A 72089-nucleotide genomic window follows, 5' to 3' on the forward strand; every position below is an offset into this window, starting at 1 on the left:
CTGCTCGTAGAGGTCGCTCCTCTTACGCAGACGAGCGCCTTGTTTTCCGGCACAACGTCCGCGCGTAACCCGCGGGACGGTATTATTCGCTCGTAGTGGCAGCGCCACTTACACAGACGAGCACGGTTTTTCAAAAATGTCCGCGCGTAACCCGCGGGACGGTATTACTTATTTCGCTCGTAGTGGCAGCGCCACTTACACAGACGAGCACAGTTCCCAGAAATGTTCGCGCGTAACCCGCGGAACGATTTTATCAGAATATGTTGTCAGAACTATGTTTTACTAAGCATGTGTTCTAATGATGCTATCAGAATTATGTTTCAGAATGATTTTTATCAAGATTATGATGCAATACGATTTATCAAGTTACTAAAACTTGTGAACTCACTCAGTTTATACTGATTCAAATGTTTTACGTGTCTTTCAGGAGATAACTAGGTAGCGCATGGAGTCACACTTAGAGCACCTCACGCTGAACATCTAAAACTAGCTTTTTGGAAGATTTTAGTTCTATCCCTTCGATGCGCGCGGTTGTTCCCGCCGCGCAAGGGGATATGGCGTGGAAATCTTCAACAGTTTTTATACTTGGATGTTTTTTTTTATGTAATTCTTAAACAATGTAATGTTTTTATATTAAACATTTCATGCGCAATGAAAATCTTACTTTGAATGTTTGCAATGGCCCGTGCTTAATTATCAATCCCCACTCGCGCGCGCCCGGCTGTTTCCGCCGTTCAGGGCCGGGTGTGACAGATTGGTATCAGAGCACTGGTTATAGCGAACTAGGAAAAGAAGTTTTAACCTAGACTATAACCGTTGGGGAATCGCATGAAATATTTTTCAAAGAAAATATTTTTAAAAGAGAAACTACACACACACGTAGGAACACGGGTCACACAGTGTCTAGTAAATAAGGATAAAAACATTATGTGCTCAGAGTACATGCGCTAAGTTTGATATATTTTCACTCTTTTAAAGCGAGAATGCCTCCAACTAGAGCCAAGGGAATTACCATGACACCCGAGGAACTCGCGGAAATAATCGCGCAAGCGATCGCAACACATGAGGCCAGCAAGGCCGAATCAAGCCAGGGTCGTCAGGAGAACGAGGCCCCAGAACCCGAATCAGGAGCCTTGGACAAAGGGTGCTCTTATAAGACATTTATGGCCTGTAGGCCTTGGCCATTCAAGGGTACCGAAGGGGCCATTGGGCTCTACAACTGGATTGACAAGATGGAGACAGTTCTCTCCATTAGCGGATGTAGTGAGAACCAGAAGGTCCTTTACGCGACCTGCATGTTCCAAGAAGCAGCTTCGTCTTGGTGGAAGCTTCAAGTGAAGAATTTGGGGCGAGAAGTTGCTCTTCACAAGACCTGGGAGGAGCTGAAGGAAATGTTGATGAGAAAGTTCTGCTCTCGCGCAGAAATTCAGAGTTTACAACAGGAAATCTGGAACCACACCATGGTAGGAACGGATATCGACGCCTACAACAACCGGTTCAACGAGCTTTGCCAGTTGGTGCCAGACATGGCAACCACGGAGGAAAAGAAGATCGAGAGGTATATCTTTGGGTTACCTCCTGTTGTTAGGGTTCCGCTAAACGCCGCAGCGCCTCCAACCTTTGATGAGGCGGTAGCGCGGGCCATCACCCTTAAAAGGGATACGGTCCGTGCGGGTATGTTGACTACGCGCGGAAACGAACAGCGAACCTCTGACCCCAAGAGGAAATGGAACTCTCACCACCGAGGGTCCGACTCCAAGCAGCCACCGTTCAAGAAGCAGGAGAGCGCAAGGGTTTACGCGATCCAAGCCGCGGAGCCATCAGGGAAAGGATACAGCGGGCCTTACCCATGGTGCAACAGATGCAAGTTTCACCACGAGGGTGAATGCGCGAGCGTCATGTGCGCCAAATGTAACAGGCCAGGGCACAAGACGGTGAATTGCCGTGCTAAGGAAGCTGGAGCCAGTGACAACTGCTACGCATGCGGAAAACCAGGGCATTTCAGTCGGGATTGCCCGCAAAAGGGAAACCAAGCTCGCGGGAGAGCTTTTGTGATCGGCGCAGGCGAAGCAAAGGAAGAGCCGAATGTGGTAACCGGTACGTTTTTGCTTAACGGCCATTTTGCATCTGTCTTATTTGATACTGGCGCTGACCTAAGTTTTATATCCGCTGAGTTTAAAGACTCCCTAGGCCTAGCAACCAGTAGGCTAGACACACCTTATACTATAGAACTAGCCAATGGTAGGCAGTTATGCGCGAACGAAAGAACTGAACAATGTGTAATAGTCATGGGAGGTCACGGGTTCAATATTAACTTATTGCCAATAGACTTGGGAAGTTTTGACATTGTGGTAGGTATGGATTGGTTAGTCGAGAACCACGCGGAGGTTATTTGCCATGAGAAGCAGGTTCGGATCCCACTGTTGAACGGAGAGATTTTGGTGATTCAAGGGGAAAGAAGGGGAGTTGCGACGAAACTGATTTCGTGCCTAAAGGCGCGCAAGTGCCTAAGGAAAGGGTGCTACGCCTTCCTGGCGCATATAGTAGAGAAGAAAGGAGATGAGCGAAGAATTGAAGACTTACCAGTAGTGCGCGAATTTCCAGAAGTTTTTCCTGAAGATTTGCCCGGATTACCGCCGCCGCGACAAGTCGAATTTCGTGTTGACTTAGTCCCAGGAGCTGCGCCAGTAGCTCAAGCGCCTTATCGACTAGCTCCATCTGAGATGCAAGAGCTATCCAATCAGTTACAGGAACTATTGGATAAGGGTTTCATACGCCCAAGCTTTTCACCTTGGGGAGCTCCAGTACTGTTTGTTAAGAAGAAGGATGGTTCGTTCAGAATGTGTATTGACTACAGGGAGCTGAACAAGCTGACAGTCAAGAATCGGTACCCCTTACCGAGGATTGACGACTTATTTGACCAGTTGCAGGGATCCAGTTATTATTCGAAGATAGATCTACGGTCAGGATACCACCAACTTAGGGTCCATGAGGAAGATGTGCCGAAAACAGCCTTCCGAACTAGATACGGCCATTATGAGTTCTTAGTGATGCCTTTCGGGCTAACAAATGCGCCGGCCGTATTCATGGATCTGATGAACCGAGTGTGCAAGCCATGCTTGGATAAATTTGTAATTGTATTTATAGATGATATTCTGATTTACTCTCGAACCAAGGCCGAGCATGAACAACACCTGAGATTGATTTCGGAATTGTTGAGGAAAGAAAAGTTGTATGCGAAGTTTTCCAAGTGTGAGTTTTGGCTTAGAGAAGTTCACTTTCTCGGTCACGTTGTAAACAAGAAAGGAATACACGTTGATCCTTCCAAAGTCAAGGCCATCGAAAACTGGGAAGCGCCAAAAATCCCAACTGAGGTGAGGCAATTCCTAGGACTAGCTGGCTACTATCGACGCTTCATTGAGAACTTCTCCAAGATAGCTCTACCCCTGACCGCGCTAACTCAGAAAGACAAGAAGTTTGTTTGGGGCGAAAATCAGGAAGCGGCGTTTCAAATGTTGAAACAGAAGTTATGTAGTGCGCCAATTTTGTCTCTGCCCGAGGGGACGGATGACATCGTCGTTTACTGCGACGCTTCACATCAGGGACTCGGATGTGTCCTTACGCAGCGAGACAAAGTCATAGCGTATGCCTCGCGCCAACTCAAGACCAATGAAAAGAACTATACAACGCATGATCTGGAACTTGGAGCGGTTGTCTTCGCGCTAAAGATTTGGCGCCATTACCTCTATGGTACAAAGTGTATAATCTTTACGGATCACAAGAGCCTTCAACATATATTTGATCAAAAGGATTTAAACATGAGGCAACGAAGATGGGTGGAGTTGTTGAATGATTATGATTGTGAAATTAAGTACCACCCTGGAAAGGCGAATGTGGTAGCAGACGCGCTAAGTAGGAAGGAGCGAATAAAAACGCTACGAGTCAAGGCTCTAAGGTTGACCATTCGCGCAGATCTCTCTACCCGCATCCGAGACGCTCAGCAAGAAGCTTTGAAACTAGAGTTTGTTAAAAACGAATCCCTTGGGGGTATGATTAAGAGTATGGAACTTAAAGAGAACGGCAATCTATATTTCGCTAACCGCATATGGGTCCCTCTCAAGGGAGGATTGCGCGAGCAAGTATTAAACGAAGCTCACAAGACGCGGTATTCCGTACATCCTGGCGCAGACAAGATGTACCAAGATGTTAAGGTGCTGTATTGGTGGCCCAATCTTAAAGGCGCCATCGCGACGTATGTCAGTAAGTGCCTGACGTGTTCGAAGGTGAAGGCTGAATACCAGAAGCCGTCGGGGTTACTTCAGCAGCCAGAAATTCCCATGTGGAAATGGGAACAAATCTCTATGGACTTCATCACCAAACTGCCAAGGACACCTGGGGGTTACGACACGATCTGGGTTATTGTAGATCGGCTAACTAAGTCAGCGCACTTCCTGCCGATCAAGGAAACCGATAAGATGGAAAAGTTAGCCCGATTGTATATTCAAGAAGTAGTTTCAAAACATGGAGTCCCAGTGTCCATCATTTCTGATAGAGATAGTCGGTTCACCTCAAGGTTTTGGAGATCGTTACAAGGGGCTTTAGGTACTCGTCTTGACATGAGTACGGCATATCATCCCCAAACGGATGGACAAAGCGAGCGAACAATCCAGACATTGGAAGATATGCTGCGCGCGTGCGCAATCGATTTCGGAGGTAGCTGGGATACTCATCTCCCATTGGTTGAATTTTCTTACAACAACAGTTATCACACAAGCCTCAAGGCTGCGCTGTTTGAAGCTTTGTATCGGCGCAAGTGTAGATCCCCACTGTGCTGGGCTGAAGTGGGTGACAAGCAAATGACTGGTCCAGAATTGATCCAAGAAACAACAGACAAGATTTTTCAGATACGGGATCGCCTTAAGACAGCGCGCGACAGACAGAAGAGCTACGCAGATGTGCGAAGGAAACCGTTGGAGTTTCAAGTAGGGGATAGAGTACTTTTGAAAGTCTCTCCATGGAAAGGAGTCCCCCGTTTCGGCAAGCGAGGAAAGTTGAATCCGCGCTATATTGGACCATTTGAGATCCTGGAAAGGATCGGTCCGGTTGCTTATAAACTCCGTTTACCCGCCGAACTCAGTGGAGTTCATGATACGTTTCATGTGTCCAACCTCAAAAAGTGTTTATCTGACGAAACGTTGATTTTGCCGTTGGATGAGATTCACATCGACAAACAACTGCACTTCGTAGAAGAACCTATAGCAGTAACCGATTGGAAAGAACAAAAGTTACGCAGAAGCAAAATCAAGTTAATAAAGGTTCAATGGAACTCAAGGCGTGGGCCTGAATTCACTTGGGAAAGAGAAGATCAAATACGCAAGAAATACCCACACCTCTTTCAGAGCATGGCTTCTGCCAGCGACGTCTCCTAAATTTCGGGACGAAATTCTCTTAACAGGGGGAGAATGTGACACCCGGTAATTTCCCAATCCTATAAACTAAGTAATCAACCTAATAATTAGGTGATTGTGAATTTTAAGCGCGCCATGTTAGTCAGCGCGGGCATGTTATGTGCGCCCTGCGCGAGCGCGCTATGTTAGAATCAGCGCGGGCATTTGTTATATGCGCCCTGCGCTAGCGCGCCATGTTAGTCAGCGCGGGCATGTTATGTGCGCCCTGCGCGAGCGCGCTATGTAAGAATCAGCGCGGGTATTTGTTATGTGCACCCTGCGCGAGCGCACCATGTTAAGAACCAGCGTGGGCATATGTTATATGCGCCATGCGCGAGTGTATTGGTTTTATGTTTCCATAACTTTATATTGTCTAATGGGTTGACCGTCCCGCATGATGCTAAGGCGGGTGCATCCCAAATCGTTTATGCGCGTGTGGAAGGGGGAACTAACCTCCCCGTATGGCGGGAACATTGAGAGCTAGTTTGACTGAAGCTCCAAGATGGAATTGACTTCAACATAACTGATCACTATGTTGAAATACCAAGACCACCTGGAGAATCTAAAAATGAAACTCAATGTCCCTGACTGCGAGAAGGTTACGCACCTACCCGCAGCAAAGAAATGTCCTTCACGCAGAAAGCTATGCGCACAAAGTTATACACGCAGAACACTTAGCCTAATCTCCAGATATAAGGGAATTATTCCCGCCCAAAAGGAAACAGTAGCGTGTTTCAGAGATTTCCACTTTTTACTGTACACTGACAAAAGTACCTGAAAAAGCACACTGTAACATGAAAAGTCAACTGTCGGCCACCCCACTCTCACCAACCACAGACATGCATGTCCTGTCCAAATCAAATCAGAATCTTTTATCCACTCCCTAGGACTAATCACCTCCACTTTTAAATAAATAATAATAATTTCCATACTTTATCATCATTACACCTAGATATGAAAAGATTACAATCCCCTAAAGCAAGGGATTGTGTTCCCTTGAGTTTGCCTATAAATATGTAACCTAAATTATCACCCAAAACACACTTCAAACTTCTCTCTTAAAGTTGCAAATTGCACTAATCATCTCCCAAGCATCCGTTTGATTTTCACTTCCGTTCCTGTTACTAGGTAAGCCGAGATTATAACCTTGAGAACTACTTTCCAACCCTTATATTCTCCTATTTCTTGATCTTAATATATATACTTCTTGTTATTTAATCGTATTCTAGACCTTCAATTCCGAGGCCAACACCAAGAAAACCCGAATCTCGATTAATCCCTTAACAAGAACCACAGGTGAGTCTCACAGCCCCTATTTTCACTGTTTTCACTATTTTTAAACTGTTTTCGGGGCGAGGGACACGTACTTAAATAATGTTTTATCATGGTATACTTACAAGCTATGCAAGCGATTATGTGTTTAAATTATGTTTCATGATGAGCAATGCGAACGGTTATCTATGGTTTTCGATGTTAGTGCACCAGATTCGAGTAAGTGATCACTCTACCATTGGAACTCTAAGGGTAGGGACTGCTGGTTTGATCCACCCACTCGTAGGGGTCGCACCTCTTACACAGACGAGTGCCTAGCACGTCACGGGGCAGTACTATGGGTTTGAGCCTGCTCGTAGAGGTCGCTCCTCTTACGCAGACGAGCGCCTTGTTTTCCGGCACAACGTCCGCGCGTAACCCGCGGGACGGTATTATTCGCTCGTAGTGGCAGCGCCACTTACACAGACGAGCACGGTTTTTCAGAAATGTCCGCGCGTAACCCGCGGGACGGTATTACTTATTTCGCTCGTAGTGGCAGCGCCACTTACACAGACGAGCACAGTTCCCAGAAATGTTCGCGCGTAACCCGCGGAACGATTTTATCAGAATATGTTGTCAGAACTATGTTTTACTAAGCATGTGTTCTAATGATGCTATCAGAATTATGTTTCAGAATGATTTTTATCAAGATTATGATGCAATACGATTTATCAAGTTACTAAAACTTGTGAATTCACTCAGTTTATACTGATTCAAATGTTTTACGTGTCTTTCAGGAGATAACTAGGTAGCGCATGGAGTCACACTTAGAGCACCTCACGCTGAACATCTAAAACTAGCTTTTTGGAAGATTTTAGTTCTATCCCTTCGATGCGCGCGGTTGTTCCCGCCGCGCAAGGGGATATGGCGTGGAAATCTTCAACAGTTTTTATACTTGGATGTTTTTTTTATGTAATTCTTAAACAATGTAATGTATTTATATTAAACATTTCATGCGCAATGAAAATCTTACTTTGAATGTTTGCAATGGCCCGTGCTTAATTATCAATCCCCACTCGCGCGCGCCCGGCTGTTTCCGCCGTTCAGGGCCGGGTGTGACATATTTATACCCTCTTAAGCCCATGGATCTAAGGCCCATCACCACCCTTTAATCCTTCTTTTAATTATCCAAGTCCATGCCCTTTTTTCTTATATTTTACCTTAATTAAATATTAACACACATTTAAACGAACGATACTTTCCTTTTATTTATTATTGTCAAAATTTAGGATTCTACATATACGGGCCCATATCAAGCTTTGACCTTTGCTTTGTTCCACCTCGTCTCGCGCGATGAAAAGACTATGCCAAAATACTAGCATAATTTACCGTCATTTTTTCCACCATCGCTAACAAACAAAACAAATCTAACCAATTCACCTTATTCTCACCCGAACGTCGACCAATAAGCGTGTTCACCCAAATTCGATGAATATAACGAAGTATCAGGTCATGAATATCCGAACTCACCATACTACCAGAAAACAAAGAAAACGTTATTTTCTCCCAAAACCTAGCCAATTGCACCTTAGTAAAACTTATCGGTCTTTGTTTTGAGAAAGCACCCCGTATACTCGTCTTAGACACTGGTAACTGAGCCTCCTCAATCGAGAAAAACCACTCGCTACCCCAAACTCAAACATATCCATCCCTTTCGTCTTTCTACCAAGAGCAAACGAAATCGCATACCGTTGATAAAAATTACCGTCCTTGTATTGAAAAGTACTTAAAAACTCCAACGTCAATTCATGGTATTGCGGCTTGTCAAGACACAACATCGCCTTAAACTTTGGACCCAACAACTCCTCCACACGCTCTCTTTGCCCAATAACATCCAATAAATTCCAATCGATAGTCTTGAAAATGAGAAGATCCGAATTACTAAGATTATTCATCCGAATATATTCCGGTGAATCTTCCGAAAATTAAAGTAACGAACTATCGCGAAGATTTTGACTTTTTCTTCTCGTCTCGATAGTTTTACTTTGATACTTAATTCGACGCATTTTCGGCTTAGCAAACAACACTTCAGCCGGCCCACCTCGTGTCTGCGGAACCGGACCTTTCTTTCGCTTTCCCGCTTCTTTCGACACGTCCATATCCGACATCCTAAAACAAAATTAGACAAGCAAACAAACAATGTGAGTAAGTAAATAAACAAATAAAACTAAAATATTTTTTGTAATTTTTGAAATTTTTTTTCATCTTAAATACTGAAAATAAATAAAGTTTTGAAATCCGGGTTACAAAATATTTCAAACCGAACTCGTCCGAATGGAAATTGAGTATGAACGAACGGTTTTATTTTCAAATAAAGCTAACGGAAACCAAAATTTAAAGACTAAGTTAGTTTGCAAAACCCGAAAAATACAACAAAGACTCAATGTACACTACCTCCTCCCGGCACTTTAATTGTCTCAATTAAAACCAAGTGCCAACAACCCGAACATTGATTCAAAAACGAGAGGAATACCAATATCTATACTATATATAATGAGGCAAAGATGGGCAAATTAAGACGTTTGCTTTTAAGTAAAATACAAAATTTAGTACATAACTTACAACTCAATAAAGCATATTGTAAAGGACAATATAGTCTTTTAAGGGATAAATCACGTGCAATTTCAAATCATTAAAAATAGTTACAATTTTAATCCTCAAACTTTAATCACCTTTTGTAAATTTAAACATTAATTACAACTATGACTCTAAACCTTTTACCTATATACTCTTTTAATTTTCACTTTTAACCCAAATTCACCAATGGAATTTAAACGGTCATAAATTTTTATACGTTAATATTTTTGTAAAGCATTGCACCTTAAAAATGAGAATTTTATTATCTTTAATTTGGTTATCATATTGTTATAGTTTTTTTAAGTTAAAAAACAACTTTTTACGTATGGGTGTTTGTGGTATGGTTTTGATGGTTTTTAAAAACTGTGATCCAAACTGTAAGTAACCTTTTTGTCGTCGAAAACCGAAACCACCCCGTTGAAATTTGAAATCGGTTGGCTAAAGGTTAAAGAAAAAAATCAATGGTGAAATTAAACCAATGATCAGTTTGAACGGTTTCAAACCGAACAATAAACACACATAAACTTGTAATGAGATTATCATAGTCTGGGTTTCTCGCTGCATCGCCCGGGCACCCTTCTAGTTTGGCAAATATACAGTTAATAAAACCGTTTTCCACCTCGTTTTGACCACTAAAACTTTTTTGTCCAACATCCCAAACTAAAACCCCAACACTAGATAAAATCGGTTAAACCCAAACCACCCCAACTGCAACCGCGAAAACAATATTTCAAAAATTTCCAACCCAACCAACCGCACCCAACAAACTGAAACAGTTTATCAACTCATACCGACCTGCACCCAAAAACTAACTCTTACAACTAGTTTCTATCCAAACCCAACAACTAACTAACCAAATCAAAGTAAAAAATAACACTATAAATACATAAAAATTACAAGAATACAAGAAACCATACCTTTGAGTGATGCAAAACAAGGATTAAAGTTGCAAAAAGTTTGGAATCTAAGTGTGTGCAAGTGACTTGATTGGTGAAGAATGGGTTAAACTTAATGGTGGGTTATGATAATGTGATTATATTATGATAATTTTAAGGTTTAATGTCGTGAAAAGGGGTGTATAAATGTGGATTTGGTGAAGAAAGGGGTTAGGGTTCGTGGGTTTTGGGTGAAGGAGAAAGGGGGTTTTGAAATTTGGTGAAAAGTGATATAACTTGGTTAAAAAAGTGAAAAAAGAAACTGATGGTGGACACTAAGACCGCGCCGCGCGACCATAGGCTTTCCATAGTCGCGGCACGCGGCGCCCCTCCTTGGCCGGCCCTTCATCTCCGCGTCGCGCGGGCTAGATAACATAACCCGTCGCGCGCGCGACGGGGTGTTTGTAACCAAAATTTTTGAGTTTTGAAGCCTTTTTCCTTAGAAAAATTACCAAGCTTTTTTATGCTCATTTTATGTCATTTTTAAGTGCAAAACTTACCTGGAAGGCTGGAACCTCTTGAATTCTCGTCAAATCCTCTCTCCATGATGGTGATGAATCTTTGAAATGACTCGGCGACGCAAACAAAACTACAAAAACTATTGTTAGTGACTCAAAGGAAATAAATGAAATGAAAATAGGATAAAAAAAATACAAACTCTACACTTGAGTTTTCACTCAAGAACCCCTTCGATGATTTAATTCGATTGATCGATGGGAGTTTCCTCCACCTCGATTGAATCCTCCGGCCCTCCAAGATAATACTTTAAACGATGGCCATTCACTTTCCACGAAGTTTCGTTTTCCGGATTCTCTAGCTCCTCCGCTCCATACGGACACACTTCTTTCACCAAATACGGTCCCATCCACTTTGATCTCAATTTTCCTGCAAATAACTTCAAACGACAGTTAAAAGATATACTTTATCACTATTCTTAAAGTCTTTACCTCCCCTTAAACGCCAATCATGCAACACTTTCGTCATTTCCTTGATATCCAACGATCGAGAATATGCCGCATCACGAAGTTCCTCCAACTCATGAATTTGAAAATATCTCTTCCTTGTGGCGTCAATAAGATCAACATTAACCCTCTTCAATGCCCAAAACACTCGATGCTCTAATTCAATGGGAAGATGACATGATTTACCGTAAACTAGCATAAACGGTTTACTACCCAACGGTGTCTTGTACGCGGTTCTAAATGCCCATAACGCGTCATCCAATTTCTCCGCCCAATCATTTCGACTTATTCCCACTATCTTCTCTAAAATTCTCTTCACCCCTCTATTAGCAATATCTACTTGACCATACGTTTGAGGATGGTAAGCGGTAGAGGCGCGATGAGTAACTCCATAGCGAGCTAATGCCTTCTCCATGACGGTGTTGCAAAAATGAGTACCTCGATCACTAATAATCGCCGTGGACTACCGAAACGAGTAAACAACTTTTTGAGAAACTTCACAACAAATCTAACATCATTTGTGGCCAATGCTTGGGCTTCCACCCACTTGGAAATATAATCTATCACCACTAAAATATACTTGTAACCACTAGAAACGGGAAACGGTCCTATAAAATCGATGCCCCATACATCAAAAATTTCAAGAGTTTGTATGGGTTTTAAGGAATCTCATTCTTCGAGGAAATATTACCGGTGCGTTGAAAAGCATCACACGCCCTAACGAACTCCGTAGCATCTTTCATAACCGACGACCAATAAAAATCGCTATCAAATACTTTCTAGGTCGTGGCTTGCGCTCCATGATGACCTCTCGTTAAACCTTCATGAACATGTTTTAAAATATCCAGCCCTTCTTCTTTCGTCACACATCTCCTAAGAATCCGGTCACCACCAACCTTGAAAAGAAAAGAATCATCCCAAACATACTGAGTAACATCCCGGTAAAATTTCTTCTCTTGTTGTGTAGTCATCCCCTTCAACACAAGGCCGCTAGATAAATAATTGGCAAAATAGGTAAACCATGGCATACCTTGCTTTTCAGCGACAACAAAATCAATCGAATCATGTGGGAATCTATCTATAATCTCCTCCTCATGAATCTCCTCTCTCTTTGGATCTTCTAAACCTGAAAAATGATCAGCCGTAACATTTTCCGCTCCCTTCTTGTCTTTGATTTCTATGTCAAACTCTGAGAGTCGAAGAATCCACCGTATAATATGAGGCTTCGCGCCTTTCTTATGAAAGAGAAAATGTAATGCTGCATGATCAGTAAACACGGTGGTCTTCGAAAGCACAAGAAAGGACTGAAACTTGTCAAGAAACAAAATGGCTAAGAGTTTTTTCTTGGTGGTGGTGTAGTTCTCTTGGGCATCATTCAACGTCTTGCTTGCATAATAAGTTGGGTGAAAATGTTTCTCACGCCTTTACCCCAAAACCGCCTGAACTGCATAATCGCTTGCATCGCACATAAGCTCAAAAGGCAAGTTCCAATCGGGTGAAGGGTCCCTCACGAGAATAGTTTCTCTTTCAAGAACTTGAAAGCCTTCAAAAGATCTTCATCAAACACAAAAGGGACATCTTTCTCTAATAATCGGGTCCTCGGGCGGGTAACTTTTGAAAATTCTTTGATAAACCGCCGCTAAAAACCTGCATGACCAAGAAAACTCCGTATAGCCTTAACACTTGTCGGTGGCGGAAGTCTACTAATTGTATCAATCTTCGCCCGATCCACCTCTATGCCATCTCTTGAAATCTTATGACCCAACACGATCCCTTCCATCACCATAAAGTGACACTTTTCCCAATTCAACATCAACTGCGTCTCAATGCACCTTTTCAACATCCTCTCAAAATTACCCAAACACTGATCTAAAGTATTACCGCACACCGAAAAATCATCCATAAAGACCTCCATGGACGTCTCTATCATATCCTGAAAAATTCCCATCGTACAACGACGAAAGGTAACTTGAGCATTACACAACCCAAACGGCATTCGACGATTCGCAAATGTGCCATACGGACATGTAAAAGTCATCATCTCTTGGTCTTCCGGTGTGATTGGAATCTGAAAATAACCTGAAAAACCATCAAGAAAATAATAAAATAGTTTACCTGCGAGATGCTCCAACATTTGATCAATAAATGGCAACGACAAATGGTCCTTCCGAGTGGCATCATTCAACCTCCTATAATCAATACACACACGCCAACCGGTAACCGTACGCGAAGGGATAAGTTCATTCTTTTCATTCATAACAACCGTCATCCCTCTCTTCTTTGGAACAACTTGGATCGGACTTACCCATGGAGAATCCAAGATCGGGTAAATCATCCCGGCGTCCATCAACTTTAAAACCTCTTTCTTGACAACCTCTTGCGTATATGGGTTAAGACGCCTTTGGAGTTGAACCACTGGTTTATACTCATCTTCCATTAAAATCCGGTGGGTAAAATAAGTGGGGGCTGATACCTTGAATATCCGAAAGTCTCCATGTGATCGCCCCCTTATGAAACTTCAACACCTCTATCAACTTTGACTTCTCTTCCGCCGTCAACTTGGAAGAAACAATAACGGGCAAGCTCGAATCCTCTTCAAGATAAGCATACTCCAATTATGACGGAACAACTTTCAATTCCAATGGAGCGGGTTTATCTACATTTTTCTCACAAATAACCTCACTAACCTCCATAATCTCAGCCAAGCAAGAAACATCATCCACCGCCTCTTCCTCCAACTCTTCATCCACATTCATCCCAACTAGATCGGCTCCACATATGTAATCAAGACACGTATCAAAACCTGGAATATAAAAATTAAGAAAATAAATCGAATGGCATGGACCACTAAAATCATCATGATCACACAGGTTCTTCATCTACTTAGCAATGTCATAAGTAACATTCTCATCACCAACCCTAAGCGTGATCCTCCCATCATACACATCAATAAGAGCCTTCGCCGTTCACCAAAACGGACGACCAAGAATAATGGGAACCCTCTCTTCGGCCTCCATATCAAGAATCACAAATTTGTCCACATTTTCTCTCATAATTCGTGGATATTTAACCGAACAATACAGTAATGATAACGACATGCTAGTCGGTGTAAGTTCGCCCAACTCCAACTTCTCATTCAACGAATATGGCATAAGATTAATACTAGCACCCAAATCCGCCAACGCTTGACTCATCATATCACTTCCAAACATACACGGGATCGTAAATACACCCGGATCCGACAACTTTTCTAGGACCCGATTCAACACTACCGCCGAACAATCCCCGCTAAGTGGAATGGATGAAACCTCTCCCAACCGATCTTTTCTCTTGAGTAAATCCTTCAAATATTACGCATATTTTAGCATGTGCTAGAGAGCTTCAATAAATAGAAGATTGATCTTCAACTTTCAGAACATATCTAGAAAGTGCCCGTATTCCCTCGTGTACTTTTGATACTTGAGAGGAGTGGGATATGCAACATGGGCAAGATCTATAATGGGTGGTCATCGGACTTCAACCGGATTTTTCTCAACTTGTGGCTCAATAATTGGTGTTTTACCTTGTTTCTTACCCGGAACTTCCATCTCAATCTCTTCATCTACCACTGCCTCATCTTCAGCTTCAACCCCTTCTTTAACCACCTCGGGACCAAAAACCCTTCCCCTACGAGTAGTAATGGCTTTCAATTGAGCGGCTGGATTTGGTTGAATAGTACCTGAAAACTATCCATGAGGCCTTTCATCCAGAAGCCGAGCAATATCACCAACGAACCATTGAAGGTCAAGTAACGATGATTGTTGATTCTTGAAGCGTAGGTCGTGCTCGGCGAACTTTTTCTGTGTAGCTTGATCCCTTTCCAAGATTTGCTTCATCATATCCTCTAGTCATCCTACTCCACCATTCGAATCCTACACATTACTTTGAGCATTAGTACCGTTTGTATTGTTATTATTGAAATACTGACCATGTCCTTGATTATAAGAATTTTGAAAGCCAGGTGGTGCGCCCGACAGACGCCAATTGGAGTTATTCTGATTTAGGATCTTGTAGGTGTTCCAATTCTGATTGTTGTTGTTGTAATTGTTGGGAAAACTATTCTGATCAGCAACAAAATCGACCTCTTGATTCATCAACGGGCACTCCAATGTACCATGTCCACCCCTACAAAACTCACACGTGTCCACCTTTGTCTTAAGTTCTTTCACCTCTCTAGTTAATGGTTCCACAGCAGGAGCCACACTAGTATCCAGGTTAACCTGGTGCGCACCACGAGAAGATGAGGGTGAACTAGTGATGGGAGTGGAATTCCCACGACGTGGCCCTTTGGCGTATTCTGATTGACCAAAGCTTTCAAGCATCTCGTTACACTCGGTGACATTTTTCTTAGCCATTAGATTTCCTCCAGCAGCCGTGTCAAAACGAACATGGGTTTCGTAGTTCAACCCGTTGTAAAATTTCTCCACGAGAGCCCATGGTGTGAGACCATCCTGCGAAAAACGAGACAGCATATTCTGAAAGCGCTCCTAAGCATGACAATAATGTTCATCCGGCTCCATGTGAAAAGAGTGGATCTGATCACGAAGATGAGCTGCTTTAGCAGGTGGGAAGTATTCCTTGATAAAAGCTGAACGCAGTGCTTCATAAGTGGTGAATGTGCCAGGTAGCTGAGTGTCGAGCCAAAGAGTTGCCTTTCCTGTAAGTTAAAAAGCGAAAAGATGTAAGAAGATAGCATATTAAGTAGCAACTTGTAAATTAAAAAGTTTTAAAATGCGGTAGAGCCGGTTTAATGTGTGCTGCTGCATCCTCGTCATCACGCCCATGAAATTGATAAGTTTGAACGAGAATGTTCATGACGTATGACGGAATCTGCCATGAATTGGGTTTGTTGATTTCGGGAATGATGATGCACGACTGGTTTCTAGTTAAGCCATCAAAGGCTTGCGTAGCAACTGTTCTGTAATCGGCCATTTGGACGTCTGGTTGGCTTCTCGGACTTTCTTGTAGTGAATTATGTGGTGATGATTTCGGTGTAGAACTAGCATCGAACTTCAACTGAGAGAATTCAAGATTAGCCAGTGGTGGTCCCTGCGAATAAAGATGTGGCATATACCTGAAAAACGCAACAGACCAAGAAAGTAGACTAAAAATAAAATATAAAAAAATAAATATAAAATTAAATTTGACTCCTATGACTCATATAAAAATATAAAACAAATAGCACGTATGTAGCATGTAAATTCTAATCAAACGTAATAGCCAAGAGTCCCCGGCAACGGCGCCAAACACTTGTTGTGCTAAAAGTAGTTAAAGAAATATACCATAAACTAGACACTAAGTAATACTCTAGACTCTTAAACTACTAACCGGCAAGTGTACAGGTCGACTCTAGCATAACTAAGTAAGTCCGGATATCGAACCCACGAGACTCTTTAAATTACGTACTAGCAATTTAGACTCGACTAAAATGACACGGTTATTTATTAATATTGTTCGGGGGGTTAAACTAAATAATAATATTAAACTAAAAGTAAACCCTAATTGATTAAATAATAATAAACTATAATGATTACCTTTACCCTAATTAAATATTTTTTTAATAAACTAATAAAAACCTAATTAATTAAAATATGGAATAAACTACTAAATTACTTAACTTAATTCAGATGATGAAAGTAACTACCTATGCTAGAATCCCCTAAGTTATGGCTATCAATAAACTAGGAAACTTAACTTATGGAACTGGAATCGTAAGATAAACCCTTGACAGAAAACCCAAGCAGGACCCTTGAACATTCTAGAAGACACCTATAAGTTTCTACAAGTTTTAAGACACACCAGTTTTAAATATTAAACTTCCTTACGATTATTTATTTGTTTATGTATAAGTATTTTTATGGTGAAATCCTACCTTACAGTTCGGAAATCAAAGATAACTAAGCAGACTTAATAGACTTAATGGACTAACTTGACAATCAAACATATACGGACTCCTTACGAAGAACTAAATCTAGCAATCCTGACCAACAAAGATCTATCAATAACCAATCACCTTACAGCTTGCTAGGCTAGCAGCTCACTTTTATTTATTTAATTAATTTTATTGTTTCTATGATCTTATTCGAATTCAATCACAAAGTAGTCAAGAAAACACACTAAATGACCTAACAAAACCCTATCCTATGAAGAAATCAACAAGGGTAATGTGAAACAATAAACCTAAGCAAATAAAACCAAGTAATCATATGCACCAATTTCATAAAACTCAACAATTTACTTAAAACATAAAATCCATAACGAACGAAATCCCTATCAAAATCAAACCAAACAAAGGTTCATCACGACCTAGGTAGTTTATAAAGTTTAGCCTAGCATCTTGTAATCTAAATCAAACAAAGTAAAAAAATCCAAAAACATGGTGAAAATATGATAAACGGAAAATCAAAGGTGATAAAACCCGTAATCTTCACTCGCGAACGTCTAACTCTTCTCCGGATGTTCTGGTGCCTTCAAAACCGCCAAGAATCTTGAATATATGCTCTCGTAAACTCCAAATTCGTCTGATGGCAGCAAGATATTATACTGAAACAGGGCCAACACTGAACAAAAATGATGTAAAATATGATCAGATACATCTAGGCGCCACGCGGCCATGGTGTGCACCCATGTTCGCGTGGCACGGCGTTTAGGGGTATGGGCCGGTCAGATCTGCCTGATCTGACCGGTTCTCTTTCTGGTTCCATCCTGACGCGTTCTGACTTCTCGTATTGGCTCGTTCTGACTCATTTTTCGCCCTTTTTTATCACGATCAATTCCTAGAGCCTACAAAACATAATAATGTTAGTAGTATACAAATCTTGACCAAAAAGAACAAAAATTAATTAAATATTAAATAAAATATACAAGGGAAACATATATATTTAGCTATATCAGACAGCAAGACGAGCTGATAGATAACACTCATGGTGTGAAGACTAGGTTCGACCGTATGTGGATTCCACGTCATGGAAATCTTAGAGGTCGAATCCTAGATGAAGCTCATAAGTCAAGGTACTCGATTCATCAGAATCCACCAAAATGTATGAAGACCTAAAGAGAGACTATTGATGGCCTGGTATGAAGAACGATGTAGTAGATTATGTCAGTAAGTACTTAACTTGCTTGCAAGTCAAAGCAGAACACCAGAAACCGTATGGAAAGATGCAGCCACTAGTGATACCAGAATGGAAATGGGAACGCATCACCATGGACTTCATAACTAAGTTACCGCGTATATCTAAACATCATGATATCACTTGGGTGATAGTGGACTGTTTGACAAAGAGTGCTCACTTCCTGCGTACACGAGAAGCTATCTCGTCGGAATTGTTAGCAAATGTGTTCATAATAGAGGTTGTGGCTAAACATGGAGTGCCATTGTCGATCGTATTGGATAGAGATACTCGCTTTACTTCGAGATTTTGTAAGAAGTTCCATGAAGCTATGGGAACAAGTCTGAACATCAATACGGTGTATCATCCTCAAACAGATGGGCAGTCTGAAAGAACTATCCAAACCCTTGAGGATATGTTGTGTGCTTGTGTTTTGGACTTTGGAGGAAGTTGGGATGATCACTTGCATCTAGCAGAATTCTCTTATGACAACAGCTATTTCGAGTATTAGTATGCCATCATTTAAGAGGCTATACGATAGGCGATGTAGGACCCCCGTGTGTTGGGGAGAGATTGTTCAGAAAGAGATCGGAAGTTTAGAAGTATTGCAAGAAACCTCTTTAAGTTTTAACCAAATCAAAGCAAGAATGAAAGCTGCTCAAGACCGACAAAAGTTGTATGCCGATAAGCGGCAACGACAGATTGAGTTTAATGTTGGTGATAGTGTGATGCTCAAGGTCTCGCCTTGGAAGGGAATTATTCATTTAGAAAGAGGGGAAAGTTGAGTCCAATGTATATTTGACCATTTAGAATCATAGATCGTGTGGGTGAAGTGGCTTATGAGTTAGATTTGCCAAAAGAGCTTGAAATAATCCACTCTACCTTTCACGTCTCTCACTTGAAGAAATGTTTAGCTGATGACACTTCTCACGTGCCATTAATAGACATCGAGGTTGATGAACAATTAAACTACATCAAGCAGCCTGTAGGGATAGTTAACCGAAAGGAAAAGCAGCTTCGTCATAAAGTTATTCCTTTAGTAAAAGTGATATGGAAGCATCGTAAAGGATCGGACACTACTTGGAAGTTGAATAGGAGATGCGCAAGTTTTACCCAGATTTGTTTAACTAAAAGTTAGGTTTCGGGGACAAAACCTCTTTTAAAGAGGGTAGACTTGCAACATCCCGAATAATATTAAAATATTTTTTACGTTGGAAAAATTAGTTTTGAGTTAATAGAAAAATAATATTAATATAATAATAATGATAAAAGGATGGTAGGCTAAAATAGATGGAATTAGATCATGGACTTAAAATGAAGATGGGCCTAAGGTCTATGGGTTTAAGGTGTATAATACCCCTTAAACCCTAAATCCTTTCCATCTCCATCATTCTACACATTAGCCAACACCAATAAAAACACACACTTAAGCCAAACACTCTCTACACCATTTCAATCAACAATCCAAAAGCAGAAGGTAAGAAATCATTTATCTCAGCTGACCCAACATTTTAAAACCCGACACCGCAGCCCCGGATGCCGAATGAGCCATTTGAATTTAGATTTAGCTTTAATCGGGTGTTTAATCTATCAAAAACGAGCTTAAGGGCCACCTTAACTTGGATCTGGACACCCCGAAGCTACCTGGGTTATAAACAATCAAAATCCGGCCAAATGCGGTGGTTAACGGCGGCTAATGGTGCCGAAATCGCTGAAAAACCCTAAAAACGCGTTAAAGTGGGGCTAGTGTGCACATATCTGGCGGATATGTATATAACATATACGACTCATATGATGGAGGAACATATGAGGTGCATATGTTACAAGCATATACAACGCATATGTTGTAACCACATATGCAGCGCATATGTTGGACAACATATATGCCATATATGTTGGATGACATATGAGGTGCATATGTTATACGATATATACGGCGCATATATAGACTTATACGTTGGAAGACTTATACACTGGAAACATATACAGGGGTTTGAGCTTCAATTTTCTAATAAGGTTCTTAGTAAAGACTTATTAATGAAAATAAAATTTTTCCAAGCTAACCTAGCAGCTTAACCCCAGCCAGGGGCCAAGGGCGCTACCCCGGACCCCCGTTAGCTGGGGGTTTCATTAATTTAGAGATATGATATAATTAGGAGTAGTTAAGTGATGCTTTTTAAATGCCACGCAGTTAGTTGTGCCCAGCGGAGAAGAGGTGTGACCATAAACTTCAAAAGGAACAAGACACATGTGAGTTTATAGCCCCTTTTCTCTATTATATTTTTCGAGGCTATGTGCATACTCCTATGTGTTTAGTTAGTTCACTTACCTCAAGTGGTAAGTGTATGTTGTATGAATGCTTATGAATGATATAGGAAGAGCTAAGAGTATGTACGTAGATGTATATGAATATATATATATATACATACATATGACGAAAAGTATGTACGGTATGAATGGTGGTATGGTTGTATGCTTAAAGGGTTGCATGCCCTAATAATATTTTTGGAGGTTAAAGGATTACAGACCCTAATAATATCTGAAGGTTAAATGGTTGCAGACTCAAATAATATATGCGAAGGTTAAAGGGTTGCAGACCCTAATAATATATGTGAAGGTTACAGGGTTGCAGACCCTAATAATACATGTGAAGGTTATAGGGTGAAATGCTCTTTAAAACGTATAGATAGTTACGTATGTAATGAACAGGTTAAAAGAATAAAAGTATGAAGGAAAGGATGAAAGTATGTATGCATGTATGAAAGGAAGGTAAACAGGTTAAGTATGTAATATGTATCCTCGAATACGTATATATGTAAGTATGTGAATGTATTGTATGTTGCATGATTAACTAGAACTCACTCAGTGTAGCTTACTTTTAGTACGCAGGTAAATAGATTAAAGGAGTTGGCTTGAGGAGCACACACGGTTGAAGAATAAAGAAGTTGGCATCTAAACATTTGAAGTTATATGTTATGTGATGTTTGAACTTGAAATACATGTTTAAGTTTTAAATGTTTATGTATGAATGTTTGATGTTTTAAGTATTGTGCGAAAGTTTAAATTCACTATGATATTTAGAACTGTGTTTATGTGTAAATTCAACTCTAAAGTGAGGCACCGGGACCGGGGGCTTACACGTTGCCCCTGGACCCTCGTTATCTAGGGGTTTCACTAACATAGAAGTATGATATAGTTAGAGATAGTTAATTTAGTTATAATTATTACACAGTTAGCCATGCACAGCTAAGGATGGGTATAACAGTTAACTCAGAGAGGAACAGGACGCATGTGAGTTTTTAGCCACATTTTCTTGTTATGTTTTCGGGGTTGTGTGCATACTCGATGTGATTAGTTAATACACTTACCTTAAGTGGTAAGTGTATGATATGTGAATGTGTTATGAATGATGTATCAATGATTTACGAATGATATAGAAAATGTTAAGGGTATGTATAAAAGTATATAAATATAAGCGTAATGGAATGAATGCATGATTTTATGGTTGTATTGAAAGAATGGTATCAGACCCTAATAATATCTGAGGATGAATGGCACCAGACCCTAATAATATCCGAGGATGAAGGCATCGGCCCCTAATAATATATGAGGATGACGGGCACCGAACCCTAATAATATCCGAGGATGAAAGGCACCAAACCTTAATAATATTCGAAGTATGTAGGGCGAAATCCTCTTTATAATGTAAGGATAGTTATGCATGTACTGTGTACGTTAAAGAAAGAAAGTATGAAAGAATGAATGTATGTATATATGGAAGAATGATAAACAAGTTAAGTATGTAATACGTACCTTCGGGTATGTATATGTGAATGTAAGGTATGTTACCTGATTAACTAGATCTCACTCAGCGTAGCTCACTTTTAGTATGCACGCAGGTAGATAAGCTAAGGCAGCTGACTTGAATGAAGACACGTGATATTGGACTGGAGATACTGGCATCTTGAGAAGAATGTTATGATGTTATATTTGATTATGTTTTTTATTTTGCAAGATAAGTTTAAATGTGTTAAGACAAGATTTTGAATGTTATGTGACATATGGTTGACTTATTATATTCCACGAAATGTTTTATTCACTATGATATTTAGAATTGTATTAATGAGTTATTACAATACTAAAATAGGGCACTAGGACTGAGGCATTACATGGAAATGAACTATCTCCGGTAGCCAGTACAACGGTTACTTGAATGGCTTTTTAAACATGGAAATGAACTGTATAATTTCAAGAACTTAATTAGACAAACTTATTCGTGTGCATGGCGTTTTTTTTTACTATTATTTCTAAAACGTATCATAAAATATAAGGTTTAACTGTATTGAAATATTTCAAAACAACATTGTCCATAGCAAATTAAATTTCTAATGCAAGAGACCCACAAAAATATATATCATTTTATGTATCAATGGTTAACGGGCAATGAATACTCGCCGCTAGTAACTAGTAAGACCATGAGTAGTCATAACTTTTCATTCCCACGCATTATGCGTCACGTGGCGCCCAGTCAGAGTTATGGTTTTTTATAAAAACAGGCTGTAGTCATAACTCTCCACCCCCAGGCATTATGCGCCACGTGGTGCCCAGTCACTTTCACACTTTTTGTTTTTTTTTAATTTTTAATACGAACAATCAAATAACAATTTTATTTTATTAAATAAATGTTACATGAAAATAAAAAAAAAAATTATTCGTCGTCGTTGTCGTCCTCTTCGTCTTCGCCCTTTTCGTCGTCTTCGTTGTCGTCCTCGTCGTCTTCGCCCTCTTCGTCATCGTCGTCTTCATCCTCGTCGCCGTCGTCCTCTTCGTCTTCATCTTCTTCGCCATCGTCGTCGTCGTCTTCATCATCGTCTTCATTGTTGCCCTCGTTTTCACCAGGCAAAGGCCGATACATCCAAAGATGTTGGACCAAATCCTCCTTTAGTGCGTTATGTATCTCTTTTGATCGCACGGAATCCGAGTTTTCGAGTCTTTGCTACATACTTGCCGGAGTCCGTGGTGGATCCAGGTCCGATATGAAAGTTGGACATATTGCTCTTCCCTCGTCCTCGATAATCATGTTATGCATTATGATACACGCATACATAGCACATTTCATTCTTTCTAAAGACCATAGACGACAAGGATTTTTAACAAAATGCCATCGTTGTTGAAGAACACCAAAACACCTCTCGATATCCTTTCTCGCAGACTCTTGCACTTTCTTAAAATACTGTCTTTTTTCATCCATCGGGTCTCTGAATTTTTAACGATTATCGTATACTCTGGATATATTCCATCACCCAGATAGTACCCATGATGGTAGAAGTTATCGTTAGCCCAAAACGAAGCGACGGGCTCGGTCCCAGATATGTGACTCTCCATCACAGGAGACTGCTCTAAGACGGTTATGTCATTGTTGGAACCTGGAACACCAAAGAATGCCGACCAAATCCAAAGGTCATATGAAGCGATCGATTGAAGGCTGACCGTTGGTCCCTTTTGGTCACCTCGTGTGAGTTGACCTCGCCATGCAGTTGGACAATTAGCTCATTCCCAATGCATGCAATCAACACTCCCTATCATGCTGGGGAAACCATGCACCCTTGTATGTGCCTCGTAAAGACGTTGTAGATCGTTACATTTGGGCTCTCTCAGATAATGTAGTCCATATAGTTTCAATATTCCTATATTTTACAAAACTTTTATAAAATAAATGATTAAAGTAAACAAGTGATAAAACTATTTTAAAAAAAAAAACAAAACGTACCGTAACAATAATACTCCAAGGTGTCCCGGGTTGTTTCGTCGACCATCTTTAAATACTCGTCGTTAATGTCGGCCGTGTTTCCGTAGGCGAGCACGCGTACAGCTGACGTAACCTTCTGAATAGCCGTGAATCCTAGCGTCCCTCGACCGTCAGGCTTTTGCTTAAAGTAATCAAACTCACGCTCCAAATCATTGTTGATGCGCATAAATAAATTTTTAGACATCCGAAAACGACGCCTAAAGGTCGTCGGGTTCTTGTATCTCGGCAAGTCGCAGAAGTAATCCGCCATCAACCGGTTGTTGGCTTCGGTACGATCTCGTTCGATATATGCTATTTTTGAAACGGGGGGTGGTGGAGAGCTAATCGCACTCGTAACGGAACTCATATACTTTGTCGCGAGCATAATAGCACTCGTAACCGCCTGTTCCTCCGCCACGTCCTCGGCTTGTTGGTCGGGCTCGAGAAACTGTTTATATATAGATGGAGGATCCATTTATATAGTGAATTTTGTGTGAGGAATTATAGAGTTGAAAGAGAATTTTTATAAACTTGATGAGTTTTGATTATGAGGAATTATATTAGTTGGTTTAATATATAGGTAATAAATTTTTTTTTATTCCTTTCCAAAGTTCAAATGCAACGGCTCTTTTTTTGATATTTGTGCCATTTATCGCGTTTTACATACAACGTTCAAAAAAATATAGCCAAAACGCCGGGGGCCGGTGTGCCCCCGGCGTTATACCATATAACGCTTCCCACGAAACTCCACTACGGGTGGTCTATGTTGTAAATGTCAAACTTTAATTAAGTGAAGAGACTAGTTTTTCTTCAATTAAAATTCTAGATATTGACCAAAAAAACACTTAGTACTTAATTGTTACTACATAATACTAAGATTTTCAGTTAAAAGTAGTTAAACAAAAAAACTCATTATTTTAAAAAGAATTTTAGAAATAACGAAAGTACGAGTTAAAATAAAAGAGTTTACAGGTATAAACTTGTGCATAGGCGATAAGCAGGTAGACGATTTTTTATTAAAGATGCAGATTTATCAAGAGACAGGATTTAGGATGAATATGGAGGAGCCCCTCACATCCATTCTGTGTTGATCCAAAAAAATTTCATGTACGTTGTACGTGCTTTCGGCTGGAATACATACAAAGTTAAGTTTTTTGGTTGTCATATACATGAATTTTTGAGTTTAAAGAATGTGTTTTCAGTAGAGGTGCACAAAATCGGTTATTTTTAATACCAGGAATCGGTTAGGAATCGGTTCTTTCACACAGGTATAAAATGGAATCAGTTCCAGTCAGAAACCGGGTCGGTTCCGTACCCGACTCGATGGACTGAAAAGAGAACCCAGTGGAACCGGTTCGGGTAGGAACCGGGACCGGGTTTTACGTAAAAACTGGTTCCACCGGTTTTTTTTTTTTTTGAATTGTAAACTATATAGTCGTTAGAAACCGGTTCCAACGGCTATATAGCCGTTTTTGACCGTTGGAACTGGTTTTTTAACTATATATATGTTACTCACATACTATAAATAGCAAGGTGTTGTGTGTATTTTGTTAAACCACTTTCAAAACTCTAAAACGCACTCTAAATCACAATTAAGCTTAAACCGACAAAAAATGGCAACTAACGACGACATTGTTATGGTGATCGAGACAACATGATGCCCCGATGTTTGGGTTCATTACGATTTAGGTGTCATGACCGACTAACAAGAGATGGCCCAGTGCAAGTACTGCTCAAAGTTTCTGAAAGCATACCAATAAGTGTTGTCGTGAGGAAAAAAGATCGGATGTCAAGAAAGCGGAAGCGGGAGAGTCGTCCGGCTCTACAACTCAAGCACCTACCGCCGACGGTAACAACGCTTAATCGTTGTAGAACGCCAAATTAAAACGACGGACGTTGTTTTTTAGTTTAAGTTGTTATGTTTAGTATCGTCATGTTTTAATAATGTTTGTAATATTTGTTGTTTATATAATAAAGTGTTCGTCGTTATTAAAAAAGTAACATAAAATTAATCATGACTAATAAGAAACAAAACTTTACTAGTAATAAACAAAACAATAGTAGTTAATAAACAAATCAAAACTAAATATTACTTGAAATTTGATCGTGTTACAAATGATTTTACTAAAGCAAATAAAAATTACAAGTCTTCATCCTCTTCTTCTTCACCACCCGAATTCTCGGAAGAAAGCCCTTCCTTCACCTCCTCATCATGAATAGGTCGCTCTATTGGTATTTCGTCTTCAAAGTTTGCCTTGTGTTGTACACGATCCACCGCATCCAAATGATCCTTTAGGCAAATGCAAACCTCTAGAGACTCGGGAGTTAGTTTTGTTCTTCGCATTGATAGTACCCTCCCACTAAGAGAAAAAACCGATTCGGAAGCAACCGTTGAGGCTTGTACACTAAGCAAGTCACGTGTCATGGCGGATAAAATAGGAAATTTGTTTTGTTTTCCTTTCCACCAAGCCAACAAATCAATATTGCGAATTTCATCGACCGATGCGCCCTCGACATAGTTTGCTCCACTATATCGACCAAGTTCACTAGTTGTTGTGTTTCCTCTTGCCTCTTAGAGGCCGATTCATGAACTGCATTCATCAAGTTTATAAGTTTGTCCTTGCACGGCTTACTAGTCGCCGCTTGCCTAACAAAAGACGACCTCGTTCTTGGACCATAAATTTTAAAATAAAACTTTTCCTTCGCTTCCATCGAGAACTTCGAGTCGGTCTCATGCATACCCATGTTGTCACATATTTCCTCGATCATTGTCTCAACCCCATGAACATTCTAATAGGGGTTTAAAGCGGCGGCACAAGTAAAGACCGGCGGTATGTCTTGAAAATATTTTAAGAACTTTTCCTTCATTACCATAACAATATCCTTGAAGATTTGGTTCTTATCCTCAAACTCTCTAAACTTCGAAGACATGTTGTACAGTTCTTGTAAAAGCCAACAACTAGTAGGATAATAAACTCCTGATAACTTAGTTGTTGCGGTTTTGAACACATCAAGGTACTCCAACAAATAACCGACATGGACCCAAACACTTTCGGGAAGCATATCGGCCTCGCGTACATCAACAAGATTGTTATGAAAAAATTGTAAAGTTTGGCGTTGGGAAAAAGCACATTTTAGCATATGACAATTTGAGTTCCAACGGGTTGGAACGTCCCAATTCGGCCTCAAATACTTTCTTTCAACCGACTTGCAATAGTTCTTATATTTAAGATTTCTTCTTTTACCACTTTTGAAAACATCTTGTAACATAAGTCTAAAGAAAATTAAATCTTAACAAATGTTTTCATTGTCGAGACCTTGTTGAACAACCAAGTTGATGATATGTGCAACACATCTAACATGAACTATTAGAAGGACTCGACAAAGATGGATCACTTGATAGAAAATCCCACTCTTTATAGTCTTGAGTATTGGTATACCCCTAGAGGGACTTGAACCCTCGTTTTCTCCGTGAAAGAGAGAGGTCGTAACCACTGGACCATAGGGGCCTTTGGCCACCTTACCTTAATATAACTCAGGCCGAGAGCCACCTTTTGGAGATGAATAGGAGATGAATAAAACCGAAAAACTCGTTAACTATTCTGGAGGTTAATGGTAATCAAATCGAACTTTACCATTAAATTACAACCTTGAAACTTGATTTCATTGAAATTCCCGTAACTAGGTGGTGAATATTTTATTATAAATATTTTGGCCGCCTTTGTATTGTTTGATGCGTTTTCAAACGAAATCGAAAATATTTTATGTTTCAAGTTGTAAGTCGTTATAACTTCATCAACCAATTCAAACAATTTTTCGACGATATGCGGGTACGGGAAGTTTTCAAAGCGATGGTGCGTTTCATCAATTGCCATGTCACCGGATCAACCCAATGAGCGGTGACACATATGTATGATTCGGGTAACCTGTGTGGTGCTGACCAAATATCGGTAGTTAAACTCACCATCGATTCTAAAGTATGAAAAAACTCGATTAACTCTTTTTTGCACACTCCCACAACTTGATACAATGACGTCTTAGAGTAGTATGACTTACATGTGTGTATCGCGGTTGTAGAGTTTCTCGAATCAACAAAATCAACTCCGGGTCGTCAAAGTGGTTAAACGGCAAACCTCGTTGAATAACGAACTTTGTCATTCTATCTTGAACTTGGTTCGTGTTGTAACGAAATAGTGTACCATCTTTAACCAAGTCCACTTGGTCGGTTGCGCCAATGCCTTTCAAGGCCTTGCAAAATGGTCTCTCGATCTGCTTTCTCAAAGTCGAGTTTGAATCGTGCTTTAAGAAAGTTCCACAAAGTTTGCATTGAGCCTTCTGATCACCTTCGATAGTCACAACCAAATCCCAATTCTTCCATACTTCTTTGTTGCGGTTATGGTCGATGACCGCAAGAACTTATGGGTCATCTTGAGCACGAACCGGTTCAATAAAAACGTTCTTGTTAGCCTTGTTGTTAGTATTTTTGGTGGGTGCCATAATATTTTTGAGTCGGATGGTCGGGTTTGTAAACGAGAAGTATTTTAGATTGTTTTTGAGTTTGGTGGTGAAACAAGGGGTGAAAAACGATTTATATAAAGGTTTTGGACAAGAAAAACCGTTTCCATAGGCTATATTACCATTGGAACCGGTTCCAACGGCTACTTTTCTCTCAAAAACCGGTTCCAATGGCTATATTACCGTTGGAACCGGTTCCAACGGCTAGTTTGACCTGCAGCTGACTTTTGAAAAAAACCGGCGGAACTGGTTATTCCGAGTAGGAACCGAAACTGGTTTCAAAATGGAACCGGGTATGAACCGATTGGGGATATAATATGTGGAACCGGGTACGGATTTCGGGTATATAAATACCCAAACCGGGTATGAACTGGAACCGGTTCCGGGTCGGGTACATCGGTTCGGGTCCGGAACCGGTTTTTTTGTGCACGTCTAGTTTTCAGTGCATGCATGATTTGTTGTAATTGAAAGAATTTTGAATTTTGATGATGAATGTTTATAGCCTAAATATTGTACACAAATTAGACATGGAAACTATATTCATCGCCATTAAGAAGGCTAGCGGCGTAATTTGTTGTCCCTTTACCTTTTGTATCAATATGAACATTTATCTATATATAAAAGAAAACCTAGATATCTACTGTAGCAAAACTGTAGCAAATTGTTTACTTTTGCAACTTAAGTCCTTGTGTTTTAGATTGTGTCAACTTATCCCCTCAAAGTTTCATGGTTTTAGTATGTGCCTTAACATGTGTTTTTCTTTCCAAATAGTTTTCTTTTATTACTTATACATTGAAGTTATTGATTCTTTTGTAACGTTTAACATACACTATTTTTAAAAAAAATTAGTATTTCGTTACGACATGCTCAAGTTTTTATCTATATCATGCCGTTAAAACGAACTTGTATTCGCAATAAGTTATATACGTTCAGATGAAGACGGAGTTGAAATCGCAATAAAATATATATTTTTTCGTATTGTAAACCATATAATGAGCCGGGACAATGACAATCAAGTTCTTTTGATACTAAGATAAACTTTTATTTTGTTGCGTCGAAGTGATATTCGTTACGATGTGCTTGCATATTTGCGTTTTAATATTCGGGTCCATCGAGGAGTTCCCCGCGCAAAGCGCGTCGGGAACACACTAGTTACTTTTAATGAAATATTAATAGGAATTATTCAACAATATTTAACCTTGCAGCTAACACTACATTTTCACTAAATTACTTTTCAAAAAAGGTTACTTTCGCATATGTATGTATATGTACACATGCATATAAAAGTATGAGCATGGTTAAAACACTTGAAACATGTACAACAGTCTTCACTCTTCATCAACAAAATACAACCAACAGCACGAATAAACATAACATGAAAAGCATTGTTGTTAATAGCGAATAGCGGACGATAGCGACAAGCTACCTATACGCTATGTAGCGATAGCGGTACAATAGCGAGCCCTATTTTATGTTTAGTGATACACTAGAATAAAAATTCAAAATTATTTTATATATATTTTTATACATATCTTTGACAAAAACGGTGTTTTTATAAGTATACTAACAAGAAACCCTAAAATCCAGCAAATATATAGGGTTTAGTATTGCTATTTGATAAAAACAAAGAAAAAAAATTAAATAAACCTGAAAGATCGCTATTCTTCACGCTATTAAGCGCTAAATATGAGATATCGATGAAATCCTGCTACGCTACAAAGCGCACTATAACGAGCACTATCATCGCTAATGATAACTATGATGAAAAGTCGTCGAAAATTTGCCAAAACTAAAACTGCAAGTATATAAAACACTCTGAAAATAAAACAATCGCCTGTGATTGCTAGTTAAACCTCAAAAGAAAACGATAATCCCGTTCGTTCTACAACCGACTACGTTTGCTCACCATCTAAACCTAATCCTCTACTTCTTTTTCAGTTTGTTTGGCTGCAATTGAGTATACGCAGTTCCCTGAGGTCACAACAAGTTATTCATTATTTGTTAAAAGAAATTTACAGAAAATCACTTGTTTATCATTAAAATAAATGACAAACAAACCTGCAGCCATTCATCCATTGATGCATCAACCGTTCGAGTTCCAACCTTCACCTTTGTTATTTTCTTAGTTTTCTGAGTAGAATAAATTATAAACCATAAAATCAGGACAGTAAAAGTTAAGTAATTGTAATAAAACAAGTTAATTTTTAGTTTACCTTAGAAAGAAACTGTAGCTGAGAGCGGACCCACAAGCCAATCAGCACAATAAGAGCAAGCCCAAGTGACACCAAGAACACGGTCTCAACACTAATAAGACCACCAGCTTCAGTTACTTCAATGGTGCCATTATAAAATACATTCTGGTATGGTAGTTGGTCAATCTCATACACTATTGTCCCAACAAGATCAAATGTTCCAGGCTGCAACAAAAAATAAATGTCTAGGTAGTTGCATAATAACGGGTTTACAGAAATAACGAGTTTTTACCTGTAAGAATTTGCTGACAGCATATATATAAGGAAATGTAGCTTGAATGGAAGCAGGAACTGACACATTGTTGAAAGCCTGCCAACATAAACGAACACACATTAATTAAAAGAAAAAAATAGAAAAAGAAGATTTATCATTCAAGAATATATTACCACTGTAGAGAGATTTTGGACTAACATCCGGTGATCAAAAGGAAGATGGACACTAGCATGAACTGCAATAACCTAAACACTATGTTCCCCTGTTTATCAGCAAATACTAACTTATTATGTAACAGCATTTCATAATTTTTTTATCACGTGAAAACGTACAACAAAGTAAGGGTGCATACGAGCCGAGCAGCTCGCGAGCCACTCGAGATCGGATTGATAAAAAGCTCGAAACGAGCCAAGCCCGAGCCTCAAATAAAGATGGTTTAGTCATCGAGCCCAAGCTCAAGCCTTGTATGCCTTAACGAGTGTAGTGTATTTTAAAGTTTCAACTCTTTGGACTTCTATGTATTAATTTCACAGTGCACAGTTGAGCTCAAGCCGAGCTTTAGCTTGTTTGAGGTACTTCATACGAGTCCGATCCGAGCTTAGGCTCTTTAAGGTTTTTCTCAAAATTTATATAAATAATAAAAAATGTATATAAACTAATTATAAATATAAACAAACTGAGCCCGAGCCGAGCTTGAAACAATGACTCACAAGCCAAGCTCGAGCTTTAATAAAAAGAAGTCGAAATGAGCCAAGCACGGGCTCAGGCTCGGCTCGCTTACATCCTTGAACAAACATAAGGCAATAACGGCTTACCATCATTTTTCAATCCAATCAAAAGTTCAGTTTCTTGTCCTGCTACTACCACTGCAGGAAAAAGAATGCCCGTTAGAAGGTAAATGGATGGTTAAAACAAACTGACAGGGAGCATTAAACTTACATTTTGCAGAGTTCTTAGGGAAAACACATACTGTTTCCACATCTGGAGCCGGATTAAAATTCCCGACACCGACATCCTGGACATCATCACTAACATGACTGCCTTCTTCTTTCAGCCACAAGTTCAGCATCAGCTTCCAAGTCTGAATCAGACTGAGACCTAGCTACTATAAAGCAATTCAGTAACTACTACAACAATGGATGTGCATGAAACCGAAAAGACCGATCCAAAACAGAAAAGACCGGGAAAAAAAAACGAACCCAAACAAAAACCGACACTTTGGTTTTATGTTTTTAAAAACCAAACTTACAGTCCGGTTTGATTTGGTAAGAAATAAAACCGGAACCGAAGCGAAATTATAGATTTTTATTTTTTTAAATTATGACATTTATAAGAATTTAATAAATATGTTACTCAAACATTTTAGCTCAAATGCATAATAATCAATTAGTTATTAATTAACAAAATGATTTAGGCCCAAGTTCCTTTGCCCTAAATTTTCAAGCTCAAATTGCAAAACAAAAATAAATAAACCAAACCCAAACCGTAAACCGAACAAACCAAAACCGAACGGTTTTCAAAAAATCAAAAAGCTAAACTGAACCCAAACAGTAAACCGAGAAAACCAAAACCAAACGGTTACCACAATGATTTAACAGATATTAACAAATTGAGTGTGATTAGTTGAATAAATACTTCCAATCAACAGAATTCCAGAAATTAACACATGCATGTTAAACCTAAAATCAAAATCAATGTAACAACTGTGTGACAGTTACAATCCAAAATGAATGAATTAATCTACATGAACTAGTATTGTATATAAAATAATAAAACAGATCTAAAAGCAGATGATTTAAAAAAAGCAGAAATGGTGAATCAGTAGTGAATTTAAGGCAAAATTGGATCTTGATCGGAATAATAATAATAATAATAATAATAATACGATCTAAGATGAGACAGGTACCTTGAAGGAAGGAAGAAGAAGAGGTAAGAAGAAGAGTGAGGATTGAAAAAGCCCTAATCTTCACCATGATTGAATGCTTGACAAAGATGACGGGTATAGGGATTTGCCCCCAACGACAGAGAAGAGAACATGATACGATTCGAGATGGTCAATCTTTTTACGTACCAGTAAATTGGGTTAGGCTCCTAGAACAAGAGAGAACGAGATACCAAACTTCAAACAATTTTCTTATTTTTGTTTTATTAAACTACAATTACAATTTATAGGAAAATCAAATGTATAAAAATAGAAAACGATAAAAAAGAAGAAACATAATCTGACCATAATAAGGAACCTAAATAATAGATAACTTAATTATTATACTAAACTTAAATAGTATATCGGTTCGTATCAATTCCTCGCCCCTTCAAAATGTTCTTGTCTTCAAGAACGGAACGAGTTTTCCAAGGTGGTCGCCACTCGAGTCAGACGACCACATACGGGAAGGTCTCAACCAGCCGCCATGGACGTCGCCAATCTTGTCTCTCCATGGGATATGTGATCTTCATCTTGGTAGCATGATTTGGATTTATAGAGAAACTAGGAAGTGAGTTTTTATTGTCGATAGCTTGTAAGAATCCTTGACAAAATTGGCTTTATTGGTAATCTCATAGTAACTTTGATGAGAGCCTATGTAAGGAAGCAACTGTTGTGCATATGAGATACAAACTGGAAGTGGTGGCCATGTGCTTTTCGTCTTAATGGCATCAAAAGAAACAATCATTGGTGGGGGTTTTTGACTCAACTTCCGTTCACTGGTTAGGGTGGGCATTGGTGTGAGCTTTGGGGCTATTACCGACTCGGAATTGGTTATGGGCGGTGATTGTGGTGTCATGATTAGGGTTGTAAGGGCTGGTTTTGGGTCGGTTATCATCGAAGAGTTGCTGGAATTTTGTTGAGGGTGGCGGTAAGGTTTGCGGTTATTTGGTTCATGGTGATAGTGAGGGAGTCAAAGTGGAACTTGGCTTGGACGGCGCTTGATTCTTGTTGGATCAATAGCCAATCGATTTTGTCGACCAAGGCCATGATCATGTCTTCACGTGACGAAGGAGGCATGAGGACGATTGATGAAAGCACCAAATTGATAGAGACCGATTCGAGATGGTCAGTCTCCTGATATACCCGTAGAGTGGGTTAGGCTCCAAGAACAAAAGAGAAGAAGAGATACCTAACTTGAAACAAATTTTTTTTTTCTTAAACTACAATTACAATTTATAGGAAAATTAAAGACATAAAAATAAGAAACGATAAAAAAGAAGGAAACATAATTTGACTATAAAAAGGAAATTAAATGATAGATAACTTAATTATTATATTAAACTTAAATAATATATCGGTTCATATCACCTAATCTGTATATGTTAAAACTTGAATTTTATAACAACACTACAAGATCTCGTATTGGTTTGTAGTGGTTTGTTGGATATTTAAACTTATATAACGTGGAACATTGCACTCATTCACTAGTACCACTCCAAAAAAATGGTATGATATATAATATGCTAACCATACTAGATTAAAGCATGTGTTTCACGCGAGTAGAAAATATAATAAAAATAAAAAGTTATTATTATATGTAATATGTAAATTCAATTATTTCATATAATAATATTTGTGATTTTTTTATATCAAGTTTTTGATTTGTTTAAAATAAAGCATTCATACCAATATTGTTATATTAAATATTCTGTATATAAAAATGATTTTTATAACAAAATGTTGTCACATATTTAAAAACTAAATTTACAAACACTAAGGTTTTGTTGTAAAAGAAAATAAATAAAAATATATTATATTTTAAAACAAAAGGAGAAACGACGAACAATCTTAAATGGTTGTGTTAAAGAGATATGAGAAGACAATATGATATTGTGAATTATGGAAATGTTAACAATTAAATATACTTTTGGTTATATACTTGAAGAGAAATCACATTTACATATATTAAGTCAAGAAATCAAACATAATTACCACTTTAATGGAGTTAGTAAGCTCATTTGGTTTTGAAACATAAGGTCTTAGGTTTGAAATCCGTATCACACAATAACTTAATTTATTTTTCAAAATTTTATAAAGTCTTATGGGTCATGGGTTATAATAGGGAAACGGCTCATGAATCATAATATAATAGGAAATAGTGACATAGCATCTACTTAGCATTCTATGTGGAGTGTCTAGTTAATAAAATTGTGTTGCTTTAATAGATTAGTTATATGTTAGAAATGCATTCATATTAGTCTATACAAGAAAGTCACATTTTGAATTTTATCAAATAACATATGATTTTTGTTCCTAAAAAGATGAGTACATACTTGGTTGTTAAGGAACCGAGTAGTACACTTATTTAAAGTATCATCTGAACTTGTCAATATAAAAGAACAACCAGCAAAGAAATAAAAGAACAAGCTTTCAAATTTTAGTGTTCTTCAACTTATAATAAGAGTTTAGAGGATTGTTTTTATGGGTCGGGTGTCACTTAACACTATAAACCACATGCCATTATGCCAAGTTAAAATAAGCATTACATAATCAACAGAGTATGACTATAATGCACTTAACCAAACTAACCTGTGTTACCAGTAGTTTGTTCAGATTCATAAATCTCATGATTCTTGAAAGGGAAAAAAACAATAGTTGCCCCGAGATCAACCATCACCAAACCCGTTGTCACTAATAACTATAAACAACATTTGTAAAACGCAACATATTTGAGAATATCCTCCATGTTAATTGTTTCTTCTCTTAACATCAACTCGACAGCCTGATCAGCTATGTTGTCAACGTAACAAAGTTACTGGTTACTACCATATGTGCATCTACATCAAATGATTCTCGCTTAATGAATTCAAGATATATATCAGTAGCAGGTATGGTGGGCCAATGACCTGTTTTTTGTTTCAACTTAAACCTAAATTTATACTTATCACCATACCAGTTACTAACATGAAACTCTTCACATGCATTAAAATTTATTAAAATCACTTCAGCAATGTCATAACACTCTTCCGATCCCCAATTATTCCTTTCAATTTCAATGTAAAATCGTATTTCATCACGAGTCTCTAAAGCTTCATATGTGCTTGGGTCGCATGATTCCTCTTTAGAAATCCTCACATCACCTCCTGTCCTGCGTGCCCGAATTTGCTTTTTCTACCCTGTGGCGGATCCAAGAATTTTTTTCATAGGGGTCAGATACTTTTAAGTGCTGGTTGTCTAGCGCTAAATATTACGATTTTTTTTCGGATTGGTTCAGGTCGATCGGATCAGGTTACAAATACAATGATAAAATTAAATTGTATTGCATATACATTATGAACTACAAGTTTTCATTTTTTTGAAACCAGTGGCGAACATTAGATAAAAACACAGGTCATACTCAATACGTAAAAAATAAATTCATAAACAGGGGGGGACGGCTCAAAACTTTTGGACAAGACTGGATAAATTTACAAAAAGTATAAAAGATTTCGGAAAAAAAACTCATAAATTTTAAACTGCTGAGCAAAAATACATGGTGAGAGGGGGACACCCCTAGCCCTTGCTATTATTCATCCATGTTTGAAACCAAGTAATTGTATAATCTGGATAAAATATTTATAAACTCTTCTAAACACTTGTAGTTGCTACATATAAAACAAGAGCTTACTTATATTTATATAGATAGATAGAAAATACTTATATTTATGAAAGGATAAATAAGAAATATTTACGAAAGGATAAACAGAGAGAAAATATTATGATCATATTTATATGACTTAATAATATAGATCAAATAAGAGTGCAAATAAGTTTATGTAATATATAATCAAATAATTCATCTATTTAGAGAAATAGACTAACACATAAAAAAATAATAAAATAATAGTTTATTAGTACTTTACATAAAACAAATAAAATACTCACTTGCCTTTCTCCCTCTTCTCTCCATGTTCCACACATAAACTACGGTACCACCATCGGCAGAAATTGCAGCACCACCGTCAACCGTACTCTTTTCTTGTGGTTTTCTTGTGGTCAAGTGTCATGATTTCACAGGAGTCGATTTCAAAATTTTACAGGGGTCGGTTGGGATTTTAGCACAAATATATAACTAAAACGAAAAATTTCATACGAAGAACTAAATCTATCAATCTCAATCAACAAAGATCTAGCAATAACCTATCACCTTACAGCTTTCTAAGTTAGCAACACACATTTATTCGTTTGACTAATAATATTATTTCTATGATCTTATTCGAATTCAATCATAAGCTAGTCAAAAATACACAGTAGATGACCTAACAAAATCCTATCATATGAAACAATCACCAAGAATTTTGTGGAATAATAAAACTAGAACAACCAAAATTAAGTACACATACGCATCAATCAGTTAAACCAAACAATTTACTGAATCATAAAACCATAACGAAGAGCAAATTCCAAATAAAATAAAACTTCAAACAATGGTTCATCACAAGCCATAGGCAGTCTAGTCTAATAAGTTTAGCCTAGCATCTAAAAATCAAAGAAACTAAAATACTTAAGTTCAACAACCAAGCACATAATTAAAATAATAAATTCTAATCGAATAGTGATGATGATTGGTTGAGTAGGTGTTACACCCAAACGCTCTATGCTCGAACCAAAAGCCTTGTTCTCTAATTATTTCTTGGTAATGATCGAACCCCTCTTGCCTTGACTCTAGCCGTTCACGGCCTTTTTCTTTTTTAATACCCTTGTAGCCAACAACACTTTATAATTCCCCTTATTTCCATATATTGTTCCAATACATGTGGGCCTCCATCAAATGTAAGGATCTTGGGCTTCTCGTAAATTAGATTTGCAATGTGTTCCAAGAATGGCCATTTTTAATCAATCAATCAAGCCCTGTATATCTCACCGCATAGCACACTATCGGTAGAGTCAGGGGAGGGTGGGATGTAGGCAAGTCTTTTCTCTATCCGAGAGAATAGAGAGGCTGCTTCCAGAGAGACCCCCGGCTCATAAAGCTACATACAGGTAATCATAGTAAACATACATCCTACAAGCAAAAGACACTTAGCAATACATAGATAACAAACTACCAAAAAAACAAGGAATCTGTAACCTACTAAGAAAAGGACATAAGAAACAAAAAGCAGCATCAAAACAAAAAAATATTCATAAACAACAAGGATCAAGACTAGCCAACTAGACCCTAAATAGAAAGCTAAGCTAACTAGGTGCCTTCCCCTAGAAGTCGCTAACCTTAATCCTATGTCTCCACGAATCACTATCCTGGACCATGTCCTCAAAGAGGTGCAACTCTGTCAAGTCATGGCTAATATTTAATCTATGCATTTATTCACTGCCACAAACGATTAAACTTTGTTAATATATTTGTTTTTAGTATTATAATTCATCAGACGATATTATCATTGTAGTTACTTAAAAAGATGGTTTTCAATTATTATATTTTTAGTTATTTGGCTAATAATAATAATAATAATAATAATAATAATTGAATGAACATTAGCTTATTAGTCTCAAGTTTAGTAAAAGCACCCAGTTTTAGCTCATTATCTCTTAGAAAATTAAAAACCTACATATGAACCAGCTAAGAATAATATCATTAAAACCCGGCTCAAAAATACTTAAAAACGTAGGAAATAATTATAAAATAATATGTATAATTTAGACCACATCAAACATCCCCACACTTACTTTTTTTCGTCTCTGAAAGAGTTTGATAAAATAGAATCAGAATCGGAAAATATAGTCTTAAAAACATATAGATTAATTTAAAATTTTAGAAAAACGCAAAAACCGCGATCACCGATATTATTGTCCACTTAAACTCATGACTTGATTTTTTCCGGAACAAATAAGATCCAACAATTTTTTTTTACTCAGTGCTTTACACAATTAAGACCCGCTTATTTTCAACTTTTACCGGACCAGACCACCTCAACTTGACTTAAACCACAAAAATGAGCAGATTTCAAATTTTGTTGCTCTTTTTTTACATGAATAGTTAAGATGATCAAGGGTATTGTTTTTCCACCTAAATTTAAGCATCAAAGTCTACCAAGCAGCCATTAGATACGATTAAGGTACAATTAATTAATAGCTAGTTTTCCCCACAACATGACAACCCCCCATTATCAAGCAATACACTGTACCATTACCATAGGTGAGTATGCAAAATTTCATCGTAGGGTTTACATGTGGCGTGTCCCTTGTGGTCCGTTTCTTAATGGTAATGAGACGCAAGCAAGAGGCCACATGGCTAACAGCGTGGATGATCAAGTCTGTAATGTATTTGTACTTTTTGTATTTAGTGATCATGTTTAAAGACTTATGTGGCAGAAAACTGCAGGTTTGCTCTTTTTAGCTTTATTTTAAATATTCACAACCCCACTCAGGAATTGTGAATACCCAGATGAATAGACTGCATACAGACCCATAGTCTCCGGACCCGGGGCATCACATCAATACAAGATTTAAGGTTATAAAACCATACACCAATGATGTGTAAAACACTAAAACTAAGCAGTTTAAGATTTATATCACAGGCTACACGGCATACTCTAACGTTAAACCTACACAAGCATCATATGATAACGTATTCAAATTTTAAAACATTATAATTTTATAACATTTTCACTTTTCATACCAAGAATTGAGGCTTGAGTATGGCCTGACCTTTCATTACTTATCTTCCACGGACAAAACGCTTTACCCACAAGAGATTTACGACCCATTTTATCAAATTGCCCTTTCATTCTCAAGGCTGAGCGTACCGACACATCCCAAGTTAAGTGCGTTTTCTTTTATATTATCTCATATTATAAGTAGTTTGAAAAAACAATTTCCGATAAATATCATCATCTTCCACTTTTACTTATTCTTCGTGATATTGACCACATTTCTGATCCCTATTTGCATTTTAGTGGGTTGGTCTGGTATGAGAAGTTATGGGAAGGGGTCGACTGAGCTCTAACTGGTTAAACCCGCTTTGGTGACCTCTTGCCCATAGCTGACTTCTTTGCTAGATGATATCGAATAGTACGACTAGAGTTCAATCCCTCAGAAAGTCATAGTACGACTACAGGGAAAGAGATCTGAAAGCAGCCTTTTACCCCGTTATTCGATGGTGAACGCAGCCTAGCTCTCCCCCTTCAATAGGCTAAGCCTATCCCTTTGCCTTTATCGCAAAAATTTTCGTTAAACGATTGGTACATTTTTTTTTCAAATTATTTTTATGCTTTTTTTTCAACTTTTTTTTTAAAATTTTTATTTTTACCAAAAAAATCAAATTCCTATCCCCACACTTAAATTTCACATCGCCCTCAATGTGAGAAAAAGGAAATTACGAATAAAATTATGCAAAAATAAAAATAAACTATGAATTGGAACATACTCCCCTGGTAAATTGACGATATGCCTCGCGAGTCATGTTCCATGCCCTCCAATTCCAACACGATCAGCAAACTATCTCCAAATAACGTCATCTCTCACGAACTAAAACAACAATCTTGAAGCAAGTGACATCCCCACACTTGTTTGAAATCATATATCATCAACCATCTCATAACCAACCCCAGAACAACCTGCAAGTAAGAGAAGCAACAACCGGCAGAGTAAAGAAGTAAAAACAAAATAGAAATTAAAATAGAAGAAAAATATAGTACCGGGTTGCTTCCCGGTAAGCACTAAGTTTACTACAAGTCTTCAGCCAGACTTACTCCCAAAATCTCAATCAGGAGGTTTCTCATTGATCCTCTTCCCATAGGTGCTCCTCAACACTCTCCTTTAAAAACCAGTTGGGAAGAAACTAATTTTCAAACATATGTACGCCCAAAAATACGCATTCAGATCAATCCACCCATTATTAAAATTCTAAAAATACGACCAATTCGGCACACTTTGATTCCTGAGCCCAAATATCTTCCTTCTTGGGCTCTTGATTTACGTGGCGATCCACGAAAAACTATTTCTAAAAACCGATCAGCTTTATCGCGCCGTTGCGGATGATGTTTAACAACGAGATGCAATTCTTTATTCTTCAATTCTTTGGATATCTCGTGTGATTCATCTTTGACATTTAAATTTTTAACCGGCTCTCTGAATAAAAATACTTCAAGCTCCTCAAGATCTCTTTTGGGGTTAAAATCTCTCTCATCCATATCAGCTAAACCAACCAAATCTTCACCAAAGTCTTCCCTAAACTCATCCTCCCAAGAGGGAATACGCTCCTCTGTCTTATCCTGCAACCCAACATCCTCAAAATCGATCATCGGCTCATTAAATTGTATTTGATACTTTAGGCCCGACCGGAAATCATCTATGATATCTGAAAGTGGTGCTTTTGGATTAATGCTATGGATGACACGTAATACATCGTATAATATCTGTTCTGGATGTGGTATGTGATCCATCATTGCGCCATATGAGTCTTTACAACCGATAATATTCCCCATCTTATCATACACCACGCAGAATTTAGGCTGATAGCTATTTTTATCTAAGTGGTTCATAATTGCCTGTATTTCTGACAACCAGATAGTTAAACCTCTTTGATCTTTATGATGATTTTATTCAAATATGGTCCCGTAGTAACAATCCGTGAAGATCACTGCAAAGATAAACTTAAACTGAAAAGGATCATGAGCACCAAATACTAATAATAAACAATATATTAAAGAAAACTACACTAATTTAAAGAAATTAAACTAAACTATATTAATCTAACTCCTACGACTCAAACAAACTATAAAAAACAACAAATAAAAAAGAAAACTACTTAAACTCTTACGACTAAAAAAAAAAGTAGCACGTATGTAGAAAGTAAGTCTAATCAAAGCTAATAATGCAATCATCAAGAGTCCCCGACAATGGCGCCAAAAACTTGATGTGCTAAAAGTAGTTATAATATTATTAACTAAAATTTTGCTAATCTAGACACTAAGTAATAATACTAGACTCTTAACTTAACCAAAACTATAAATCGGCAAGTGAACCGGTCAACTCTAGTACAACTAAGTAAGTCCGGATATCGAACCCACGAGACTCTTTTAATTACGTAAATTAGCTAAATTAGACTCAACTACATACACGACTATTTATTTTATATTTATTAAGGGGGTTTTTTAATGACTAAGATTAAACTAATATTATAACTAATTAATTAAAATTACGACAACTTAAACTTGGACTTAACTCAAATGATGACGAACAACCAGCTAGGCTAGAATCCTCAAAGTTTCAGTTATCAATTAATCGGAAAATGCTTGTTATGGAACCGAGACCATTAAATAGTCACTTAAAAGAAAACCTGAACAGGACCCCTAACCCTTCTCAAGAAGACACCTATGGATTTATATAAGTTCTTAAAAACACCAATTTTAATATTAGACTTCCTTACGGTTATCTGATTATTACAACTTAAACTTGGACTTAACTCAAATGATGACGAACAACCAGCTAGGCTAGAATCCTCAAAGTTTCAGTTATCAATTAACCGGAAAATGCTTGTTATGGAACTGAGATCATTAAATAGTCACTTAAAAGAAAACCTGAACAGGACCCCTAACCCTTCCCAAGAAGACACCTATGGATTTCTATAAGTTCTTAAAAACACCAATTTTAATATTAGACTTCCTTACGGTTATCTGATTATTTATGATAGAGTACCTTTATAGTGAAATCCTACCTTACAGCGCGGAAATCAAAGGTAATTTGACGAACTTAATTGACTCGCTAGACAATATTAACTAATCAAACCTAGACAGACTCCTTACGAAGAACTAAATCTAGCAATCTCAATCAACAAAGATCTAGCAATAACCTATCACCTTACAACTTTATAGGTTAGTAACACACTTTTATTTGTTTGACTAATAATATTATTCATATGATCTTATTTGAATTCAATCATAAACTAGTAAAAAACACACAGTAGATGATCTAACAAAATCCTATCATATGAAACAATCACCAAGAATTTTGTGGAATAATAAAACTAGAACAACCAAAACCAAGTACATATATGCATCAATCAAATAAACCAAACAATTTACTGAATTATAAAACCATAACGAAGAGCAAATTCCAAATAAAATAAAACTTCAAACAATGGTTCATCACAAGCCATAGACAGTCTAATAAGTTTAGCCTAGCATCTAAAAATCAAAGAAATTAAAGGAGCTAGTTTGAGGAGCACGCATGGTTGAAGAATAAAGAAGCTGGCATTTGAAGATTTGAAGTTATATGTTTTTTGATGCTTGAACTTTAAAGACACGTTTAAGTTTTTATGTATGAATGTTTAATGTTTTAAGTATTCCGTGAAAGTTTTAATTCACTCTGATATTTAGAACTGTGTTTATGAGTAAATCCAACGCTAAAATAGGCCAACTGAACTGGGGCCTTACAATAATAAGTCGTTTAAATACCTAGGCCAGCTACGTAGTATAATCTCATACCATTAGAGGGTCTATTTCATAGTTTCAGACCTTTTTAAAATTTAACCTTATTTTATAGCTTTAAAACTATTTTTTCAAAATATTCTTTTAACAGACTATTATAATAGACATGCCTTTGGCTCTCTATGTAACTAGTAAAATATCCTTCTATAGCGTTTCTTTACGATGAAGTAATGTATATTTGTCAAATCCTTTACTTATAAAACTATTAGCGATAGTTTAAAACTTTCTAAAGGTTTGACTATAACCATGTCTAAGGTATTAGCTTTGATAATAATGTAAGCACATTAACTTATAAACGCTACCTCAATAAGCTATTGGGTAAAGCTATGGTTGTTAACCATTGAGTAGAACTTTCATACTAATCGAGATACAGGGTCGGGTTGCATTTTTGGGTGTTTAGACAAAACCTTAACTTGAACCACCATTGTAACACCGAGTATTTGTCACAAAAACACGACTCGAGGCTGGCACATACTTCGTAGATTATGTCACGTCTCAGACTCGTCGGCTAGAAACATGTCGGCTCGGGGTTCGTCGGGATTGGCACGCATATCAAGGTAGAGAGGGAATGATTGGATTTTATGTGAGTTGAATAGCTGCCCCAATCCACCGCTTCATACATGGCTGCTCGACCAAGGCGGCCCGCTACAGTATCGATGGTGGTCTGCCATTATTCTTTGAGAAGCAACTTTCTGACGTGTGTTGACATGTGTCGTACTTGGAGCTTAGTCACCAGCCATGTACTGATCGTGCATCAAAATCCTTGGCGCCCCCACCATCCGTGGAGGTCCTCCACGGGTCAAAGTTTTCTAATATTCATTTTAGACACTACTCTTTACTTTGACACCCGTGTGGTCAACATGGTTTTGATGGCATGGTTCAATTTGCCACAAACTGCAGATGTTAGGGTGTCAGATGCCAAAAATTGGAGACAATGGTTGCAACCAGCAAAACCGTGCTAGCCTCAAGGATGCAAAATTGCATTTGAGTCTTTCAATTATGAAAATTTTTGGGATGTTACACTTGGACCCTGCGAGCTCTCTATAATTAACCCTAAATAATTTCTTGATCTACACCATATAATCAACTAGAATTTTGACCCGCCGCAACAAAACTGGAAACCGTAGAAGATAAAGAAAATAATGGTGTCCAAACGTTACTACTAAATCAGTCGGCGTTGATTAAACATTCATTAATAACATTCGAGACTTTATATACAAAAACGAAGCCACCTAATACACTTCATCACCCCTAACTACAAACCCTAACATTACACAGCGACACCACCTCTATCGTTACACGACAACCCCACAATAGCCACCACCACTTTTTTTCTGTCTTGTCCTCTCCCATTGTCTCTATCTTCTCTCTCATACATTACAACACCATATTGAAAAATATTAGCTTAGAGAAAAATAATACTCAAACCCCATTTCACATTATCTAACATTCCAAACCTTACCAATCCGACCAACCTACTTGAAGTAGTGATTAGTTCAGATAATAAGAGGTTAGGGAATTCAGTTATAAGCTATTATAGAAACGAAATGAAATTACCTTTGCGAATAAAGCTACATCAAGCCCTCGTACAACAGGTACGTATTGATGCAATTCTTAAAAGAACAAATCAAGTTGCCATATATCACTAAAATCCAAAGTATAAAAACTTAAACCTATGTGAAACATTTTTAAGTAAAATTATAACATGCACATTTCACCTATTAACAAGTAAATATATCTCTTTAGCATTGCAATCCAAAGTATAAAACCGAAGCTTAATACCTGTCGGGGTTGCATTACATGGGAACATTACCTGCAGTTTACAACATGATTTAGTAATTAAACCAAGATATTCGTTAAAAATTGAGAAAAGGAAAAAAACTTACGTCTCCACAAAAGTAGTCTACGGGCATCATCATCAGTACCACAGGGCAATTAGTTTCATAGGCAATTAGTTTCATATGCAGGAAAAGTGTTGGCGATATAATCAATTCTGAAAGAGTTGTAGGGTGGGTGATTAGATTCATGAAATCCTCTATGCATCTCATCTATAATATGAATATATACCAACACCTGCTCCTTAGACTCATGCCACTGTATTTCCAAATATTCCAATAAAATACTCTTCAATAAATAAGTATTGTCACTTATAATGGCTGCAAATAATTATATCTTCATCTTACATCAGTGTCCGCAACATTGAGTCTCAAACGTCTGCATATGATAAAGCCAAAAATAACTCTTAATAACATTCATGTATAAACTGCACATTCTTTTTCTGAAAAAATCAAGGAAATTAAGGTTCTATCTTGGATATAGACGAAATCGTTCACAGTGACAAGCCCACTTTGAGTAACTTCTTGACTTGCTTATGTGCCCCTCATAACTAATATATTTAGCTAAGCATATGCAGAAGTTGTATTAAAAAAATATGACTATGAATGGCACATAAGCCCGTAGAAATTACCTGGAACTTCACCTACGTCGAGAAAACCATCAAACAAAGTGACTGAAACTGTCTCTGCCTTAGCATCAACGTAAATGTTAAAATGTCAAATAAATAAGGACACGATTATCAAACAAATAATTTATTACTAAAAAAAATTCAACTAAAAAAGGTTGCATACTTATGAAAATGTTTTTCCAAGTTTACTAGTTATGGTTAACTCATCTTGTTCAATGATTGATTGTTTGAACATCTTGTTCTATACAATGTTTTCCATTAAATCAAAGTTTTCACATCTGTAGTTCAAATTTGATGGTAAAAGTTTCAACCAAAAACTATTTAGAACCGACCATTTGGGTTTTCATGACGGTGCTAAAATTATTTAAAACTAGCTATAATCAGAGCTAGAAGATGAATTTCTACAAATTGCCCCTGCTGACATCTAATAGCAAAACTTTTTACAGTTGTAACTGTTTAGTTGTGTTTTGTCTACGAAAATATGTTGTTGACCCCAAACTCTTGTAACCACCATCTGCTCTTTCTATCATTTTGTTGCAAATCCAATCACACGGAACACCTTATCGGTATTATCAATTCCATTTGCTAATATCAGCAACCCTAACTTATGGCTAAAATTGGCATACCATTTTGATTAGCGAATGAAACAATAGAGATGAATACCATTCTAAAATTTGCATACCACTTATAGATAAAATTGGCATACCATTCTAAAATTGGCATACACTTAAACTCTTAAGCTAACCCTTTACAAAAGTATTAAAAGGTTATTCGGCTGAAACCGAAAACTGAACTCAGATTACAAAATAGACTCAAACCGAATAATCTGAAAACCAGATAAACAGGTGAATAGGTGATAAAATCATGTGCTAGTGAATTAGTGATATCCAAGTAATAGTTGTAAATGCAAAAACAAAAAATTTAATTTAAAAGCCATATTAGTCTTTTTTTTTAGCTTCCTGCAACAATCAACCAAATAAAAGAAATCTGTACACCATAGTCAGGTTGGTAGACGATTTGCATAATTCGGCAGACTCTTAGCATAGTTAAGGTCAAAGTGAGTTGCTACATGAGGCAAGTTAACACTTAATATTGCCTAAAAGAGTTAATCAGGTATCAGCTTAATAAAGTTTTTAGTGATTGAAGGGCCACAACCCGGGTATAATCAATAATTTTCTTTTAAGGTCAAAGTGGTGATAGTTGCTGGTCTCTTATCTAGAATTCCAACAAAGTAAAAAAGTCAAATACTCAAAACGAATTAGTATTAAAATTATTAATCAGTAATCACTCACTGTACGAAGCCCTAAATTATCTAATTGGGAGTTAAAAATTTGAAATTAGAGCAATCAAACAAAACCTGTAGAAGCATATATCAAATAAATCATGGATGAGCATCTTCCTTGTATTCTACCACTTCTACATTCACATGCTCTGCCCGTCACCAACCATTTGTTTACCGAGCGGCAGTGGAAGAAGATGTGGAACATGAGAGGGAGAAGATACAAATTATGAAGCGTTATGTACAACAATTAATAACAAAATAGCCAAACCAATTCAATGAATACAACACCACATCTTTTTTTTCATAGCAATGGAACTATATTTTACAACCTCAACATTACAAACGAAGCTGAAATAACCCGCCGCCAAGTTTGTTCAAGTTCAAGGATGTAGAGCCTGCCATTTCCAGCAAAGAAAGCAATCACATAGATTAATATACAAGGTTTTATTACAAACTTCATTTTTATTTTTCTTTAGAAGCTAACATGGCTGTGTACATGAGCATGGCATAGCTATGTCAAACATTTTACAAAAAAGATGAATTTCTTCCTTGTTTTCATTTTTTGTTGAACTTGGTTAAGTTGTCTTTTTACATACTTGGATTGGTTAACGAATACTCCATCCATTTTCTGTTGAACTTGCAATCCAAGGAAGAAATTCATCACTCCCATAGAGCCCATCTTGTATATTGATTTCATGACCTCTTCAAACTCTATACACATATTTTCATTTGTAGAACCAAAGATGATATCATCAAGATACACTTGTAGTAGAAATAAATCTCTTCCATTGTTTTTATGAAATAAGGTCATATTAATGGCTCCCCTTTGAAATCCATTAGCAAGTAGATGGTTTGACAACTCATCATACCAAGCTCTTGGTGCTTGATATCATCCATATTGAGCCTTGTTAAGTTTGTACACCCCATTTGGATACTCAGGATCCTCAAAACCTGGAGGTTGAGTGACATACACCTCCTCTTATGTTTATCCATTTAAGAAAGCAGATTTAACATCAAGTTGAAACACTCTAATATTCTTTGATGCAGCATATGTCAAAAAGATTCTTATGGCTTCCAATCAATTGCTTCTTCTTATAGGCATCCAAGAGCAACTAGTCTTACCTTATTCTTCATTACAATTCCTCTCTCATCCCCTATGTTTCTAAAACTCCGTTTGGTTCCAATTGTATATTTTCCTCTTGGTTTATCAACTAGCTCCCTGACTTGCAAATTTCTGAACTGTGCTAATTCATCTGCATAGCTTCTACCCAACGATTGTTCTTTAGTGCTTGAACAATGTTCTTTGGTTCTATTTGGGATAAAAAACAAGAGTATAAGCAGATGTTTGCAGTTTCAGAAGTACTTCTGGTTACCCTTTCATGCAAGTCACCAATGATGTTTTGTATATGATGAATCCTTTGAACATAAGAAGTTTGAATGATTTGAGAAGAAGTCAGATTTGGATCCAAGTTGAATCATTCAGTCAGGTCTTGTGCATCGTTGTTCAAATCAGTTTCTGCTACATTCTGATTTATTTATGAGACACCAGCACTTGAAAAATCAAGATTTTGAAACGAACTCTCAAACATTGACCGAGTGTCATGTTGAATATTAGTTTGACCACCAGATGTTTCAGTGTGTTCTTGTTCTTGTGGCTCACTATTTTGCACATTATTCTCATCTTTATCATCTTCGGAAGCCTTCCTTTCAAATGAGAATTTAGTGTCTTCATTAGCAACTTTAGATCATAATTTGTCCAAATCAATCTTCTTTTCAGTGGTTGTTTCAGGAAAACTAGTTCTATAAGAATATTCATCAATGTCTTCAGGATAGATTTTTAAAGACCTGATTAACTTTTCCAAACCAAACAGCCAACTTGCTCCATCAACAGTATTAAACTGATTCTCATTGAAGATTATATCAGATGATTCAATCACACTCATATGATCTTTCACATAAACTCTATATGCCTTTGAGTGTGAAGAATATCCAACAAAGAAACAGTTTAATGACTTTACTTGGAATTTGTTCAAGTAATCTTGGGTATTCAATAAAGAGCATTTACAACCAAAAGGCTTGAGAAACTTGACGTAGGGCTTTCTTTTATACAAAATATCGTAAGGAGTTTTGTTTTGTCTTTTGTTAAGAAGGACTGTGTTCTGAACATAACATGCAGTGTTGATAGCTTCTGCCCCAAATGATACAGGTAGATAAGCATCTGCTAACATGGTTCTTGCAGCTTCTATTAATGTTCTATTCCTTCTTTCTACAAGCCCATTTTGTTTAGGAGTTCTTGGAACACTTAATTGCTGAAATATTCCTTTTGCAGGACAAAATTCAGTCATGACACCATTTTTGAACTCTGAGGCATTGTCACTTCTCATCACCTTTACCCTTGCATCCAATTGAATCTCAATTCTTTTCACATAGCTTTTAACTGCAGCCTCATACTTTGAACTATGGATATACACCCAAGTAAACCTTGAGTAATCATCTATAATCACCAAATAACACTCACTGGACCAAATAGATCCATGTGAAGCATTTCAAACACTTGATCAATGGAGTTTATCAGTTTTATTTTGTGAGATGATTTGTGTTGTTTTTCTTTTTGGCATGAAACGCAGTTGTCATCAAGCTTGAACTCCCTTGTAGGTAAACCAATACATGCTCACCTTTCACAAGTTTGTTCATGTTCTTCAAATTCAAATGACATAATTTTCTATGCCATTGATTGGTTTCATATTCAAATGCTTTGGAAACAAACCATCTTCCTCCCCTTGAAATGGCATCTTTCATTGTCAGTTCATACAAATTACCATTTCTTGATGCCATCATCATAATCTTGTCAGGTGGAATTACAAACTCAGGTTTCAAAATGAAACAATGAGATTCATCAAAACCAACCTTATAACCTTTATCACACATTTGAGAGATGCTCAAGGTTATATTGGGGACCTTCAATATGAAATAGATTATGAAATGAGACTTTCCCATTTGTGAGAATGCCTTTGCCCACAATTTTCCCTCCATTCTCATTACCTCCAAAAACAACAGGGCCTTCAAATTTCTTTTCATAGTTAACCATTGATCTCTTATCACATGTATTGTTCCTGGAACATCCACTATCCATATACCATACATCATTGATATCTGTGGATTTTTCCGACACAATTCAAAACATATTGAATTAGTTAAATGATGAAGCACAAACCAATCTAGCTTATAAATCATCAGAAACAGCAGCATCAGTTGCATTTGATTTCGGATCTTCATAGACTAGTTCACTAGATTCATCAGTCTTATAACCAATCTGAAACATCCTACCAAAATAGGGTATAATGTTTGTGCATTCTTCAATCATAGTCTCCCTTTTCATAATCACTTTTGGAGTCTCATCCTTGGGCTGGACATAAGAAACATATTGGTTCATAACCACTTTTCATAAGTAATTTTTCATCACCATTCAACTCTTTTCCTTGTTTTCTCTTGAAAACCTTCCTCTTTAATTGTATTTTCTTATTAGTTGATATTGAGTCTACAGAGTCAAAGGACTTTTCAGAACTCTGAGAATTGATTTATGGATATTTGTTCAACTTCTTGACAATCACTTTCTCCTTCTTTTCAATCACATCATCAATCTTTTTCTTTCCTTTACAAGTTCCATAACCAACTTGCATACCTTTCTTTAAATGCTCTTCATACCTTTTATTGTATAGGCCACAATCTTAACCATATAATGTGGCGTATGGAACAGTGAAAGGTTTCGGTATAATCCTTTCTTGGCATGAATCTGTGTGGTGCCCATATATAACATCTGGTCCCTCGCACCACCAATATTTTCCGCTTTGCCCATGAATAGTTCACGGATTTGTCTTTGTTTGCCCAGGTGGTGACTTCCAAGGAGGTCACCCATCCTGCTACTACTTCCAGCTGAGCACGCTTAACTATGGAGCTCTCCTCTCGTCCACTACCGTTAAGGCCAAAACGCGTTGGTGATTTAAGAGGCATGACATTTACTTATGAACCAATGATCTCTCTTGTCCACGGCCAATGTGGGATTTGCCTAGGATGTTACGCCAAAAACTTCAGAAAATCTACACCATACCTTTCCCTTGTGTTCATTCACATAATTTCCCTTTTTAAATCTCTCACTTGGTTTTGGGGGGATCCACACAAATGGTTTTCTGATGAGTAATAGGTTTTCCAAAGTCAATTGAAATTGTTTGGAAAACATTGATCTTTGCAGTGCTTCTGTCATCGGTTCCTTTGACAAACAAGACTTTCTCTAGCTTCACTTTTCTTTCATTTAATTCCTTTTGTTTCATTGGGTCACATACCTTCTTGTAAAATAGTCAACATCTCCAATGTCAAAGAGTTCATGATTTGAGAATAATGGGTAAATGGGTGGATACTTAGTTTCTCTTTATGTCTCTTCATGCTTCATGTTCCTTGAGACACTTAGTTTCTTTTGGGGACTCCCTTTTGTATGAGTGACTTCACTTCTATTCTTTTTTTGATATCCTCCACAAATGTCATATGGTTGATGGTCTCTTCTCACTTGTTCATGATGTTTCTTCATTTTGAGTGTTAATTTGGGTAATTTAGGAATCTTGAACTTTGAGTTCTCCCTTTTCTGTTCTTTATCCTTGTTACTCCCACAGCTTGAACATTTTTCACTTGAAGTACTTGTGTTATCCTCAAATGATCCATTTCACTCATTTTCTCTCAGAATAAATTTAACTTCAATAGAATTTTCACTTTCACTTTCTTTTGATTCATCAACCTTTATTACAAATTCTCATTCTTTATTCACAGCAACCTGCTTGTAATGTTCAATATATTCTTCCTTCTCACTGAATACACTTCTAAACTGATTCAGATAGGTTTTTCTCTTCTCTTTGTCAACCTTTAATATATAATTGTCATTTAAGGTATGTGGAACAACCGATATTTAGCCTTAATTTTCACCAATTTCCCATATATGTTATTAGTTGTAACCAGTTCTTGAGAAAATTAACCTCAACCTGAAGTTGTGTAATTTTAACCTTTCCTTCCAAATGCATTTTCTTCAGTCCCTTTATTTCAGTAGTGTATCTTGATTAAGTTTCATAGCTATCCAGACAGTCTTGCTCAAGACTACTGATATGTTTTCATATGTCCTTTCACTCATGTCATAAATATTAATGATACTATCTTTCTTGAAACATTCACCTTGCCACTTACCAACATCTTTTTTCAAAACATCATTCATTTCAAATAACTCTGAGATAGAGTAAGTAGTAGGTACAAGTGATGTTGAGGATTCCGCTTTCTAATTGATTATTACCATGAAAGCTATATTGGAATTTTCAATCTCATCTGCATGATAACTCCAGTTAAACCAACCTTCTTGTGGTTGTTGAGCTACAACAACATTTCCTTGGTTCCTTGGTTTCTTGGTTGTGGTGCATTGGTTCTATTCTTGTTTGCAGGGGCTTGAGGAAGATTATGTTGATTTCTTTGATTTAGTTGCTGTTGTTGGGGTATTATCTGTTGATTGTTCTGAAACAGTCTCTGTTGATTACCTTGACTTTGATTTTGAAACTGGTTCCTCTGCTAGAAGTTGTTGTAATTATTGAAATTGTTGATTTGGAATTGTGTTGGTTGATTGCATTCGCTTGCAAAATGACAAGGTTGTTGACTATTGTAGCAAATTGCCTTTTATTTATGAAAGCCAATTCTGTCATTTGGGCTAGAGAATGTTGATCTTCCTGTCCTGTTATATAATCTTTTGCTTCTTAATGCTAACATAGCAGCTTGCCACTTCAAATCCATGTCTTTAAGGTCATCAGAATCAATATGTTTCAAGTCTTCTTGCACAACACTTGTGTGAATAAGGTTCTTAGCCACACAGGCATTGTAAGATTCAGTAAACATAGAGAACAAAGCTTGATATTCATTTTCTTGACTTGAGCTGCGAGGAACATATAGATCATGTCCACTGGCCATAGAAATAGAATCACCATCATCAATCATTTGAACATTAAATCTTTTCTGTCCAGATTGGCTGCCAGATGCTTGAATTTCTACATAAACTCTGGGAGTTTCAACATTAGAGTCATTGGGCTCTTCAATGATAGGAATCTGCTATTGATTCTTGGTAGACAGATTTCCCATTATAGCAATTAAAACATTAACAACTTGAAAACCTGGCTTCTCTTCTCTGATCATATTGTTCTCAATCATCTCATGTTCACTAGCTTGAAGGAAACATATCACATCATCAAGTTTAAAGTTGGGAAAATTGGCCTTTTCTGTAATGAATTTGCTTGCAGTGTACCACTCTCCATATAATGATGATAACAATTTGTTGTTAAGATCAAATTCAGTAATAGCAAGATCAGCGGTTATGATTTCATTGACAGTTGCCACAAATCTTTGCAAATCAGATTTTAGCCTATTTCCCTCCTTAAACCTTAATCTATTAAGTTGTTGTTTCAATCTGTCCTTCTTATGTTTTTCAGTTCAGTATTTCATTCAAACGTTTCCACCACTGCCTCATATATAGCCTTTGCGGTGGTGTGATAATTCATAGTGGTCAAAATTTCTCATGAAAAACCCAATTTTAGCATTGAAAGGGCATTTTCATATCTCTTCTTCATCTGGCTTTTAAGTGATTGATTGTTGTTTGTCCTTCAACAGGAAAATAAGGACCATTTTTTATTAAGTTTCACAACTCAGTGTCATTGTAACAAACAACAGCTTAAAGTAGTACGTTCCACTTAATATAATTTTCTAGTCCTATTAATCTTGAAATCTTATTAGTAAACACCTCCTGGTCATCTATGTGTTTGAAATTTTTTTTGGTATTTTAACAAGCTTTTAATTGTAAAATTACTAAGAAATTTGTACATAATATGAAGAGTATCATATCTGAGAGTGAAATCCTTAGAATTGATGAAAACAAATGGTTTAAACCAAGATCTAGACTCAAAACCAAGCAAAATCAATGAAAATCTAAGATTAGAATACTTTTAAACCTAAAATGATTGTAGATTTGAAGAATGAAGAACAAAACAACTGACTTCACAAATCAATGTAACAATGCTCTGCTTATGTCATCGTCTTCAACCTTAAATCAAAATAGATTAAGTAAAAACTTCACAATCAATCTTCAAAGCACCATGCCGGTCTTCACAAGAGCTAACTTAAGATCTGTTACCACTTGTCAGAATCATATTTCTTACTATCACTTCTTAAAACTCGTAACCATAAATGCATTGTCAACACGGATTACGAAATAACTAATTGTGAAAACCCGTTGATTAAAAATGGTGGAAGCAATAATAATCAAGGTGTTGCATTAGTAACACAAATCTAACAAACACGCTATAAACTCAAAAGATTTCCATTTATATTAATCAATAAAAATACAAATGAGATATCTTTAGGGTTTCAGGCAGAATTCCATGTTCGGCTGATTTCCGAACAAAATATTCTTTATGCTTAGGAAAGTGTGAAAGCAGCCGTTGTCATAAATATGACCTAGTATTCCCTTATATAGTCTTTATCTAGTAGACCTTGTGATCCTTGAGTGTACTTGAACAATTCTCCGAGTAAGCTTTTACTTTGAATATTTTCCTAAGAAAATATTCTTCAAGCAGACTTCAATCTTCATAATATATGTAAGGCCCCGTTACCGGTGCCTCACATTTGGGCGTTGTATTTACTCATCAACATAGTTCTATTCATCAGAGTTAATAAAAAAAACATACGCGGAATATAAAAACTTTCATAAAACATTACATAATTCATAACTTGTCTTAAAATAAACATCTTGTCTTTCAAAATATCATAATATTAAACATAACGTCTCGAGTCTTCCGATGCCAGCCTCTTATTCAATGCCATATGTTCCCCTCAAGCGAGTTGTCTCATCCTACTCACCTGCGTGCATACTAAAAGTCAGCTACGCTGAGTGAGTTCTAGTTAATCACATAACATACATTACATACATATTTACATACTTTCATTCATACTTTCATACTTCATTCATAGTACATATATATATATATACTTACCTTCATACTTTATTCAAAATTACTACTTTACATTATTCTATTTTGCCTCGGATATTATTAGGGTCCGGTCCCTTTTTCTGCCTTGAATATTATTAGGGTCCAGTCCCTTTTCTGCCTCGAGATTATTAAAGGGCTCGGTCCCTTTTCTGCCTTGGATATTAGTAGGGTCCAGTCCCTTTTCTATCTCGAGATTATTAAAGGGCTTGGTCCCTTTTCTGCATTGGATATTATTAGGGTCCAGTCTCTTTTCTACCTTTCTATCTCTTACATTCACTCATAACATACATACATATCATTTATATCTCATACATAACATTATAACTTGACAGTACGCGCAATATTCGAAGATCGTTCGCGTACCGACAAACAATCATTCTTACCTTTCACATAATCACATAAGGCATACACTTATCACTTAGGATAAATGTATTAACAATCACATCGAGTATGCACACAGCCCCGAAAACATATCACAGAAATGGGGCTAGAAACTCACCTGGATCCTGTTGCGTTCACCGTTAATTGTTATCCCCTTCCTTAATTAAGCCCGGCTAACTGTTAAATATATACTTGTAAATTAACCGTATAATTATTTAAGTTGGTATTTTAGTTAACCAACACATTTTCTAAGTTGGGCTTGTTGTCTAATTCTTAAACAGATGGGCTATCTTGTTAGATCAGGCCACTGATCACTTTGGCTTTTGGGCCTAGTTGGGTCAGGCCCACAGACCATAACATTTCCCAAGTGGCCGAGAACTCTCAGCAGAGAACCCACATGTTGACCGAGAACACTTGGTGACCGAGAACCCTGGGTCACCGAGAACTCGGGTTGACCGAAATCCCATACTTGACCGAAAACCCATATTTGACCTAAAACATGAGTTGACCGAGAACCCGTATTTGACCAAGAACTCGACCGAAAACTCAGGTTGATCGAGTTCTCGTGTTGACCAAGAACCCATATGGAGGCCCAGGTCCGAGAACCCTTGTCTGATGCTTTCAGCTCAGATTTTCCTATCTTTAATTCCATTTTAGGCTCAATAACGGTTAACGGTCCATGATTACATTTTTAACCACCGATATCCCATCCTTCTTAACCGTTTTACATTCGTTATCAACCCATCATCAAGACTTAACTCTTTTCTAGCATAAAGCTTGAACCTTATGGCTAAAACGTTCAAAACTAGATCTAGGGTCTATTTTAAATGAGTCGTTCATAACCATGAGTTCGTTAAGTCCATTATAATCTTCAAGTTTGCAACTTTACGATTTATCTTGACCCGATCTATTATCCTACCAATTTTCATGTAAATCCGTTCATGAAAAGTAAACATTTAAAAAAAAACGTACCTTTGAGGTTTTTGTTTGAAATCACTCGAGAGGCCCAAAACCATATCAAACGAACTCCGATTTGAGTGATTTAAGCAGCCACAGAACCTTCTTGTCCCGATCTACAAACCCAATAGTTTTCCTTCGCCGGAAACCGCCGATACAGTCGCCGGAACAGTTGAACAGTCTCCGGAATCTTCACTTTTGAGCTGCTATGGTTTTGCTGATAAACACCAGACTTCCCAACCTCTGATCAAAGTGGGAATCTTCATTTATATACCGAGAACACTCAATTAAATTTTCAGACCGATCCGACGGTTAGATCTCTGGGAATCTTTTTGTCTTTATGGGTGGTTTTCTCAAAAACGGGAATTGAAGAAGTGTTTGTTTTTTATGGTGTAGGCTATGGTGTAGAGATGTATGAAAATGGAAAGGATTAGGGTTTTTAAGGGGTATTTATACTCCCTTCATCCCATGGACCTTATACCATCTTTTCTTTTTGGTCCATTATTAATTACATCTAATTAGCCTACTTATCCTTCTATCTTTATTATTTTACTATTTTTCTATTAACTCAAGTAAACTTTTCCATCTTAATAAATAATATATTAATTATTTATTCTTAGAAATTTCGGGATGTTACAATATAACCAAAATTTTCTCAAAAATTAACCACGAGAAGACTTGTTCTTCTTGATCACTTCAACCTTTTGTCAAAGACTTTATTCTTGCAAACTTAGTATGCTTGGCTACTGTAGCTTGCTCGAGGTTGAACTTTGCTCGTAGAAGTCCTTATAATGATTCTTGTATCTTCCTACGAGTGTGCTTGAGATCATATTATTGAAACCTTGCTCGACCCACCAATTTACTTGGTTTTAGCTTGGATTAGTCAAGAGTTTTCTCTAAAACAAACCTTGTCTGATGAAGTGTAGTTTGCTCGGAACTAACACTTAGAAAAATTCCAAAAGATAAGCTTACTCGAAATAAGATACCTTTCTTGAGTAACTGTAAAGCTTGCTCGAAGTGGCTGGTTTGCTCAAATTCCATACTTAGCATATTTCCGAGGAGGTTGAGAATATTCCAATCTTCCTTGATTATCATTTAGGCCCAAAAAAAAGCTTTAAGGTGATTACAAGAAGAGACATGATATGAATTTTTATTTAAAGCTTTGTATAAGCTTAAGATGTTTAAATGGAAATGTGATACAACCTTGTGTGAAATGATAACAGATTGACTACTTCTACCTAGCATATGGATTCAATACGCTAAAATGACTATATGTGCAATCATTAATATGTATGGTATCTTTCCATGATGTGTAAAATCAGAAGTAAAATAAACGTAAAAAAATGCTAAGTACAACGTGGATAACATTTTGAAGAAGAATGCATGTTTCTACATACATCCCTCCAAATGATAGGCAAAAATGCCATTACCCAGCCATACACAAGCATGTTGGTGTTTTGTTAACCCAAAATTAATTATTTCATTCATGAAAATGAACAAAAAATGCTTAAATGATTATGCATCAACCAAAAGTTGATAAAAATACAAACTTAAGGGGTTATATTAGAACTACAAAGGCGGGGCATAAACGAAAGTCCTTAACACCTTGAATGAAAGATATGTAAGTCCGAACTGCGTGGCCTGTAAGTCCAATGTTCAACCTTAATGTTTGAAATTGAAAAATATTCCAAAGTTTGAAAGATTTTAAAATTGTTCAGTCATTTAAAGTTTTTAACCAAGCATTAGGAGGTTCAAGTCAATTTGGGGTTGTATGGAGAAAGCTAAATAAGCTTTCTGAATAGATAAGAGGCATCATAAGTCCACAAGTGGGATCCATTTATTTCTCGTGCACAAATTGAACCTAGTTGACATATATCATTGATGTAATGAAATTCATGCTAAGTTAAGAAATACTTGCTATTAATCTGCCGTATATGCCATATTATTGCTGAGAATGATATACTGTGAAGTGTCTTAGTCAATATAATCCCATGTTGAGATCATTCCATAATTTGTCTGTGTCAATGACAAAACTGAAATTTGATCTCCTTTTCACCTAAATACGTAAACTAGAAACACCAAAGTGTCATATTTTATGTTTATTTGAAAAATCAATAACTCTCTTATTTTTTTATGTTTTGAACATAAACTGTTAGTAAATTTGCATATTTAGGTTTTTGAGCATGATTTTTGTGAACTTAATTGTTTTCGAGCATAATTGTGTTTTTCATTGATTATCTAAGTGTTTTGAGCATAGTTTTTGTTCATAGAGTATACATTGTCCATTTCGAGTATACCTTGTGTGATTCGAGCCTACTTTTTACAACTGACATACTGATTATGTATACTAATGAGACTAACTGAACTACATCAGGGGGTTAAAGTGGTTAAAGTGTAATTGTTTTGTTTCAAAAAACAATTTTTTTCTTCCTTGCTCCTTCCCCGCCAATGAACCGAAATCCTCTTCTTTTTGATTTTTAAATATGTCAATCATGTTGGAAAGGTCGGATACAATCATCCGTACTCGTCACTTGATCTGTTACGCATCCAATTACCACTTAAATGCGGTAATAATATAGTCAATTCCTCGATGACCAAATTGCAGACTAGTGGGACCTATAAATACTCGTATAAAAATAAATTAATGAGTCACAACCATTCTATACATCATCTCGAATTAAACCCCATAAAAATTGATATATAGAAGCCCACATTGTTTTTGATCTTGTGTTCCTATCGAAACCCTAGGTCTTTATTCTCCTTCAATTCAAACTTGTATCAGGTAACTGAAACATGTTTCTTAATTGAAATGGAATACTTAAACAATGCCCTTTGTCAGTTAGTTGACAAAGGGCAATGGGCTTTGATTTGGAAATTATTGATTAGGGTTTATATTGATTTGGAGAAAAAAATGTGACTGAGTGGTTATAAATAATCAAAACAAGATGTTAAACATGTTAGAACCGTGCTCAACTGGTTTATAACATCCGACATTTTAAATAATAAAATAATAAATAAATGATGGCAGAATTAAAACAAATGGACTTAGAATAGATCATGAACTTAGGAGTTAATGGGCCTAAGGTTCATGGGCTTAGGGTATAAATACCCTTAAAACCCTACATCCCTTTCATTTCCATCCAATACTCACCTTAGCCTAGAAACTCAAAAACACACACTTAAGCCAAACGCTCTCTACACCGCTCAATCTTTCGAACCGAGAGCAACCGAAGGTAGAAAAATATTTATTTTAGCTAACCTAACAACATAAAACCCAACACTGCAGCCCCGGGGTGTCGTTGGAGCCATTTGAATCAAGATCTAAAACGAATCGGGTGATTAAACGAGCTTAAGGGTCACCTTAGCTTGGATATAGATCAATCGAGTCTACCTGGGTCAGAGAGGATAAAATTACAGCCAAACAAAGTGGCCAATGGCGCCAGAAACGTGGAAAAACCCTAAAAACTCGTTAAAAATAACCAAATTTGCTATTTGGAGTATATATGTATATGTGGCGTATATGTTGGTAACAAATACGACACATATGTTGGACATATCCAACACATATGTAAGAAGCATATACGGCGCAAATGTGGGACAACATATACGGCGCAAATGTGGGACAACATATACGACGTATATGTTGGATAACATATACGGCGCACATATTGGACATATGCGGCGCATATGTTATACAACATATACGGAACATATGTAGACTTATACGTTTGAAGACTTATACGCTAAAAACATATACGCCGGAAACATATACCGGGCATAAGTGAAATTTTGGATAAAAGAAGGATACGCGGCGAATATGAACCTATGAGGCGTTTGAATTTTTGATGAGGTTTTTAGTAAAAACGTATTAAAGAAAATAAATCTTTTTATAGCCCCATCCTGGGGCTCTTCCCCTTGGATGCAGACCCTAATAATATCTGTGATGGCTAAAAGGGTTGCAGACCCTTATAATATCTGCGAAGGTTTCAAGTTGCAGACCTTAATAATATATGCGAAGGTTACAGGGTTGCAGACCCTATTAATATCTGCGAATGTTACATGGTTGCAGACCCTAATAATATATGCGAAGGTTACTGGGAGAAACGCTTTTTAAAACGTAAAGATAGTTACGTATGTAATGCACAGGTTAAAAGAATTAAAGTATGATAGAAAGAATGAATGTATGTATGAATGTAAGAAAGGTAAACATGATAAGTATGTAATATGTATATTCGGATACGTATATATGTTAGTATGTGTATGTAATGTATGTTTCCTAATTAACTAGAACTCACTCAACACAACTGACTTTTAGTACGCACACATGCAAATAGAATAAGGCAGCTGGCTTGAGTAGCACACATGGTTGAAGAATAAAGAAGCTAGCATCTAAAGATTTGAAGTTATATGTTTTTTGGTGTTTGAACATTAAAGACATGTTTAAGTTTTAAATGTTTTTGTATGAATGATTTATGTTTTAATTATTCTGCGAATAAATTTAATTTACTCTGATATTTATAACTGCGTTTATGAGTAAATCCAACATCAATTTTGAACACCGGGACCGGGGCCTTACAATTTAATATCAAAGCATTAGTTCGAGAGAAATAAGCATCCTACACGCTTAGACTCGAACTAGGAATAGGACTTAAAGAAGAAAAGAAAGAAGATGCGAGTTCAAGAAAACCCTGTGTCGCTTAAGCAAGCTCGAGAACGGTAAAGTACATGATGAATTTCATGTAATGAGTTAGATGTATGTATTTGTAGGTTAAATACAGTAGAAGGATGTATGAATGCTAGCTTAATTTCTAAAGAATTAGTTATGTATGGTAGTTTAATTTCTAGGGATAAGAATGTAGGTCATTTGTATGTGTAAGTAGCACAAGTGAAGTCATAAAGGGGAATGTATAGGACACGTAAAGTAACGTGATCAACTAATCACAGTTGGCCACTATTTTTACCTGTTAGCCTCACTATCCTTGTACTAAATAGTTCATTGAGTGACGGCGTTTGTGTTTTCTTATACAATATGAATGGCTGGTGAAAAGAAGGTTGTTAGTCAAGGACGTCGTACGGGACGTCGTGGTGGGCCACATATTTTCCGGGGACCTTTTGAAGAACCAGTTACTAACACGAGAGAAGAAGGAAGTGCAACTGTGCTAGAATAGAGTAACAATGAAGGGTATCAACTTGATCATGTTGTTCAAGCCGCCATTTCTCAAGTTTTAGCTGCTGCAGTGAAGAACCTGTAACCGGATAAGTCTGTTTAAAGCTATGCTAAAACCACTTAAAGGACTAGAGATAATTCTAAGAATGATGATGAGGAGGAGAAAGGCGACTCGAGTGAAGTTCGGTCTATGAAAGTTGGTGAAAGAAAGAGGGGCCGAGGTAAGTGCAGCTACAAGTCATTCAAGGGTTGTGATCCGGCGAAGCTGACTGGTTTGGGGGATGCAGTCGCTACTTTCCAGTGGATAACTGTTACGGACAAGGTTATCCGAATTAGCGAGTGTCGTCCCGACCAAGCAGTGGATTATGCTACCCAGTCGTTCGATGACGAGGCTATATTCTGGTGGAAAACTGTGGAACAAAGAAAGACCCGAGAAGAGATTCAATCCTTGAGGTGGGATGATCTGAAGGAGATTGTAATGAAGCACTTATGTGCTGATGCGGAAGCAGAGAGGGCTAAGAAGAAGTTTCTGAAATGAGGACGGGTATGATGACCCACCGTGAGTACACCACTGAGTTCAACCCCATGTCCAGACTGGTGCCCGACATGATGAACATCGAAGCAAAGGGAATCAAGTGCTACATCAGAGGGCTTCCACAGAACGTCCGCACTCTAGTCAAAGCTAGTAAACCAGCTACTTTTGACTTTGCTGTCGAACTCGCAGAGATGGTCAATGACGACCTGGTTATGGACGGCGTGGTTGTGGATGAGAAAAAAGAGGTTGCTCCTACTAAGCGACCCGATACTCAAATATGGAACCCCAGGGATAAGAAACAGAAGGTATAGGAGAAGTAGTCATGCAAGACTTGTGATTAGATGCACAGTGGTGAGTGCAAGTGGGGTATTGGTTCTGATGTTCGTCTCAAATGTGGAAATACGCATAGTGGGGAATGCAGGCTTAGGTCTAATGCATGTTATAAGTATGGTAGAGTGGGGAAGTATGCTCATGAGTGCAATGAGAAACTAGCATGTTTTTGATGTGGCAAGACGGGCCACATGGCCAGGGAATGTATTGATGTTGGAGGAAGCGGAAAGAAAGGTGATGACCCATGTAGACCAAAGACCAGAGCCTATATTCTAATCCAAGAACATGCCAAGCAAATCCCAAATTTTATGACAAGTGTATCTACTAAATGGTATTTCTACTTCTGTATTTTTGATTCAGGTGAAAATAGAAGTTTTGTAGCTACGACATTTCGTAAGCTAGCAATAATAGAATGTTGTCGTGCTCCTGAAAATTTTACAGTAGAAATTGTTGGGTTTTAGCAAGATTATCAAAGTCCAAATAAACCCATTTTATGAGGAAAACGCGGCGAAAATAAAGTATTAAATCTTGTTATACCGAAAACACATAAACCCGTTTATGTTAAACCCAATCCAGAATCCATATACGATTATCATGCTATCAACCAACAACCATAGGGTGTTAACATACATACCTTCAAGTCCGAATATGAAAGGGATGAATGAGTTGAATGGCTAGCTTCCAAAGGAGGAAACCTCAAGCTTGTATACCCAACGAGCTTCAACAAACACCAAGGTTGCTAGGGTCCTTTACACTTGCAAAACTCTTGTGTTCTTCCTCTTGTTCTCAGCTGGAAGTGGAGAGAAAGAAGAGAGTCTCTTGTGTGTGAGTAAGAGAATATGTTCTTGAAAAAGTGATCCCCAATTAAATCTCATGCAATGTTTTGAAGGAAACAAGAAGAGAGAGGAGAGAGAGGGAGCCGGCCCACCATGGGTCTTTACCTCCCAAAACCAAACCCTTAATTGTTTATTTTCTTTCAAACATATTTGTTATTTATCAAATAAATAACATCTCTCATAATTTATCCATATAATTTATTTTACACACAAATGCAATTATTTTGAAAACTCAATTTTCAAATATAATAGTGTTGATAATTATTACATAGATCATATCTAATAATAAATATCGTGACGTTTGTCTGGCTTGTTATTGGGTATGACCCGACTTGGATCATAACGTACTAGCCACATCAACTCTAATATGTGTCTTGGGCAGATCGATTCCAACAATCTCCCACTTGCACAAGATACATAGAAGATTGATGCAAATAGCAAATACCGCCTAACAACGGTTTACTATCCCTAATACGCATGACGAAGTGCCATTCAATAACATCATCCCCTTCAAGTCCCATACTTGAAAATGATTTAGGTGACGAAGTGCCATTTGTCCTTTTTCCACAAATGTCATGTTAAATCCAAAGACACAAAGTGATCATTCTCTGTTGATTTAACTCATCAAGCCTTACACATTTAACTTTCAACGAATAAGAGGGACAAGTCCCCTATTGATTACATACGTATCTCACTATCACCTTGTACTACACTTGAGCTTAGCCTTACGTACTGACATATTTCAGAGCAGCAAAGAACTAAGTCAAAGTATAATAGTCGGTGAATATCAAGACCCAATATGTATCTCAGGTCGGAGGATACTATGATGTTCGCCTTTACTCAAAATTACTTATGACCACAAATCACAAGGATTCCGTGCAATAACATTGAGGGCGGGTCAGTCCAATATTTATCCCATAAATATCTATGAACCTTGGCAGCAACCCTTGCTATATCCATACCTCATGAGTATCTACCAATCCAAGTTCATAATAGTCTTTCCTTGGTATTTGTTCCCACAACTATGATCGACTACGGACATTTAGAATAATCAAATTATTCATGAATTTAAACATGCTAAAATGGAACATAACTCAAAAACATAATCATAACCAAAACCATATGATTGAGTTAAAACAAAATTGTCCCGATATCCAAATACAAAATTTTGATCAAATCCAATAACTACAATATCGAAGTCCTAAGGCACAAGTATGACCCTCATGCTTCGGCCTTTCAAGGAGCTTCGTGAGTGGATCCGCAATGTTTTGATCAGTGTGAACTTTGCGAATACATATCTTTTCTTTTTCAACTTCATCCCTTATGTAGTTGAATCTCCGCTCAATGTGCCTTGTCTTTTGATGTGCACGGGGTTCCTTGATTTGAGCAATCGTACCCTCGTTGTCATAAAAGATTTCTAGAGGGTCCTAAATGTTACGGACTACCCCTAGGTCGAAAATGAACTTTTTAATCCATGCAGCTTCTTGAGCTGCCAACGAGGCGGCGATGTATTCTGATTCAGTGGTGGACAGGGCTATCGCATCTTGTTTTGCGCTCTTCCAAGAAACAGCACCACCATTTAGAACGAAGACATATCCTGATTGTGATCGAGAATCATCTCGATCAGTTTGGAAACTTGCATACGTGTAACCCTTTACAACGAGTTCCTCCTCACCAGAGCCATATATTAAAAACATATCCTTAGTCCTCCTAAGGTATTTCAATATGCTCTTAACAGCCATCCAATGAATAGTTCTTGGATTTTGTTGGTATCTACTCGTCATGCTCAAAGCGCATGACACATCCGGTCTGGTGCAAATCATGGCATACATGATGGATCCTATAGCAGAAGCATATGGGATTCCATTCATTTTATCTTGCTCATCGTTTGAGCTTGGACATTGAGATGCACTCAATATTGTTCCTCTTTGAATAGGTACCAAACCTTTCTTAGAGTTGTCCATCTTGAACCTTTTCAAGACTTTGTCAATGTATGCACTTTGATTCAAACCTATCAACCGCCTTGATCTATCCCTATAGATTCTTATTCCTAGTATATAGGCGGCTTCACCAAGATCCTCTATGGAAAAACAACTTCCAAGCTAGGCTTTTACACCTTCCAAGGTTGGAATGTCATTTCCAAATAGTAGTATGTCATAGACATATAAGACCAGAAAGGTAATGATGCTCCCACTAGCTTTCTTATACACACAAGCTTCATCAGCGTTTTTGATGAATCCAAATTTCTTAACTTCATCATCAAAACGGTGATTCCAACTTCTAGATGCTTGTTTCAATCCATAGATTGACTTCTTTAACCTGCATACTTTATTAGGATGTTGTGGATTGACAAAACCTTCAAGCTGAACCATATAGACATCTTCCTCAAGATGGCCATTTAGAAAAGCAGTTTTGACATCCATCTGCCATATCTCATAGTCGTAATATGCGGCTATGGCAAGCAATATACTTATAGACTTTAGCATCGCCACGGGCGAGAAAGTTACATCATAATAAACCCCTTGAGTTTGAGTGAAACCCTTTGCTACAAGTCTAGCTTTATAAATGTCCAAGTTTCCATGCATATCAGTTTTCTTCTTGAAAACCCACTTACTTCCAACCAGTTTGGAATTTAAAGGTGGTATAACCAAGTCCCATACTTGGTTATAATGCATGGATTGCATCTCTACGTTCATGGCTTCCAGCCATTTATTACAATCTGATTGTGACATTGCATCTCGGTATGTGGTTGGTTCATCAGAATCTACTACGTAGCATCCATCCATGAAAAATCCATATCTTTCAGGTGGGGTGCTAATTCTACTAGATTTGCGAATGTTTTGTGTGTCCTGATCAACCATTTGATCATTCTCAACAACCTCTTGTTGATTGCTAGTGTCAACCAAACGTGTATCGGCTTGTGGTTCTCAATCCTCCTCGAGTTCCACAGTTCTATCAGTTCCTTCCATAAGGAGCTTTCTTTCCAAGAACTCAGCCTTTCGAGCAATAAACACTTTTTGCTCGTTTGGATTGTAGAAATAATATCCCATCGAATCTTTGGGATATCCTACAAAGAAACACATAGTGGATCGGCTTTCAAGCTTGTTTTGGGTGTTGTTCTTGACATAAGCCTCACAACCCCATACCTTTTAATATGATAACGATAGAACCCTTCCATGCCATATTTCAAAAGGTTTCCTATCCACTTTCTTGGTTGGTGCCAAATTTAAAATACGGGCTACGGAGATCAATGCGAAACCCTAAAATGATAGAGTTAATATGCTTCTAGCCATCATGGATCGAACCATATTTAATAGAGTTCGATTCCTCCTTTCGGACAAACCATTGTGTTGCGGTGTTCCAGGTGGAGTAAGTTGTGAGACAATCCCACAACACCTAAGATGATCTAGAAACACATCACTGAGGTATTCACCTCCTCTATCGGATCGTAGTACTTTGATTGCTTTGTTGAGTTGATTTTGTACTTCATTCTGGAAGACTTTGAACATTTCATAGGCTTCATCTTTGTGTCTTAACAAGAACACATACCCATAGCAACTATAATCGTCGGTAAAGGTAATGAAGTATCTTTCACCATTTCTTGTCATTGTCTTAAAAGGACCACCAACATCCGAATGTATGATACCTAATAAGTCTTTCGCCCTTTCATTAGTTTCATTAAAGGGCTACTTGGTCATCTTAACCAATAAACAAGATTCACATTTATCAAATGAATCATCATTTGATTCCAAAAGACCATTCTTTTGAAGTGTATGAATTCGATCTATGTTTATGTGACCAAGGCGACAATGCCAAAGAAAAGTATTACTCAAATCCAATTTAAGTCTTTTGGTGTTAGCTTGGTACAACGAGTTATCAATGGATGAGTTATCATGAACTAATTCATAAATTCCATTATATGGCATCGCTTTAAAATAAAATAAATTATTCATGAAAACATAAATACCATTGTCAACAAACTTAAAATCATAACCAAATTGTCTTCACAAAGAAACTGAGATATATTCCTAGTCAAACTAGGAGAATACAGAATGTTTTTCAAAACAACTTCCAAACCATTTGGAAGCTTTAAAACATAATCTCCTCGGGCTTGGACATCAACCTTTGCTCCATTGCCCATGAAGAGACTTATATCTCCTTTCTTCAAATCATTTCTTTTTGTGAACTCCTGCAATGAACTGCAAATATGAGTTCCACATCCGGTATCCAAAACCCATGTGTTAGAAGAAATAATATTAAGATCAATATGGATCATGAAAGTTGTACCTGAGGTTTGCCCCGCATCCCTCTTAGCTTTCAACTCCTTGAGATAGGTCGGACAATTTCTCATCCAGTGACCTATCTCCCCACAACCAAAGCACGGATCCTCAGCGCCAACCTTTAGCTTCTTGGGTTTGGGTTCCGCCTTTGCCTTTCCCTTGAACCCCTTCTTGACTTGCCCCTTAACAATGGCAACCTTTGCCTTTGGTTCCGGGTGATGCCTCTTCTTCAAGCCACCCTTATTGATCGCAAGAACGGGTAAAACCTTTTTACCCATTCCGACTTCGGCTGTTTTAAGCATTGTGTGAAGCTCACCAATGCTTTTGTCCCATCCGTTCATGTTGTAGTTCATAACGAATGTCTCAAACCTTTTAGTTAAGCCATTTAGGATCATATCTGTGGCTAACTATATTGAGACGGGACAGCTAAGCCGTTCAAGCCGATCAATGTGGCTTTTCATCTAAAGCACATAAGATGAGAAAGATTGGGTTTCTTCCATATGACATGCATGAAACACTCGAACCGTTTCGAAGGGTTCCACCCTATCTTGAGTAAGGAACATTTTCTTATGCTGGGTGATCATGTCATACGCCCCATGATTCTCGAAATCCTTTTGGATCTTGGAAATCATTGTTCCCAACATGAGGCAAGAAACATGCACCGAATCCTCGGTGTATTTCAACCAATTCGCATAGGCATCCAAGTCATCAACTTCTGGTTCATCGGGAATAGGATCTTCTAAAATTTAATATTTCTTCTCGTGCTTGAGAACAATTCTCAAGTTTCGATACCAGTTCATGAAATTATTATATTTTAGACGATCCTTTTCCAGAACGGATCTCAGTGATAGATTATGCACGGGTGGGATAATAACGTTCTGAGGGTTGTTTGCGGCAATCTATAAAAGAATTTAACAAAGTTCAATTTGTATTTTCGAAATCATTAACAAGTTTTAATTGTTAATACCCTTTAATGTCTCAAAGACAATTAATGATTAAAATCTAGAACCCAACGTTTCATTCAAATAGCAGTTAGGTGACCTTTATCCTACTATTCGAATTAACAAGGTAGTCAACGTTCGATGATTGCAACCATTTGCGACTTCTAGTTTTATGGGATCGGTTTAAGCATCATATGTTTAGTTGGCATGTTTAATCCCATCAACACCTTTGTACACCATGCTTCGGTGACCCTATTCACATGGTTTCCAAGTCAAGTCGTCTTTCTTACACACACGTGTGAGTTTTCACATACAAGTGGTTAGGTGACCTTTATCCCACAAGTATTATAAATCCACCTCAAGATCACAAGTTTTCTTAAATGTGGTTAGGTGACCTTTATCCCACATCAAGTCTTCAAGTGACTCAAGTGTCGTATAAAAGGATGGTGTTCAACCTGTTTTGAAAGGGATTTAAGTTTCCAAAATTCTAGATTGAAAAACTATATATATATTGTATTTTCCATTTGCATGCATTCAAATGTATGGTACTCTTTGAAAACCAATTTTCAAATTCCTTTAAATAAAACCCATTTTATTATGAAATCATTAATAGCTAATAAAACCAATTTTATTACTCAATAATTTTTTAAGGAATCAATTTTATGCAAGTTGTTGACTTTAGTTGTTAACATCCAAACATGATAAATTAATAAATATAAATCAACCACATAAGCATAAAATACAATCACATGTTCATAACCATAGCCACCTAAAATTTGATAACACTTGTTGACCGAAACAAGTGGGTCATTAGGTCTCTCCTAAGGGACGAGCATGACACAAGGTATGAGATGGTGAACTCCCACTTGACTCCGCATCCATATGCTTCAAGCGTTCACTTCTTGTTGTGATCCTTCTTCCTTATTTGGGCTTCCATTTGGGGTCCAACCAAAGTGGTGTAGTAGTTGCATCTCCTTTTACAAAATATATCCTAATACATTTTTCTAGTAAAATAAACACAACTACTCTACTTATTATTACAAACCATTTGAAAGAATAAATAGATTACAAACCCGAATAACGAATATTACATCCAAATGAATAAATCACAACACATCTCTTCAATATACACAAGATCATAACTAGGTTATGAACATCCACACAAGCAGGTCAACCCTTGACCAAACAAGTCAACCTTTAACCAGAGTGGTTCCCCTTTTACCCTTAGTTCTCGGCCTAAAACAGAGAACACAGATTTCTCGGCCAAAGCCAAAGCTTCAGATTTTTTGGCCGGAAAACTCTGGTCCACCAAGAACCTATTGTTTTCGGTCAACACCGAGAACTAGTTTTCGGTCAATCGAGAGTTCTCGGCCAACCGAGAACATGTTTTCGGTCAATCGAGAACTATGGTTCTAAACCATGAGTTCTCAGCCAACCGGGAACATGTTTTAGGTCAATCAAGAACTATGGTTCTAAACCATGAGTTCTCGGCCAACCGTGAACAGGGTTTCGGGTGTCTTCGTCCAGACCGAGAACCAAGGTTTCCAACCAAGGGTTCTCAGCCAAAGCTGGAAAACCCAGATTTTTGTCCAAAGCAAAACATCATTAAAATGATATAATTTTTCCAGATTTACCACATGCATGTATGGTACAATCTTGAAAAACCAAGGGGCAACCAATATCTTTAAATTTTTCGGCCAAAATGGTAAAGAATACCATCAAACCCGAGAACTTTAGATCCCATTTTGAAGCATGTAATTGTATAAGCGGCTCTTGATGCCATTGTTGGGTTTTAGCAAGATTATCAAAGTCTAAATAAACCCATTTTATGAGGAAAACGCAGCGGAAATAATGTTTTAAATCTTGTTATACAGAAAACACATAAACCCGTTTTTGTTAAACCCAATCCAGGATCCATATACGATTATCATGCTATCAACCAACAACCATAGGGTGTCAACAAACATACCTTCAAGTCCGAATATGAAAGGGATGAATGAGTTGAATGGCTAGCTTCCAAAGGAGGAAACCTCAAGCTTGTATACCCAACGAGCTTCAACAAACACCAAGGTTGCTAGGGTCCTTTACACTTGCAAAACTCTTGTGTTCTTCCTCTTGTTCTCAGCTGGAAATGGAGAGAAAGAAGAGAGTCTCTTGTGTGTGAGTGAGAGAATATATTCTTGCAAAAGTGATCCCCAATTAAATCTCATGCAATGTTTTGAAGGAAACAAGAAGAGAGAGGAGAGAGAGGGAGCCGACCCACCATGGGGCTTTCCTCCCCAAAACTAAACCCTTAATTGTTTATTTTCTTTTAAAGATATTTGTTATTTATCAAATAAATAACATCTCTTATAAATTATTCATATAATTTATTTTACACACAAATGCAATTATTTAGAAAACCCAATTTCCAAATATATAAGAGTTGATATTTATTACTTAGATCATATCTAATAATAAATATCGTGGCGTTTGTCTAGCTTGTTATTGGGTATGACCCGACTTGGATCATAACGTACTAGCCACATCAACTCTAATATGTGTCTTGGGCAGATCGATTCCAATAGAAATCTCTAGTGAAACCTCGGTTAGGATAATGAGAATGGTTAAGGATTGTAAGGTAGAGTTAGACGGACGGGAGTTTCTTGTTACCATGTATGTGATGACCTTAGGAGGATTCAATGTAGTGTTGGGCATGGACTGGCTGTTTGAGTTTGAGGCTCAAATAGCGTGTAAGAATAGAATGATATTTGGATGGTTGTACGATGACGATTTATGGTGATAAAGAATGTTCTGGGCATATTGTCATTTCGATGATAACAACCGAAGGTTTGTTAAGGCGAGGGTGCAGTGCCTACCTAGCGTATGTTGTCAAAGATATGGCCAAAATGAAAGAACTGAAAGATGTTCCCGTTGTGCGCGACTATATAGAAGTGTTCCAAGAGGACCTTACGGGGTTGCCACTGGAACGAGAGGTAGAATTTCAGATAGACTTACTACCAGGAGCACAGCCCGTCGCGAAAGCACCTTACCGTCTAGCACTATCTGAGATGAAGGATTTAATGTTCCAACTAGAAGAACTACTCGATAAGGGCTTAATAAGGTCGGGTGTTTCCCTGTGGGGTGCACCAGTGTTATTTGATAAAAAGAAAGCCAGAAGCATGAGGATGTGTATAAATTATTGTGACTTAAATAAGCTTAGGATGAAGAACAGATATCTGTTTCCACAGATTGATGATTTGTTTAATCAATTACGAAGTGCTAGTTGGTTCTCGCGAATAGACCTTAGATCAGTCTATTATCATCTAAAA

General features: G+C 37.4%; 1 protein-coding gene, 1 non-coding gene and 1 pseudogene across 3 annotated transcripts; all 3 read right to left on the reverse strand.

The window, feature by feature from the left end:
* Nucleotides 1-10967: 10967 nt before the first annotated feature.
* Nucleotides 10968-11647, reverse strand: LOC143589501 (uncharacterized). The gene is made up of 2 exons (XM_077070245.1): nt 11419-11647; nt 10968-11155 (listed from the first exon to the last, which is right to left on the reverse strand). Exons 1-2 carry the CDS (start codon nt 11645-11647, stop codon nt 10968-10970), a joined length of 417 nt encoding a protein of 138 aa, XP_076926360.1.
* A 15961-nt stretch (nt 11648-27608) lies between these two features.
* Nucleotides 27609-27680, reverse strand: TRNAE-UUC (transfer RNA glutamic acid (anticodon UUC)). The gene has a single exon. It is a non-coding gene; the product is annotated as a tRNA-Glu (tRNA).
* A 2777-nt stretch (nt 27681-30457) lies between these two features.
* LOC143589502 (translocon-associated protein subunit alpha-like) lies at nt 30458-33145 on the reverse strand (annotated as a pseudogene). The gene is made up of 8 exons (XR_013145295.1): nt 33059-33145; nt 32092-32257; nt 31968-32018; nt 31326-31414; nt 31171-31248; nt 30900-31103; nt 30745-30816; nt 30458-30657 (listed from the first exon to the last, which is right to left on the reverse strand). The product of XR_013145295.1 is annotated as a translocon-associated protein subunit alpha-like (transcript).
* Between the last annotated feature and the right edge of the window lie 38944 nt (nt 33146-72089).

Source organism: Bidens hawaiensis, unplaced genomic scaffold (assembly GCF_021521415.1).
Source record: "Bidens hawaiensis isolate Kalapana, Puna unplaced genomic scaffold, B.hawaiensis_p1.1 tig00037597_1, whole genome shotgun sequence".
NCBI lineage: Eukaryota > Viridiplantae > Streptophyta > Magnoliopsida > Asterales > Asteraceae > Bidens > Bidens hawaiensis.

What these genes read in the sequence shown, in the direction of transcription:
- LOC143589501 (XM_077070245.1), bottom strand. Translation starts at nt 11,647, where the DNA reads ATGGAGAAGGCATTAGCTCGCTATGGAGTTACTCATCGCGCCTCTACC. An exon ending in ACCGTTTATGCTAGTTTACG is followed by an intron (nt 11,156 to 11,418) that starts GTAAATCATGTC and finishes AGTTATTTGCAG; the next exon opens with GAAAATTGAGATCAAAGTGG.